The sequence below is a fragment of the Azolla caroliniana genome, unplaced genomic scaffold, assembly GCF_043228905.1.
Source record: "Azolla caroliniana isolate FFs.n. ecotype wild unplaced genomic scaffold, voAzoCaro1.0.p SCAF_4, whole genome shotgun sequence".
In the NCBI taxonomy this organism is placed as follows: domain Eukaryota; kingdom Viridiplantae; phylum Streptophyta; class Polypodiopsida; order Salviniales; family Salviniaceae; genus Azolla; species Azolla caroliniana.
This window is the reverse complement of record NW_028230439.1, coordinates 17423818-17495906: the sequence shown is the minus strand read 5'-3', so window position 1 is coordinate 17495906 and position 72089 is coordinate 17423818. Positions and strand designations below refer to the sequence as shown.

At 42.1% G+C, this 72089-nt stretch overlaps 2 protein-coding genes across 6 annotated transcripts; both read left to right on the top strand.

Moving 5' to 3' along the window:
* The first annotated feature begins 38377 nt into the window (after positions 1 to 38377).
* Positions 38378 to 42381, top strand: LOC147865191 (abscisic acid receptor PYL8-like). Of its 5 annotated transcripts, none has more exons than XR_015529627.1 (4): positions 38506 to 38645; positions 39808 to 39867; positions 40081 to 40404; positions 40453 to 40589. XR_015529627.1 is itself a non-coding variant. In XM_087317963.1 (4 exons), the coding sequence occupies exons 1-4, from the start codon at positions 38629 to 38631 to the stop codon at positions 40508 to 40510; spliced, it is 165 nt and encodes a 54-aa protein (XP_087174089.1). In that variant the 5' UTR covers positions 38506 to 38628; the 3' UTR covers positions 40511 to 40583. The 5 variants fall into 5 exon arrangements, 2 of the variants coding, with proteins under 2 accessions (XP_087174088.1, XP_087174089.1); XM_087317963.1 differs by having other exon boundaries at positions 40323 to 40381; positions 40482 to 40583; XM_087317962.1 differs by lacking the exons at positions 39808 to 39867; positions 40081 to 40404 and adding an exon at positions 42105 to 42381 and having other exon boundaries at positions 38378 to 38645; positions 40482 to 40697.
* Positions 42382 to 63310: 20929 nt separating this feature from the next.
* LOC147865190 (beta-1,6-galactosyltransferase GALT29A-like) lies at positions 63311 to 65932 on the top strand. Its single transcript, XM_087317961.1, has 2 exons — positions 63311 to 63748; positions 63815 to 65932. The coding sequence occupies exons 1-2, from the start codon at positions 63366 to 63368 to the stop codon at positions 64845 to 64847; spliced, it is 1416 nt and encodes a 471-aa protein (XP_087174087.1). The 5' UTR covers positions 63311 to 63365; the 3' UTR covers positions 64848 to 65932.
* Positions 65933 to 72089: the final 6157 nt, after the last annotated feature.

Sequence of the window (72089 nt, the reverse complement as noted above, 5' to 3'; positions counted from 1 at the left end):
CAACGGAAATCCGATGCATTGGATCAGATTTCTATTGAAAAGCCCATTGAAAATACATCATTTTAAATGGCCAAAATCCATGATTTTTTTATTTTTAACATTTTTTATGGAAAAAACAAAAAAGAAAAAGAAAATTTCAAAACAAATAAGAAAAGGTGGATTTTCAACTCAAATCCATAACTGCATTGGATTTCCATTGAAAATCCACTTTTTCTTATTTTATTTTATTATTTATGGGAAAAATAAAAAAATTCAAACAAAATACAAAAAATAATTCAATAAATAATAATAAGTGGCCTTTCATTCGAAATCTGATGTAGTGCATTGGATTTTCGCTGAAAATCTATTTTTTCAATTTTTATTTTTTTATTTATGGGAAAAATAAATAAAATACAAAAAATAATCAAAAAGTAATCAAAAACTAAGAAAATTCGGAAAAAAATAAGGAAAATTGGACTTCAACCAAAATCCGATGCAATGCATTGGATTTCCATTAAAAATCCATTTTTTAAATTTTTATTTATTTATTTATGGGAAAAAAATTTAATTTTAAAAAAAATCAAAAAATAAGAAAATTTAGAAACAAATAAGAAAAAGTGGACTTTCAACTCAAATCTGATGTAATGCAATGAATTTCCGTTGAAAATCCATTTTTTGAATTTTTATTTATTTATTTATGGGAAAAATAAAACAATTCAAAACAAATACAAAAAATTTCAAAAATAAGAAAATTCGGAAACAAATAAGAAAAAGTGGACTTTCAACCAAAATCTGATGTAGTGCATCGGATTTCCGTTGAAAATCCATTTTTTCAATTTTTATTTATTTATTTATGGGAAAAATAAAACAATTCAAAACAAATACAAAAAAATTAAAAAATAAGAAAATTAGGAAACAAATAAGAAAAAGTGGACTTTCAACCAAAATCTGATGCAGTGCATCAGATTTCCATTGAAAATCTATTTTTTCACTTTTTATTTATTTATTTATGGGAAAAATAAAAAAATTTCAAAAAATAAGAAAAAGTGGATTTTCAACTGAAATCCGATGCACTTCATCGGATTTCTATTGAAAATCCATTTTTTCAATTTTATTTATTTATTAAAAAACATTTAAAAAAATTACAAAAAATAAGAAAATGCGGAGACAAATAAGAAAAAGTGGACTTTCAACTGTAATCCGATGCAGTGCATCGGACTTCCGTTTAAAATCCATTTTTAAATTTTTTTCTGTTTTTAAATATATTTTGAAAGTGGATTTTCAACTGAAATCAAATGTAGTATATCATATTTTAGTCTATATGGCTAGAATTTGATCCAATGCATTATATCTCAGTTGAAAATGCAAGAGTATTTCTTTAATGGAAATGTTTTAAAAAATTCTAAGACTTACAACAGGAATCTGATGCACTACATCCAATTATAGAGTAAAATTCGACATAGTGCATCAGATCTAGATGGAATGAATCTTATTTCTGTTTGACATCAAAGGCTTACTATGAGAATCTACAAAAACGAAAAAACATCTTTACGACATTTTTTAGATTCTAATGATTTTGGTAGAAGTTTTCTCTCACATAATCAAATATCGTAAATAGAAAGTACATAATTAAATATCATAACCAAAAAGTCAAGAAGGAAGAATGCATCAAGCACATCTACTCTTACATTGGATAATGTTTATATACTAGTGTATGACTTATCTTTGACCAAAACAAGTTATTTGCGACAGACCACAATGAAGATACTAAAAGAGGATCTCGAATGTGGCTTCAGACACAACACAAAGACAAACAAGAAGCATGACTCATAACCTCGATGAGGTTGGATTGCAATTGGATGAAGACAATGCATTAGCTGCCATTGATGATGCGGATGAGACCTCATAAACTCTTACTAATTCATTTAATGGGTATGAAGATGATGGCATAAACTTGGAAAACGATTGTCCTGATACTTTAACTGTAAATATTGTATTGTACATCAAGATTTGGATTCATGAATTTCTATAAATATTGGTGTTAGTCATTTTGGACATTCATTTGTAAGTTTGACATGTCCATTATTTAGGCTTTTTTTTTTCAACACCTAAATTTTCGTACATGCTAGAAATCAATATATTTTTGGGTCATTTTTTAAAATCCTTTACGGCACCCCTTTTTGTGAATCACCCTAATTTGTGTCCCGGTGTTGTATCTCTAGTGTGAACATAAGACTCAATTAGGACTTGACTATAAAATCGTGTAACTGAACTATTGTACAGCGAGAGTTTTTGGAGGGAAATAACAGTCTACTTTGAACATGTTCGCGTTCACGAGTGGATGGATCACGCACAAATGGAAGGATAAGGAATATTCCGTTTGATTTCAGTATTGTTTCAGTGATTTTACAAAACACATTGATACTAGTATCACACATTCTCAAAGATTCTATGGAAAAGCTTAAAAATTGATCAAACACAAAAAATAGCCAAATACAAAAAATTACATTGTCTATTTTTTCGTAGAAATTACAAGTAATTGTTATTATGACAAACAAACTTCACTAGAAGTGATAGAGCTCAAAACAATAAACTTTTATATCAGCCGACATCTTACAAGCTTAAATTGGTTACGCTTTAATGCCAAAAATTGGTTACGCTTTAAATTGTCAATATCATGACTCCTTTAATGAGAATCACTATTGTAGCTAATATACCGAGGACTTTTCCTCATAGTCTTCAAATGTACCAATCAAAGCATTCTTCTCGTCTAAAACCAAATGGTGTGACTCCAAATTATGTACATCGGACCTAGTTTGCCTTCGATCTAAGAAGCCTTGTAGACTTGGCAATCTCTCTTTTATTATGTCCATTGTTGACTTCCTTAAACATCTAACTTTTGTCAGTATAAAATCGTACACAATGATATCTAACTCACTAATGTCCTACAAGTCGCCGGCTCATTCTTCAACAGGCACGCGGTCAGAGATTCGATTCTCCTCCCACTGCTTAGGAACTCACGGTTTCATGCTCTGTTTCACTCGATGTGTTGCGAATATTTCTTTTCATCATTTCCTCTTGACATTGGGCATTCCATCATCTCCAATGTATACTTGCTTGTAAATGCATTCTTGCTTCTAGTGTTGTACTAGTGCACCTTTATAGACTTGATTGGAGATATGCTTTCATGCATCACCACATTCAAAACTTTACCAATCTAGAATTGGTGGCCTAGGTCATTGTTATCTGTGGGTGTAGCAATTAACATCCCAACCTTTAGTTCTCCTTGGTCTCACATAAATTTCTCCTTGTTGTGGATGGACCAAACCGTCAACAATCACATTAGGTGCATCGTGCGGCGATTGAGAACCAAGAGATTGTTGTATAGAACATGTAAATGGCATTTGCAAGGTCTAGTTACCAGTAACACAGTTTTCAATAATTTCTTGCTAATATGTAAAGAACACATCCCACCACGATGTATCTTGTTGTGCCACATATTTCTTTGCAGCATCAATATACTTCTTTTTTTTATTTAAGGCTTGCATCCAAAAGTTCCTTTGCTCTTCTACCAACTCACTATGCATTTCTTTTTTTGTCTCAATTGGCATTTGTTTTGCTCCATAAACAGTTGTAGATGGCATATGAAGCAAGAATTGGCAACCGCCTTCAAGCTCTCATTCTGGTGATGATGAATATTGCTTTCCATACAACAATGTACAACCACTTATGTCATTTTGCCAAATTAGGAAAATGTGGTTGAAGCTTATATTGTTTAATTGGGCTAGGACTTTAACATTCCCCTCCCCCACCATATGATATGTATCTCTTAAAGTCATATATCTCTTTTAGGTGGATCACATTCGGACATGGCGTGTATGCATCACAAATGACATCCAATAACTTCGGTAATGTGAAAGCATCATTTCAGTCCAACTTTCTTGAGAATGTACTAAACATCTTATCAATATGGTCATGTGTGTGACGAACCAAGAGGAAGTTAACTTTCACTTTTCTAAACAATCCTTGGTTCACCAACATACTTAGATATCTGAAGATAGTTGACTTCTTGTTCTCCCTAGCTGTGTTGTCCAATTGAATGTAGACGACATGGGGCAATGGATAGCCCTAGCACATCAAAACCCTTTGAATCCCTATAAGTGTCAAGTTCGGGTCATTGTGGACATTCGGGTAGGTTATGAAGACATGAAGTCTAACTGACCCATTATAAGCCAAACAACCCACCAAGTGCATCTGAACGAGACATTCGTCATTGACGTCTTTAGGAAGCTGCCACATGTGAGGTACACATGTCTTCTTCTAGTCCATACCATTGATCATTAGACACATTTATTATTCGGGATTCTTCAATGACTTCTCTCTGTGGTGCATAGCTTTCTTTCGCTCCAAAGATTGGGCTTCGCAATGTTCCTTTTCCTCTGTTGTTTTGGCACCTTTATCCATGATCTTGAGGTTTCCACAGATTGAGCAATACCCCATACGTACTTTTCATCGTATAATAACATTTGTAAATCCAGTTGTCCACAATCTAGTGAATTGACTATATGTGATGTATCTATCACTCGAAGTACACATATCTTATATGTAGGAGTCGTATACCTCTCGTTATGTGTAATTATCTGAGAGATGCATTATGCTTGTAGTTGGCATTACTTGACAATTTAGCTTGAAGTAGTTGTTCATCCAACCAATAGCATGTCTTCCAACTGCACCCTTCATACTTGGAACATTGCTACTAGGATCACCGTTAAGAAATCCTTGTTGAAGTCTATGTAATCTCATGTTACTAACGCATAACGAAATTTTGAATGCAACTTACAACATTGTTGTGCATAGAAGATATAATACTCAAATGAGACAGGGATGTCTGATGATCTGTCAGACACCATTTGCAAGTGTTTTGAAAAGAAGTTTCTTGCTCATCACTAGTGAGTGAAAAATAATAACGCCTTAATTCCCGCAACTTACCCTTACCAAACTTGGACATGCAATCACGGCCACAACACAGTTTGTTGACATCTAATCTAAGTTGTTTCTCTAATGTTACTAGGTCAAACCTTGCTCAACGTATTCTACGTGGAATCCTCTGTATGTGCATAGGACTTGCCGACTAGTTGCTCTGTGCATAAACAAATGGATCCGCATTGAAGTAGGAATGTTTGTCTATGCCCGTCCCTCAATATCTTGGATGTTTGAGTGGCATTTCCTTCAAAGTCTGTATCAAAATTGTAGTCATACTCTTTAATAGAGAACTCTTGACCTGTGTCAATATTTCTTGAAGATAGACCCATACAATATTCCTCAATAGAAAAAGGTGACCCTCTTGGCAAAGAATACTCGTCAACAGAAAATTGTGAGTTTTGACTCATAGCTCAAATTTGTTTTATCTCTGACTATAATGCTCTCTTGTTCAAATGAGAGCTTCCAACAAATGGATCAGTATAAATGTGTATAAGTTCCTTTATATTATTTTTATAAAATAATGACATATTTATATTTACAATTGTATTTATAAAATTAAAAATATTTACAAATAATATATATATATAATACAAATATACTAGAATATATAAACAATAACATTTTTATTTAAATACTATATAAACAAGTATCGAGTTGGATGTACTAAATTGGAGTTCCCGCCAATATATTGGTGCCATGTTTCAATACCAACTCGATACAATGTATGGAGTTGCTGTAAAATTTCTAACTTTTAAACACCAACTCGATACAATGTATCGAGTTGGTGTTGAAAAGTCAAAAAATTTACACCAACTTGATACAATGTGACAAGAATTGCACGCTCCCGATGAACAACGCTTGGCCACAACCGAGCCTAGAATAAAACATAGAAAACAGGGAATGAAAGCACAACGCGATAGAGAGAGAGAAAAGTACACAGGATGTTTACGTGGAAAACCCAAACTAGGGAAAAACCACGGCAGCCCACAGGCTGCAAACTATCACTATGTTATAGTGTACAACAGTAAAGCACCGAGGCAACAACCTCGAGCTTTCTATCTTCGCCACAGGAGGCGGTTACAACAGAGGCAACGACCTCTTCCTCTCTCTGTCTCTCTCTCTGTATACAGTTACGCATTCTAATCTTGCACCAACAAGAATGACTATTGCTCACTAAGTTTGCCCTAAGTCATATTTATACTAATATGACTTTTCGGCTATTTACAAATACAGCCACGATGGACTCTCAGAAACATATTTACGAATATGTCTCTTCATCCGCTGAGCACTCCTCACCGGGCCTACATCATATGGCGCTTGCCGGGTGCTCGTCATCCGGTTCTCACTAGGTCTTCCATTTCCGGATACTCCTCATCCGGTTCTAACCGGGTCTGCACCATCCGGAGGGTCCTGTTTCCTAACAAACTCCCCCTTCACTCCGGCATGGGATGTCTTACTAGTCTGATCCGCTTCCGGCATGCATCCAGCTTATCGGGTATCAGTACTTTGGTCAGCATATCTGACCCGTTCTCGGCCGTGTGGATCTTCGTCAGCGCGAACTCCTGGTCATCTACTCTTTCCCGGATCCAGTGATACCTTCGCTGGATATGCTTCGTCCGGGAATGGTAGGCCGCATTCTTAGCAAGTTGGATGGCACTATGACTGTCACAATAGAGCTGGTATTCATCTTTCCGGATACCGAGCTCTCCGATGAAGTCCTTCATCCATAATATTTCCTTGCCGGCTTCCACAGCCGCCATGTACTCCGCCTCCGTGGTTGACAACGCAACCGTCTTCTGCAGCCTCGACTGCCACGAAACAGCTCCCCATGCATATGTCATTACATACCCGGATGTAGACCGGCTAGTATCCACATCAGCCGACATGTCCAAATCGGTAAAACCGTCAAGTTGAGGTTTTTCGGAGCCGAATCGAAGACACATATTTGAAGTACCCTTCAAGTACCGGAGTATCCATTTGACCGCGTTCCAGTGCTCCTTGCAAGGGTTGCTCATGAACCGGCTCACCACTCCGACTGCGTATCCTATATCCGGTAGGGTACACACCATTGCGTACATCAAGCTCCCGACGGCAGAGGCATATGGAACCTTCATCATATCAGCCTTCTCTGCTTTCGTCTTCGGGCTTTGCTTACCGGATAACCTGCAGTTTGCCGGAAGTGTCGATCCGACCGGTTTCGCATCTGACATGTTGAACCGTTGAAGCACCTTTGTCACGTATTTCTCCTGTGACAGCCATAGTTGCTTCGTTGGCCGGTTCCGGATGACCTGCATCCCCAGCATCGGTCTTGCCGGACCCAAGTCTTTCATTGAGAAGGTCCGGTTGAGAGCCTTCTTCAGCATCCGTATTTTGGCTTGGTCCCGTCCGACGATCAACATGTCGTCCACGTACAGAAGGAGTATCAAGAAGTCGCCTCCTTCGAACTTCTTCACAAACACGCAGTGATCGGCCTGCGTCTTGTGGTACCCTTGATCTGTCATGAAGGAGTCGAACTTCTGGTACCATTGTCGGGGTGCCTGCTTCAGTCCGTACAGGCTCTTCTTCAACCGACATACCAGATGCTCCTTCCCTTTCTCCACGAATCCTTCCGGTTACTGCATGTAGAACTCCTCTTCGAGGTCACCGTGAAGGAATGTCGTCTTCACATCCAACTGCTCTACCTCGAGATCCATGCTTGCCGCTATACTCAGCACCATCCGGATGGAGGTCATGTTTACTACTAGGGCAAATATCTCATCGAAGTCCACGCCCTTCTTTTGATGGAACCCCTTCACCACGATCCTGGCTTTGTATCTCGGGGGGTTGCCGGCATCTCCCGGTTTCAACTTGTACACCCACTTATTTCGGAGTGCCCGCTTTCCTTTCGGCAACTCCACCAATTCATACATATGGTTCTCGTGCAGGGAATCCATCTCATCCTGCATGGCACTTAACCATTTGCGGCTGTGGGTGTCATCCTTCGCTTCTTCGAAGCTTTCTGGCTCCCCCTCATCAGTCAGCAGCACATGCTCTGCATCCGGAAATCTCTGGGGGGGCCTTCTCTCTCTGAGAGGATATCTCCGTCTTTGGGCTTCAGTAACCGGCTCCTCCATTTACTCTTCATCAGAATCCGATTTGGGGCCTTGGCCGGTTTCGGTTTCAGCTTCCTCTCCTTCTTCTTCTGCCGTTTCGGTATCCTCACCGTAACCGGCTGGTTCCTCGAGTGCTAACCAGCCTCTTGCCGGTTGGGTCTGCTCATCGTGGAATCGATCCCTACCGGTCGACTCAGAGTTCATTATCTTCTTCTCCGACTCCCAGTCAGTGAGCGTCTTGTCCTCCATGAAGATAATATCTCGACTCCGGAATACCTTCTTGTTGACCGGGTCCCACACTCGGTAGCCGAACTCATCGTCGTCGTAACCGAGGAATATGCATGGCTGGGTCTTTGGATCTAACTTTCCTCTCCGGTCCTTAGCTACATGCACGTACGTGAGACACCCGAATACCTTTAGATGCCGATAGGACACTTCCTTACTGGTCCAGACCCTCTGTGGTGTCTCTCTGTCCAAGGATACTGAGGGTGATCTGTTTATCACATATGTCGTCGTCGACAGTGCCTCACCCCAAAACTTCTTGGGTAGTTTTGCATGCGCCAACATACTCTGGACCCTCTCCATTATGGTCCGATTCATTCTCTCAGCCAGCCCGTTTAGTTCCGGCATCTTCGGCACGGTAAATTCGAGCCGGATTCCCTTCGAGCGACAGTACTCCTCGAACTGCCCCCTGTATTCACCTCCGTTATTTGCTCGAACCGCCTTCAACTTCCGGCCGGTTTCTCTTTCCACTCTCGCGTGGAGCTCTTTGAAGACGGATAGCACCCGATCCTTCGTCTTCAACGGTGTGGCCCACAGCTTCCGGCTGTGGTCATCTATGAACGTCACGAAGTACTGCGATCCTGCATGTGACTTCGTGGTGCATTACGTCTCATTGGTGGCCTTGGTCGGAAGGAGGTCCGGTTTTGCTTACCGGCCAGACAATCAGTGCACTTCTCCAAGTGCACGTTCTTCACTGGAATGAGGTTGTCATCTACAAGCCTCTTCATCCCCTTCTCGCTCATGTGACACAACCTTTTGTGCCACAGCTCACCGGCAGTGTCGAATGCCACGTTCACTTCCTCCGGACATAACCTGGCATTCATCAAGTACAACGTGTTTACCTTCCGGGCCCGAGCCACAATCAGGCTTCCTTTGCTGAACTTCATAACACCGTTCCGGATGCTACCCGTGTAGCCTTCATCATCTAGCTGGTCGGCTGACATGTCGGACATCCTTTAGCAGCAGCTTGCATCCGGTTGGCGTTGTCAGCCACACGTCTCCTATGCCGACAATTCGGCATGTACCTTCATTCCCCATTCTGACACAGTTGTGGTCACCGGCTGAGTAGGATGAGAAGCATTTCCGGTCCAGGGTAAGATGGAACGATGCTCCGGAGTCGACCACCTAGGTCATCTCGTCGCCATCAAGGTTTAGCTCACTCTCCTCGGTGATGAGCATCAACTCTTCTTCACTTGCCACGATTGCCGTCGTTCCCTTCCGGTTCGGTCCCCTCCGGTCTTTACCGTTCCGGTTCGGTGTCCGCTTCGAATCGGTACCGTCGGTTTCCTTGTCTTTACGGAAATGTCGACAGTTCTTTTGGAAGTGTCCCGGCTTGCCGCAATAGAAGCAAGTAGGCCTCCCCCTTGACTTTGACCGTGTCCCCGACTTTTCCCGGTTCTGGGGACTACGGTTTCTATGTCTTCCGCGTTCCGATTCGGTAAGGAGCGCTTTGGAGTCGGAGCTCGTGTCCTTATCTTTCTGATGCGCCTCCTCATCTAGCAAGCTCTACTTCACTCTTGCTAGGGATAACCGTTTCCCTTCCGGCCCGGCGTTTCCCAAAGTGACAACCAACGTCTCCCAGCTATCCGGGAGGGAACCGAGCAGGAGTAGCGCTAGTACCTCATCGGCGAGAGGTACTTCCAATGATGTTGCCTGGTGTATCAGCCCCTGGAAGGCATCCATGTGCTCCGCCATGCTGGAGCCATCTTGGTACCGGAGTCTTACTAGCTTCCGGAAAACCGAAACCTGGTTAACAACATTTTTGTTTTGAAACATAATGTCGATCTTCTCCCAGAGCTCATGAGCCTTGCTCTCTTCATTGAAGTTGTTGTATGGGCTCATGTCAATGAAGTACCGTATGTAAGCCGTTGTCTTCATGTGCATCACCTTGTCGAATACAAGTGTATAATGGACGTATTCACACTATCCCTTTGTATAGATCAAGTTTGGGCCATTTGTGTAATTAGCATAAATGGTAGATGCCCTAAGTCTGTCACTATATATAGTGACCTTGTAACCTTTTTGTAAGGTTGGGTTGTATTATTGCTTTATGGAATAGAAAGAGTCGTTTTTGTGCCTCTCTCTCTCTCTCTCTCTCTCTCTCTCTATCTCTGTGCAACGACCTAGAAACTGTCATACGCTAGGTACAGAAAAGAATCGAATGCTTCTTGATCTTCCGCATAGACGACCTTGTCTCCAACATCTGGTATCAGAGCCTGCACAGTATTCGGTCCTTCAATCCGCTGTCGGACGTCGTGTCAGCCTGCACAGCATTCGTTTTCCTGCGTCATTCGAAGAAGAGAGAAGAAGAAAAAAAAAAAAAAAAAAACGAGGCTTGCATCTCATCGCGTTAGATCATCTTCGCTTGGAGTAAGCCAGCCGGTTGTACTCTGTTTCTTGTGATCGTAACCGCTCGAGGTGAAATCCCCTTGTGCAACATTGACACGATCGTGCTCCACTCGGTTAAACGGCATCCGAAGAGGTCATCAAACGTTGCTCGCCGCTCATTGTAACCACTCGGTGCAGATCGGTCTCAAGACAACAACCCCAATTCGTGCTTCATCCGGCTGATCGACATTCGAGAGGATCAGTTGGATCCGTCTCTCTCGTCGCTGCAGTCACCCGAAGCAGAATCGGTCTAGACAATCGGATTCAATAATCGGTATTTGGCATATATATTCGGAAGCGAACCGGGCTCACTCCGACTCGGCAACATTCGGGAAGACCAGTCGGTTCTGTCCCTCAAGTTACCGGAGTCAATTCGAGCAAGTTCAACAATACATATATCCGAAGCCGAACCGACTCGGGTTCAAATCCGACTAGAACGATATCGGGTGAGCCAACCGGCTGCACTCCAACAAGGTTCGTAGTCAACTCCGAACCGAGCTTCGTCAACCGAAACCAAATTTGATGGCATCAACATCCGGCTCGTCAGAAATGAGTCTACGAAAGTTCGATGGATCGAACTTCAACTTCTGGAAGGAGCAAATGCAGGACTATCTCATAGTCAAGGGGCAAATCGATCCCATCGAAAATGAAGAACCTCCAGAAGGATACAAACCAATTGAGTGGCAGAAGCTGGACAGAATCGTCCACGCCACGATTCGGATGCACCTATCGGAATCGGTATACTTTACGGTGCAATCGTGTACGACAGCATTCGAACTGTGGAAAACACTGTCGGACACCTACGAAAAGAAGGTCGCTGCAACGAAGATGTTTCTGATCCGGCGCCTCTACAACTTGCGGATGAAAGAATCCGATTCGGTTCAAGCACATCTCAATGAGTACGAAAGCATAAGCTCCCAAATCTCGTCACAGGGGACGGCAATCGAGGATGAACTCAGAGCAATGATACTCATGAGCAGCCTTCCCTCATCATGGGAAACTTTCGTCACAACCGTGTGCAACGCGTCAACCACGGCTGTTAAATACTCCGAAGTCACGAGCGCAATCCTGACCGAAGCAGCTCGGAGAAAGTCTTTCGCCAAAGACTCAACAGACGACGCTTACGTAGTACAAGGTTCGACAGACCGATCGAACATACGAGGAAGAGATTCCTCACGGCCGCCGAACAATCAGCGAAGACGGAGCCAGTCACGGGATAATCGAATCTGCAACTATTGCAAGAAACCCGGACACATCAAAGCCGACTGCCGCGCACTCAAGAACAAGAACGACAAGTCTCAGAGATCAGACAAGAAGAGTGGCCGGCATGAGGAGATCAATTACGTCAGCTTCTCAGCTGATGTGCTACCAAACGACCCGAATATACTATCAATCGAAAATCCAGTCGGATCAGAAGTTCTGCTCACGACTGAAGAATCGAGCACATGGCTCTTAGATTCGGGCGCGTCATTTCACGTGACTCCTCATCGATCCCAATTTCGGCAATATACGATCCGTCACTCCGACTCAGTTCGAGTCGGTAACTCGCAACACTGTGACATCATTGGAATCGGCACAGTAGAGCTCAACCTTGCAGGTGGCTCTACACTTGTACTTCACAATGTCCGACATGTACCCGAGCTCTCAAGGCCACTGATCTCAGTCGGACAACTAGATGAAGACGGCATTCGTGCCGGTTTTTCTTCAGGAGGGTGGACACTCCACAGGGGGAACCTCCTGCTTGCTAGAGGACCCAAGATACACTCACTGTATCCGTTACATGTTACGCTCAGAGAGGGTAACCTGTTTTTGGTGGATATTCCTGTGTCATCACTATGGCACAGAAGATTAGGACACCTCAGCAAGGCCGGCATTACGCATCTATCTAGAGCCGGATACATCCCTAAACTCTCCTTCTCCGACCATCAATTCTGCGAGCATTGCCAGTATGGCAAACAAGCAGCCGCATCACACCCGACATCAGCACCAAGAGAAACGAGACCTCTCGATTTGGTCCACTCGGACGTCTGTGGCCCAATGCCGCATCAATCTCTCGGCGGTGCCTCTTACTTCGTCAGTTTTATTGACGATTCGACTCGAAAGGTGTGGGTTATCCAATTCGCACCAAAGATCGTGTCTTCTCGATCTTCTCCGATTGGCTCGCTATGGTAGAAAATCAAACCGACCGAAAACTGAAATGCTTTCGGACCGACAATGGGGGAGAGTTCAAATCAGAAGAATTCGTCAAATTCTGCCGACAACGCGGCATCCGACGTGAATTTACGGCACCACACAGTCCGGAGCAAAACGGGATTGCCGAACGCATGAATCGGACAATCCAAGAACGGATAGGTTCCATGCTCCAACACTCCGGACTGTCAGATGGCTTCTGAGCAGAGGCTCTACTCACGGCAGTACACATAATCAATATGTCGCCAAGCAGACCTCTAGGACTTCAAATTCCTCAGGAACTATGGATCGGCAGTAAGCCGAATTACGACAAGCTGAGGATCTTCGGATGCGAGGCGTACGCCCTTATTCCGAAAGATGATCGCCGAAAACTTGCACCTCGGCAGTCGGCTCCCTTATGTACCTGATGGTCGCGACACGGCCTGATATTTCTCATGCCGTAGGAGTCGTTAGCAGATTTATGCACAATCCTGGCCGATCGCATTGGAACGCAGTCAAGCATGTGTTTAGATATCTGGCTGGCACAAAAGACCACGACATTCTTTTCGGTCCGAACCGAACCTCAGGCGTAGTCGGTTACACCGACTCAGACTTCGCCGGCTGTATAGACAGTCGGAAATCAACAACTGGATACTGCTTCAAATTCGGCAATGGAGCAATTTCGTGGAAGTCGAAACTTCAGGAGTGCACAGCGACCTCAACGACCGAAGCAGAATATGTAGCTGCGTCCGACGCTGCAAAAGAAGCTTTGTGGCTCGGTCGGCTGGCGCACACGTTTCGACAAGTCGACCATGACTCGGCCCCAGTTGTCTATAGCGACAGTCAAGGTGCTGTTGCCTTGTCGAGAAATCCGGTTCACCACAACGCCTCCAAACATATCGACGTTCGATATCACTTCGTTCGGGACTGCGTCATTTCAGGGAAAATTGGTCTAGAGAAAATATCCACAACCGACAATGTCGCAGATGGAATGACCAAGTGTCTTTCGGCAGACCGCTTTCGGTCCCTTCGGCATCAGATGGGCGTAACGACAAACCAGTCCGGTTAGAGCCGGACACATCGCAGGATGGTTTCCGACAACCGACATCAGTTCCTTAATGATCGGCTTCAACTCTTCCGACCCGACCAGTTCGGTCTTCTGCCTTCGGACCCTGCCGACTCGAACAAAACTGATATGTCCGAGAACCTAGGTTTATGCCTGTAATCTTAGATAACCCATGTATACGCCCATTACGGGGGAGTGTCGAATACAAGTGTATAATGGACGTATTCACACTATCCCTTTGTATAGATCAAGTTTGGGCCATTTGTGTAATTAGCATAAATGGTAGATGCCCTAAGTCTGTCACTATATATAGTGACCTTGTAACCTTTTTGTAAGGTTGGGTTGTATTATTGCTTTATGGAATAGAAAGAGTCGTTTTTGTGCCTCTCTCTCTCTCTCTCTCTCTCTCTCTCTATCTCTGTGCAACGACCTAGAAACTGTCATACGCTAGGTACAGAAAAGAATCGAATGCTTCTTGATCTTCCGCATAGACGACCTTGTCTCCAACACACCTCCCATATCGTGGCGTCGATTTTGTCCGGTCTCTTGTCCCCAAACTGAACCGGCAACCAAAGATCTTTAACCACAAGCATGTCCCTCATCTTCGACTTCCACACCGAATAGTTGGAGCCGGTGAGCTTGAACATGCCTCCCAACGAATCGTCCATTTTCTGTGTCGTTTTGCTCTGATACCACTTTGACAGGAACTGCACGCTCCCGATGAACAACGCTCGGCCACAACCGAGCCTAGAATAAAACATAGAAAACAGGGAATGAAAGCACAATGCGATAGAGAGAAAAGTACACAGGATGTTTACGTGGAAAACCCAAACTAGGGAAAAACCACGGCAGCCCACAGGCTGCAAACTATCACTATGTTACAGTGTACAACAGTAAAGCACCGAGGCAACAACCTTGAGCTTTCTATCTTCGCCACAGGCGGCGGTTACAACAGAGGCAATGACCTCTTCCTCTCTCTGTCTCTCTCTCTGTACACAGTTACGCGTTCTAATCTTGCACCAACAAGAATGACTATTGCTCACTAAGTTTGCCCTAAGTCATATTTATACTAATATGACTTTTCGGCTATTTACAAATACAGCCACGATGGACTCTCAGAAACATATTTACGAATATGTCTCTTCATCCGGTGAGCACTCCTCACCAGGCCTGCATCATTTGGCGCTTCCCGGGTACTCGTCATCCGGTTCTCACCGGGTCTTCCATTTCCGGGTACTCCTCATCCGGTTCTTACCGGGTCTGCACCATCCGGAGGGACCTGTTTCCTAACACAATGTATCGAATTGTTGATCAATTTCTCACTTTTTTAGAGAATTACATTTCTGATGTTAAACCCCACTAGTTATTTTGCCTAAATTAAGGCCCTTTTTAATAAAATTATAATGGTTTTGACTAAAAAATCTCATATTGACTTGTTGGAGATCCCAATTTCTCTTATGATCCTTACATCTCATATTGACTTGTTGGAGACCCCATTTCTCTTCTGATCCTTAGACTTGTACTCCCCATTAGCTATTTTGCCTAAATTAAGGCTTTTCTTCTTAAAAATTAAACATTTCTGACTAGATTTTTCATATTGACTTTTTGAAGACCCCATATTCTCTTCCAATCCTTAAAACACCTATTTTCTTATCCCTAGAACAAAAAATCTAGGCTTTACAACAAATTCTCTCTTTTCTTTTGTCTTGAGGTCACACTACCTCTTATTAGAATTGGATCTTTCATGTTTTCATTGATATGTTGGATAATAGGTACTTGTAATAGGTACTTATTGATTTTACAACCATTATAAGGTATATATGAAGATCCAAGAAGTTATGATGAAGCAACTTGGATACATTACTTAGGAGCAAGTGACCGAAGATTATCCACTGACGTCTTCTTATCAGGCATTGTCGGAGTACTTTATTGCATTCAAGGATTGGTTTAGTATTTTTCTTTTATTTGGCATTCTACTATGGTAAATATTGTTATTGTTAACTAGCTTGATTTTTTTGTTGTTGTAACTATTAGAAACCTTGTCGTGGGAAGAAACCAGGAGAGGTCAAGGATATACACGACTTTCTAACGTCCTTCCTTGCACATCTTGAAAGAGTTAGGAAAGAAAAGGATTGGCGCTTAGTGAAAGCGTACGATGTTGAAGACGACGGAACTTTCAAGATATTCAACCGCAAAAAGGACATCACTAGAGACATACTATAATGTCTTCTATGGAGATGTAACAGAGATGAATCTGAAACTACCAAAGGAGGACTATATTCAACTTATTGTAGATATACCTTATGGTTTTCAGATGGCAGGTTCCTCTTATGATGATGAACCATTCAAGTCCAAATAGCTAGAAAAAATGGTAAAAGATTTCGCGGAACTAACCACAACATCCTTGTGGAGTATCGTTGTGTTTCATAGCATGGACCAAGGGTACTCTATGGCTCAAGCATTGAGATCTCGTTGCCAATGCATCAAGAACCTTGCTTGGTAAGGATTATATATTGTGACTAATCGAATAAATTTATTTGTCTATGATTCTTTCTACTTAATTCTGAATTGTGTCTACTGGTTCCTTACTTGTTATTGATAGGATAAAAACCAACGTGAATAGAGGACTGACATTTCGGTTCATGAATGCAATTGAGTACATAATTGTTGGTTATTCGACGAAATAAAAAAGCAACGGATCAAGGAGCACTCTAATGAAGTTAAAGGTTCAAATTTGCTCGTGTATCCAATAGTTACACGTAAACTATGACATGTCGCCAATTCATGACCAAATTGAGTCACCACATCCTAGCTGCTCAAACTAATAGAGAATCGACTATTGTAAAGATATAGCACATATCATGTTCCCCATACAACTATTGCCCAGTTTTGGCAGCAATTATGGAAACAACAAGTTAAGCGAATTACCACGTTTCAATGCCTATTAATACGTAGGTCACTATCGATTGGAGTGTGGCAACGGGGGAATCTTAGCTCTCCTAATTGTGTATCATGCCCCAATGCAATAGTATCATGCCCCGATGCAATAGAATCAATCTGACATACTCTATTGGACATCTAGAGACTCGTCGAATATGGCGGGCGGTTGTCATGACGACATACATTTTGGCCTTACAAGGATTCGAGCCCAAGACGTCTTGGTCTATATGTTAGACCTTTAACCATTATACTAACATATATGATGTATAGTTATAATAAATGTATTATTAGTTATTACAAGACATTTAGAGTATTCTAGAACATTCTAGAGTATTCCAGAACAATCTAGAGTATTCTAGAACATTCTAGGATATTCCATGATTATAGCTGAGTTACTCATGCGAGAGGTGTTTCGGCATCATGGTCTTCCTGATGATATTATCAGTGATCGGGGTCCCCAGTTCATCTCAAAATTTTGGTGACACATGTTCAAACTCTTACATACTTCTTGCAAACTCTCTTCCGGCTACCATCCATGTTAACTCTTCGGGCCGGACAATGGCCTAACACAGGGTGTCTACGGGAGACACTTCACCAAAGGGTGTTACGGCAACCAGATTAGACTTCAACGCTTAATCCGACTTAATTAAGTTACTTATTAGGATCGTCTTTCATAACACGCGTAAGATATAACAATTACGACAGAACGGCAATTAACACAGAGAGATAACAACGCTTAAGCTTTCATTAATTAACCGCTAACTATTACATTGTATCTGGGCCTTTAAATAGGTTTCCGGTCTGTATTACAAAATGGTGCCATCCGCACCTGTTCGGGATCGGTCCGGATCCGGAACGGCATACCGTTTCCGGTCCGTCCGTCCACACTCATAGCTTAATTACAACCACATTCCTACTACTTAATTAGCTCTTCGTTTCCCACTCTGGACTCCTTTGCCGGCCGGTAACACATGGCACGCCCGTGGGACAGTACCTTGTACGTCGAATCCACAACCGACCCTTGCTATTCTTCGTCCAAAATGTCTAGAATGCTTTGTTCGAGAGGCTCCAATGGTTCATCTGGAAGTGGTTGTTGTTGTTGTTGTTGTTGTTGCTCTGTTGTTGTCTGCTGCGGCGGGTCCGTTGGTGGTTGCTGCGGCTGCTCCTCCGTTTGTGGCTCTGACACCGGCGTCTCCGTCATTGCTCCCTGTGTCGTAGTGGTCTCCGGTTGACTGGTTCCTGTCTGGCCCTCAACCGGCGACGGTTCCTCATCACTAAGGTTAACCGTTGCCGCTTCCCGTGCTTTTTCTTCCCGCACCCGAGACCGCTCGTAGCTTTCAAACTGGATTTGAGCATCCAGCCTATCATCGTCCAGCTGAGCTACGAGCTGCCTGACCCGCGCCAGTTGTTCATCCGCTAGGACTTGGAAGTCGTCGGCCAGCTCGCCCGTATGGCGGTGAAGTCCTCGGAAGTCAACGTATAACAGTCATCTCCTTCCTTCCGCCGGTTTGCCACATCCGCTCGTAGCAACTGGAGTTCCGCCGCGTTTTGTGCCCACTTTGTCCACCATTTTACGGAGCTTTCATCAATCAAGTGTTTTGTTTGATTCAGCCATGCCCGGAGGATGGACTGAATCCGGCTCGTTCCCAATTGCGATTTGGTTTCCGCCGCTTGCCGTTCCTCCTTCAGTTGTTTGATGATTTTGATGTTGTCATCCGCCTGCGCCTTGTAATGCGTCAATTGCCTTTGATATGTGCTTTGTAATTTCTGCAATACTGTTGACGCTCTCTCTTTGTCTTCCTGCTGCTGCCTCTGGAGCTCCATCCGGACCTTCTCCGCCTCGTCCAAGCGTCTTGTATTTCCCGCCCGTTCGTCGGCGATTGCCGTCGCGGCCCAATCAACTGCCTGTTGGAGCTCGGCCATCCGTTCTTTATGCTCCGTTTCCAGCCGTTTGTAGTCCCGGTGCAGGTGCTCAAAATCATCCGTCTTTTGCTTGAGCCGTGCGTTGATCTGACGACGGGCCTGGTCCTCGCGGTCCTTCTGCTGGCGGAGCTCTTCCTTTAGCCGTTCAATCTCTGTTTCCGCCATTTTCCGCAGCTTGTCCTTTTCCTGCAGCACTTTGTCTTTCTCCTCCTTTAGCCGGTCGTACGCTTGATGGCCTTTCCGGAGGCTCTCCTCTGCCCGGCGGAGGTTCTCAGCAGTCTTCTTTAATTCGGCTTCGGCCGCCATCTTCAATTCTCGTTCACGGCTCCTTAGCGCTTCTTGTGCGGCAAGTTCATCTCTCAATTCCGCAAGCTCCTGAGCTTGCGCCGCATCTCTCGCCGGAACGGTTTCCGTTGCCGGGGTCTTATTGCTATGTACAAGTCGTTCCGTTTCTTTATTTTGTACACTTACTGGAGTCACCGGTGATTGGATCCGTAGTTTGGCCATCTCTGTCGTGACCTGATCCAAGTCTTTTTCAAGGCACCGGATTCTGGACCGGGCCGTCTCTAGTTGTTCGGTTGTGACGAGCAACCGTTCGCTTTGCGCTCTTTCTTCCGCCTCAATATACCCCATTGCTCCGGCTATCTGTTCGCCTATCCACCGGAGCCACAGGCTACCGGTGCCTTGTTGTGCTTGCACGGAGGTTTGACATATGGGCTCACTTGTAGAGGGGTGGTCCCGCCTGGTTGCGCCGAGTTGCAGTTCCGTTTCTGCCTGTGGGCCACCCTGCTGTCCTGGTTCCCCTTGCGCTTCTTCTTGGCTGACCGAGGGAGGCTGCATTGACCTTTCCGACTCTGGCGGGATGGGACTTGCCGGTGGTGTCGGTGGTGCCGGGGCTTCTGTTTCTGGTTCCATATGCACCGATTCCGGTTCCTTCCTTGGCATGGGAGTCTCAATATGGGGAGCCGGTGTTCCCTCCGTCTGAGGGTCCGAACGTTTCCCGGCTGCCTCAACAGTCCTTGCCGACGACCGTCGCTGGAGGTGCTCCGTAGGCTCCTCCTCTATTTCCTCCTCCTGAGCTCCGGCATTGAGTTTTGCCGCCAAGGGGTCCGCTTCTCTATTCACCGGTCGGCGGAGTGTGACCTTTACGGGCCGTGCCGGTGGTTCCTCTTGCGCCTCTGTTGGGCGCTTTTGGCTGCCGCTTCCTGCTGCCGCCTTTCCCTTAGTGGCCTTAGAGGCCAACAGCTGTTGTCGTTTGGAAGCCGTCCTTGGGGTGTCGTCCGCCAGTCTTCCTCGCTTCTTGGGCTGGACGGTCTGGACGGGTGGCACAAGCAAGGTGAGCCACTGCGTTACGGCGTGCCATATCCTCCGTCCGTCTCGGCCTTCTTTGCCATCTTTGCCTCTGACGATCTTGATCACCGCACACAACCTGTCTGCGATCAATACCGGCCAATCCACCTTGATCCCTTCATAGGTGGCGATGATCATCCCTGCCCGGTTCTGCGGCATGACAGGGGGTCTAGGGTACACGTGGTCGTATTCATGGAGCACACGAGCAATTTCGCGGAACAGCATATCTCCGCCGCCTTGTGTCCGGTAGCCCTTGCTGGCTAGAGAGTACTCACCAAAATACCTGATGAGTTGCTCCGGGGTTGGATTGTCGATCGTGAGTATGCCTCCCTCCGGAAGGCCTGTTAACGCTCGAATCGCCTCTGCCGTTATGACCTCTGTATCGATTTCCTTGATCACTTTGTCGGCTTCTTTGTGTGGCGGTACTTCCATCATCATCAAGAAGCCCTCGAGCCCGTGTTGCTTCAGCCATGTCTTGGCGGCTTCCGACAGCGTTTGCGGGTCCATGTCTGTGTCGAGGTCAGATGGCGGTGGCGAGGTTGGATGGTGATGAGAGTGAGGTTGAGAAAGAGAGAGTTCAGAAGGCGGGGGTTCTCTGTGCGCAGGATCTCGTCTGATGATCTTGCAACGTCTTGGTGCTTCTGTGCTCCTGGGTTCGCGAAACTAGAGGGTCTCTACGCGCAGTGGTTTTTGCCTGTGCATTCTGGCGCCTTTTTCGAGTGTGTACATGTCGCGTACTTAAAATAGCATTATGTCCTGTGGTGGCGCTTTAAATGCCCACTACGTACCTTTTCGCTCCTCGCTCTTTCATCCATTCATTCCTCGCTTTTGCATGATTGTTTTTTTTTTTCCAGTTATTATTATTATTAGTGTGACGTCACTTGTCTGTTGGTCCTCTCGGACCCTTACCGGCCTCATTCTCCCCAGTTACCGGCTCGCCTTCTCTGCCATCTTGGTGGTTGCCGTTTCCCTCACTGGTGTCGGTCCTTCGCTCAAATGGATTCTTAGGCATCGGTCCTCTATATGCCTTTAACCGGAATCTGTTGACCCATTTGCCTAGCACTTCGCCGGCAAGTGTCCCTAACTGGTAGGACCCATTATACTCCCGTGTTAGCCAATATGGTCCGGTCCATCTAAACCGTAGCTTACCTGGCATCTTGCCCATCCGGGTTTGGAATACTAACACCGGTTTGCCGATTGCGAACATTTTTTCGTTACCTTTCCTGTGTCGGTCGACAAATGCTTTCTGTCGCCATTGCTCCAATTCTAAATGTAGGATGCTAGCCAGTCGTTGTTCCTCGAGCTCACACAGCGCTGTCAACCTTATTGCCTCCGACTCCTTCTCGTTCAGCCGTTCCCGTAGCTAGATCCGTAAGCTAGGTACTTGGAATTCTACCGGCATGACCGCCTCTAGTCCGAACGCTAACCGGAACGGTGTTGTTCAGATGCTCGTTTTGTATGCCGTCTGGTATGCCCAAAGCGCGCTATGTAGCTTTGTGTCCCAATCCGTCCGGTTTTCGTTGACGATCTTCCGGAGGATATTCTGGAGCGTCTTGTTTGTTGATTCCGCTAAACCGTTCGCATGTGGATAGTAAGGTGTGCTCCGTTTGTGTACAACGGCATAGAAGGTCATCAGGCTTTCCACTACTTGTCCGAGAAAGTGCCCCCCTTGGTCACTTATCAATTCAATGGGGCATCCGTAACGGCACCAGATGTACTCATATAGAAACTTTGCCGTTGACGCAGCGGTGTTATCCCGTAAAGCTTTGGCCTCCACCCATTTCGTGCAGTAATCCGTAGCAACGATAACGTACCGATTACCCGTTCTCATTGCCGGTGGCTTGAACGGTCCTACAAAGTCCAGCCCCCACTTTTGGAATGGCTCAAGTGGTAGTACCGGCTGGTGTGGCATACGAGCCTGCTCCGTTGGCTGGCCCATTCTCTGGCATAGGTCACATTCTTTTGCGTACCGTACCGCATCTCTTAATGTCGTTGGCCACCATAGGCCACTTTGCCATATTTTTCTGGCCGTCGCATCTCCGGCATAGTGACCTCCAGCCACTCCGCAGTGGGCTTCCCTCAGTATCAGTTCCTTTTCATCGCTGCGCACCGCCCATCTCCATATGCCGTCCGCGCCCTTGTGGTATAGTGTGTCTTGCAGTAAGCAGAAATGCCGGCTTTGCACCGCCAGGCGTTTCCGTTCGTCCCGGTTCATCTCTTCCGGAGGCAGTCCTGTGCTCAAAAACTGGTGCATATTTGTGAGCCATTTGTCTTCTTGTGCCACCGTCTCATCTGTTGTCGTCTCCGTAGTGACTCGAAAAAGCTCTGCATCCGGAAACTCATCCGCTACTCCGTCACCCGTCTCTCCGGACTCTAATCGGCTTAAGTAATCCGCCACGGCATGCTGTATACTGGGTCGGTGGAATATTTCAAACTCAAACTCCTGTAACAGTAAGGTCCACCGGGCCAACTTGCCGGTGAGTGACGCTTTGGACACCAGGTAAAGGAGTGCCGAATGATCTACATGGAAGGAAAACTTCCTTCCCAACAAATAATGCCAAAACTTTGTCACACTGTAGATCATCCCTAGAGCTTCCCGTTCCGTAGTAGACTAGTTCCGTTCTGCTTGGGATAGCTTCCGGCTGGCATAGTACACTGGCCGGTACCACTTTGGTTCCGTAAGCTGCATTAGTACGCTTCCGATTGCGATGTCGGAGGCGTCCACGAACACGTGAAATTCTTTACTCCAATCCGGAGGCTGCACTACCGGTGCCTGCGACAATAGTACCTTGAGGGCCCTATACGCCCTATCCTCTGTGTCGGTACACTGGAATGGTGTCCGATGTACAGCGGCATGCAACGGTGTAACCAGGTCGGCCAAGTATCGGAGCATCCGGTTGTGCCACCGGATCTGGCCTAAGAACCGGCTTAATGCCTTTGCCATTACCGGCGCCCGTGCTTCTAATATGGCTTTCACTTTGTCCGGGTCGACTGCAATACCTTCTTGGCTCACAATATGTCCTAATAAGGTTCCACTGGACACGCCAAATACACACTTTGCCGGATTCAAGCTTAGCCGGTACGCTCTACACTTTTCTAGACAAAGACGGAGGTGCTGAAAATGGTCCTCCTCCCGGCTATAGACGGCGAAATCGTCAAGGAAAACCTGCATAAAAGCCGGTATATATTCACCAAAGATTTCCATGATGATTCGTTGAAATGTTGTCGGTGCCGTTTTGAGTCTGAACATCATCACCACGGCCACAAACACCCCCCATTCGGTGACGAATGCCGTTTTCTCTTGGTCGTCGGGGTGCATCCGGATCTGATTATACCCGCTGAATCCGTCTAGGAAGCTATAGACCTCATGGCCGGCGACGGCATCCAACACTCCATCTGTGAACGGAAGTGGAAACGCATCCGTTACCGTAGCCGCATTGAGTTTCCGGTAGTCTACGCAAACTCGAATTTTTCCGTTCTTCTTCGGTACGACTACGATCGGGCTCAGCCATGTCGCTTTCTTTACCGGACGGATAAAGCCAACTCTTAGCAGTTTGTCGATTTCCTCCTTGACTTTGGCGGCATAATTGGGATTCATCCGGTACCGTCTTTGTGCCACTGGTTTTGCGTCCTTGCTCAAGTGCACCTGATGCTGGTATAACTGAGGGTCGAGTCCTCGCATATCTTCGTATGACCAGGCGAACACATCGCGGAATTCCGTGAGAAGTGTGATCATCGCCGTTTTGTCTTCGGATTTCATCTCCTTGGCGATGTGCACCGGTTTTGCTTCCTCCGTGGTGCCTAGGTTCACCTCTTCCAGTTGCACTGAGCTTGTATCGGCCATCCGCAACCAGAACGGACACGGCTCCCACTCGTGGATTCCTAGGTCATCACATGTCCGGAGGCTTATTACATTCACCCCAGAGCCTCCGTCTATAACTGTGCCGGGGAGTTCTTTCCCTTTTACAATGGCAGTGATTACCGAACTGCTGGTGTCCACCACTGTTGGTCCCTCCTCGGGATTCGAGAAGAGTACCGGTGCCGGTGATAGTTCTCCTGCCGTCATGGCCGTCTTTAGTCCTTCCGTGAATCTTGGCACGAGTTGTAGGAGTCTTCCTAGTGGTAACTGGCATTCTTGCAACGCCTGCCATGTCTCGTTCTCGGAGTGATTACCGCCGGCAAGCCCTGCGGTGTTCTCCTTTTGCCGCTGTAAGTCTGTGACATTCTGCTCGTTTGCTTTCTTTACCCATTCCGTTGCTTGTTTCCGGATGGTCTCCTGTGTCTCCCATTCTTTGGCCATACCCTTCGACCTTGTGGTCACTTGCTGCAGATCTGCCACCTCAGGGACTACCATATTTACCGTCGATCGTTTTTCATAGCTCTTCACCGGGCATGGGTTACTATAATGGCCTTCCTGTCGGCAGTAGTAGCAGTAGGCCTTCCGGGTATTGCTAGATTCGGCATTGTCTGTTATACCCGGGGCAGGTCCTGTGGTACGCGCGGGGTTTTGTACCGGTTGGTTGCTTGGAGCCCCTTGTTCCGGATCCCGGGGGTAGCCGCCTTTTTTGAAATGTCGTTTTTTGTTATAGCTCTTCTTATTACGGTACTCTTGACGGGGTTGCCCGTTATATCTGCCGTATTCCTCCCGTTGCTGACGATACCCGGGGGAGTGCTCCCGGTCGTAATGTTCGTATCGTCTATTGTAATCCTGGTACCGATCATGCCGGTCATAGTCATCCCGCCGATCGCCGTACCAGACATCATTTTCCCGTCGATCGCCATACCAGACATCCTGTGTCGGTCGATCACGGTCCATTCGCCGTCAACGTTCGTCTTCTTCATCCCGGCTGCTGCGTGGCTCAATTTGTCGGACGGGCGGTGCTTGCCGGTTCAACAGATTATACTCGCACCTATCCGTCGTATGGCTCTTGGATTGACAGATTACACATTGCGTCCTCATAGTGCATTCTAGAGCCGAGTGTCCGGAATTCAAGCAGGTTGTGCACTGTATTGCCTGCCGAAACCTGAGGTCTTCATCGGACGGTAACGCCCGTTGAAGTGCTCCCAGTGTGAGCCAGGAGCTTGTCTTTTCCATCTCTCTCACCCGGTCAATGACCTGGTCGATGGTACTTGTGCGGAAGTCGATTACCGTGCAAACCGTGCGTAGGGGTTCCCGGAGCGCGTTTAGGAATATAGTCCGTAATTCCTCTTCCGGGGGTGCGCGGGCAAGCTGACTATGCATCCGTTGAAACCGGATGACAAATTGGGGAATGCTCTCCCCTGCCTCTTGCCGGATGGTATAAAATAAGCCTACCATTACGGTCTGGTCCACCTCCTTTTGAAAAAAATGCAAGAATTTAGCTTTTAAATCTGCAAAGGTGTTGATGGTAGCCGGGTCCTGCGTCCGGCGCCATCTTGCGGCCGGTCCCTCCAATGTGACGCCAAATTCCGCTATCTTAGAGCGTTCTTCTTCCTCCGGGGTCAATCACTGGGACACATGGTTGGCTTCCCATGTCTGTTCAAAGGCGTGCACATTAGCTTCCGCGTCCGGATCATCTCTATACTTGGAGTACTGGAACGGCATGTCGTCGTCCAGTATCGGTGCGCGGGCTGCTAGTGTTGGTGCTCGTTCCGGAATTTTCCCCGGCGTCGGTGGTCTTTCCCGATTTGTTTCCGGCGTCGGTTGTTTTTCCTCTTCCTTTGGTGACGGAGGCCTCTCCTCTTCAACTTCCGGTGTCGGAGGTCGTTCTTCCTCTGCTGGTTCCGGGGGTTCCAGCGTTAGCACTTCCGGTTCCGGTGTCGGTAAGGTATCCGATCCTTCGTCCTCCGGTCCGCCCAGGGTTTCGTTGCTGCTACGGTAGTTCGTGTGCACGTTGTATTCCCCTTCGGAGTCCGATTCATATGCTGAAAAGGCTTCTGCTTCGCCTTCTCCGTTTGCCAACGCGTGGAGAAGGGATTCGGTTTCCCGGAGGCTGCTTAGGCTACTGCCATCGTCCGGGTGCGATGTTTGCTGTAACCAGAGGGAGTCCTCCGCTACTCTCCGGATTACGTTGGAAAACGAGTGATCCGCTCTAATTTCCTGCGCCGCTTGCTGGAAAGCCTCGCGTCTCCTTTGCCTTTCGGCAAGGCGTCGAGTTCGATCTGTAACCAAGTCGTGCGTTGATCTAGACATCCATCTGTGCCGTCGTTCGCTACAAAAACAAGAATCGTGGTCGCCAAAAACTGTGTTAACTCTTCGGGCCGGACAATGGCCTAACACAGGGTGTCTACGGGAGACACTTCACCAAAGGGTGTTACGGCAATCGGATTAGACTTCAACGCTTAATCCGACTTAATTTACTTATTAGGATCGTCTTTCATAACACGCGTAAGATATAACAATTACGACAGAACGGCAATTAACACAGAGAGATAACAACGCTTAAGCTTTCATTAATTAAACGCTAACTATTACATTGTATCCGGGCCTTTAAATAGGTTTCCGGTCTGTATTACAAAACGGTGCCATCCGCACCTGTTCAGGATCAGTCCGGATCCGGAACGGCATACCGTTTCCAGTCCATCCGTCCACACTCATAGCTTAATTACAACCACATTCCTACTACTTAATTAGCTCTCTGTTTCCCACTCTGGACTCCTTTGCCGGCCGGTAACAATCCAGAAACTAACGGACAGAGTGAGCGCACCAACCAAACAGTAGAACAATATCTTCGTTGTTTTGTCAACTATCAACAAGATGATTGGGTTGATCTATTACATTTGGCGGAATTTGCTTACAACAACTCAAAACATTCTTCTACAGTTGGATATTCCCCATTTTTTGCAAACATTGGGTACCATCCTCGTTGGACTATGCTTGAACATCCCGAACTCCCGACAAACCCGGCTGCTGAAGATCGGCTCACCCGACTCCAAGAAGTTCAAGATATCCTTTTGCACCATTTATGTGATGCTCAAAACACTCAAAAGAAGGTTGTTGACCGTCATCGACGTGATTCATCGACTACGTTTCAAGTGGGGGATCGAGTATGGCTTTTACAAGGTCGCATTAAAACAACCCACCTTGCTGCAAATTGGATTATCAATGTTTTGGCCCATATGTGATATCTGGTAAGATCAATGATGTGGCATTTCGCCTTGATCTTCCCCCTCATGTGCATCTTCACCCGGTCTTCCATGTTTCACTTTTGGAGCCGTACACAACCAACTCTATTCCAGGCCGTCTTACATCTCCCCCACCTCCAATCGAAGTTTCGGATGGCTCCGAATATGAAGTTGCTGCCATTCTCGACTCCAAGATCGTTCGCAACAAACTGTATTATTTGGTTGACTGGTTAGGTTATACACCTAATGATCGAACATGGGAACCTCTTGAAAATCTTGCTAATGCCTCCGAAATGGTTGTTGCATTTCACAACAAATATCCTCATAAGCCAAGTCCGAAATCTTGTCTTCCGACTCGTGGAACTCGTCGTCGAAAAGAGGGGATAATGTCATGATGACATACATTTTGGCCTTACAAGGATTCGAGCCCAAGACGTCTTAGTCTATATGTTAGACCTTTAACCATTATACTAACATATATGATGTATAGTTATAATAAATGTATTATTAGTTATTACAAGACATTTAGAGTATTCTAGAACATTCTAGAGTATTCCAGAACAATCTAAAGTATTCTAGAACATTCTAGGATATTCCATGATTATATTAAATATCATAAATATCTAAAATATTCTAGAACATTCTAGAATACTCTATAAGGACCTATAAATAGGTGTCTATTCATTCATCACAATTCATTCGGTTCAACACCAGGTTGTAGCCTCTTAGCCTACTCTTTGTAATCCTTGCTCTCTTATAATATAGACTCTCTTTCCATTTCTAGTGTTCTTTCTCTCTCTCTCTCTCTCTCTCTCTCTCTCTCTCTCTCTCCCTCTACCTTCTACTGTCATCTTATTTTTCTCTCTCCTATTCCCAAGTCACGACAGCGGTTGGCTGACTATTGCAATTATGTCAAGTGAAAGGCACATTCAAGTGGGAGAATATATGTTGGTTATCATGGCAGGCCCCAATTGACAGGTACGAACATCAAGAGGAGGCTCGGATGACGTTGGTGATAAAGACACAAGAGATCTTGTTTTCTACTGCCGACAATATTCACTCAACTCTCAGCAATGCCAAATCTCAATTCATGCTACAATTGGTCAGCCCAATAACACTATGGACCCTCTGGAAACAACTCTGTATGCATGTCGTCTTCAATCAAATCATGCACCAGGTGACGTTATTGTAGGAGATATGGAGTGAAATTGTAGCCAATACGGTGGCATCACGAATGGATTTGATGGAGCCAAAAGACAATGATTAGCCGCCATCCAACAATGGTCATGCTCTCCCTTTCTTGAGTCAGTGGGCCACCACATAAGATGGAACTATCAAGTTCCTTCAAGGATTTGTATATAATATTCTCAGTTGTATAATTTTATAACTAATGGAAGGAGTTTTGTTTTTGGGAAAAAAGAAGAAGCTCCTACAAAAAATGTTTCCATCATATAATCCTTATACTTCATTGAACTATCTCACATTGCATTTGCAAGGTGACTGAATTACTTGCTTATGTTTGCTCTTTCCAATGGATGGATGAGTGCGAAAACTTTAAAATGTGGAATTTTGTTGATGTTATCTCAATAGTTCAAATGAAGTAAATGTGGAAAGTATAGGGCCACCACCATAGAAGACATCATTTTTGTTAGCCATAGTTTGCCATGGATGCTTCAAAGCGTTTATTTGAGAAGGAGCAAAGATTCCTCACGTTTTTTTCGTTAAATCATCCCCACTCAACCCACTTTTTCGTTAAAGAAGAGAGTTGTCCTTTGTACTACCCTTATTCCATTGGTGTCATCGATTGTTTAACATGCCCCTTTATATTCAAATAAAAAAATGCAATAAAGTGTGCATATGCAAGATTATTGATTTAGAAAGTAAGGTAGTATTTCTCCATTGATATTGGAGGGACAATTATGAAAATTCAAAGACACCACAAATCATTTGTTGAATGTATTCCATTGTCATATAGTGACAAAAGGATATAATTCATTTAAGTTTTATATTCAAGGTTTTTATTGCTATCTTTTCCCTTTATGGTACATGATCAACTTAGATAAGTCAAGGAATCATACAATATCTTGTTAAAACTTTTTTTTTTTCGAGAGCATCATAGTGGTCATGTATGAAGACATAGAAACAAAAAGTTGTGAACCATGAGAAGGTTTCAAAGGTCGAATAAAGTAAGCTTCTGACTTATCCATTTAAGGAAGGACACATATTGTTAGGCGAACAATTAAAATATTGATGGATGAAAGAGCTATATAGAATAGGTACAACGTACCAAGTGTTTTGAATTTGATACAGCCGATTGGTGAAAACTTTTACCTTAATTTAATCCCCTCGATGTCTTCTTGAAAGAATCCATATTGTGGACTTAAAATGTGACAAATCACTTCGGGAAAATCATCACCTCTTTAAAAATATTGGTTGTCTTTACGCTTCCTAAGTGAGGAATTATAATGAGGATTCTTACATGTGAATAGGTATAAATAAATTAGCATTTGGGATGAAGGAAACAATTTAATATATTTAGATAATATATTTGTAGAAATAGACAATCAAGATGTGGAAAGAAATGTTATACTTGATATTGTCTCAAGGCCAACTTGATAGCATTTAAATTATACTATGTAATACAATGCAACGTAGCATCTTTGAGAAGACAAACAACTAGGGGTAAAAAAATTCAGTCTTGATGTTTGAAACTAGTAACTTCACCTCTAGCCTCCCACACTTAGACAAACTTCATCTCTAGCCCATCATATTCAGAAAAACATGTTTCTTTGATAATCTTGTATATGTGATCCTAATTCTTGAACTAAAAATGCGAATGATTTTTAGGTTGAGGCAAATCCCCAAAATGTGGTTTTGATGCACAATATATGAACTTGATGGTTCCATGGTGTGTATAATGTCTTATATTGAGACACAAAACCTATTGTTTTTATAATTAGTACACGAATAATATGTCACCATTTAGCTACAATGAGCATTGTTGGAATTATAAATCTATTTTTAAACTCTCTATATTGGCCTTTCAATTGCACACTTTAGATTGCTAATGATCGGTGAATGTTTGTGTTCCTATTGTATTAACATCTCTCTTTGTTAACACAACATTATTCATTTTAGCCTCCGCTATGCTCGTCTCTTGTTATTTGGGTTCCTCCATGTGATGGAAGGATATTGCTCTTATAATTTTGTTAATGCTTAATGCATAATGACTTGTGATTGCCAAAGAAGAACTAACATGTCATCATCTATATTGGAGAAATGAAACGATGATCTCCACATAAGTTTCCTTGGGTTGTGTTTGTATATATGAACATATATGATGTCTTAGACTTGGTTAGAAGAAATGGCATGATTGTTGTCTTTTATACAATATCATGATGACAAAAAACGATCTACTCTACAAAAGAATATAATGGGAAGGGGGGGCAACAACTTTTTATGCTTACATTTTTCAAGCATGTGCTTAACGTACACACAATTGAATTGATTAAGTTTTGAAGTATGTGGAAATGCACGATAAATTTATAAAGCTCAGAATCAAGGCACTTTTAAAAGCAAAAAATTAATTAGCTTGTAAACATATAAATGAAACGTGCATTTGATAAGGAAGTGACAAGTGTATTGAGGATGAATGCAAAATCTTCATATATTTCTAATGATCCCGAGTCTTCAAGGTACAACCATGAAGTTCACGATGAATTATGAATTCCAAAGCATGATATTTATATTAAAAAACATTGCATGAAGTTCTTGAAGTTGTTATCATAAACAATGAATGTTGGAGTTAAAAACATGAAGTTCTTGAAGTTGTTATCATAAACAATGAATGTTGGAGTTAAAAACATGAAGTTGTTTAATGGCTTCGAGGTAATTTACATGAAGATTGATGTGCCTATTTGCAACCTCTTAGATGACGGTTCCCAATTGAGATTTATATGATGATTATTAATTATCTTGCACAAAGTTATAAGAATATCTTGCCAATTCGCATTGTTAGAGCTAGATCCTAATGTAAGCATGAGACAATGATATAGTAGATAGAAAAATAAGAGAGGAGAGAGAAAGAAGGGTGTCGATCCACCCGACCAACCCCCGAACGAAGGGATCGAGACGGACTCGAGCCTCGATCGGTGTCCCATACCATTGTCGTGGCGTCGAGTCCTACCTGGTACTGGCATGCGCACTACAAGAGTTTGATCCACCACAAGGACAGAGTCTCGGCATAGTCAAGAGATGTCCAATGAGGGTAACTAGGCCCCATATTTATAGCCAGACCTAAGGCCCCCAAGCAAGCCCACACTTGGCCTTAATGGGTTGTCTCAATTCCAAGGATTAAAAGTAATCCTTCCCTTCTTTACACTCTCATTTAACCCTCACACTTTATCCACGTGTATAGAATACTACGATACAATCTTACCACGGGATATTATATGGTCATGCTCGTAACACGCATGAAGGTTGGTGTGCTTGTTCTCAAGATGGTTGGGAGCAACTACACTAGCATACATGAAGACCATGAATAATCATGAAATTATCTGAAGGTCCTACATGATTTGTCAAATTCACATTGGAAAGAACCATTGTGGGTTTTTCCATTTCTACCAATAGACATAGTTAGTCATACTAACCTCACCTCCGATATATAGTACCACAAATACTCTTGTTGTGTTCATAGTTGCTAGGAGGTGAAGCCTAGTATTCTCTCTCTCCAATTGGGCTCATAAGATATCTACTTCTTCTACTAGGTCTAAAGCTTACTTCAATGCTTTGTTGCCTTGAAGTGATGTCATGATGGGTTCATCATGCCTGACTTGTAGGTGGCTTTTATTCTTCAAAGCTTACCATTCTAGGATTTTGGGTTCAATTCAACAATTCTTGAACCGTGTTTTTTACATGAATATATGCCAAATAGCTATTGGTACCATACAAAAAATTGGGTGGTTCTTAAACTAGAAACAACATAAATTTATGTTAAAAAAGGAAAGGGGCTCTATTTGACCTTAAGCTAAAAAAATACTACTTTATAAGGAATTGTTTATGGAGTTTAGGGGTCTAAAAGGGCTCAAGCCTAAGTTCATTACACATTGAAGGTGCTTAAGATGTAATAAATTCGAACACATAAAACCAATGCACCTTCGACTTAGTGAAGAGAATTGAAACTTCTTGAGAATAAGTGTCAAACCAAGAGGAGCAACACAATGAGATTCATTCCTTAGCTTTTAAGCTTAATAGCCACCCCAATGTGAAAGAGGACAATGTGTCTATAACTTAACTATAAAGGTCACTTTTATGCCTTTGAGTTCTTCTTTTTTATCCTCCAATCTTCTAAGTCCCTTTAACTAAGGTATAGCTCTCTCTCTCTCTCTCTCTCTCTCATAATTTTGGGAAATCAATGTTAAATGATAATTGAGTCAAACCCTAATCTTTTTATCTTGTACATGCTTGTGGTGATCTCCTTAATTGAAGTATGGTTGGTGTTTTTACTTGTAATTTATTAACTTGTTTATATGCGTAAAGCTTCTAAGTCCCTTTAACCTAAGTTATAGCTCTCTCTCTCTCATAATTTTGCGAAATTAGTGTTAAGTGTTAATTCAATCAAACCGTAATCATTCTATCTTGTACATGCTTGTGATGATCTCCTTAATTGAAGTGTGGTTGGTGTTTTTACTTGTAATTTATTAACTTGTTTATATGCGTAATGCTTAAGCATAGATAATACTAGTGAACTTCTTATTGAGGTTACCCCTTTCAAGGGAGGTGAATTAGAGTTCATAAAGTTAAAGTATGCTAAGTTAACAACTCAAGGGTGCTTGACAACCACTCTCATTTGACTCATTATCAATAGGGCATACAATGGTCTAGACTCTACGAGGAAGGGTGCCAAATGGGAATGGCAAGTGGCGATCACGCATACATTGTGCGAGGATTTTATGCAAAGGGAGATCGTAGAAGTAAACAATATCATTTGGAGAATGAACAAAATTGTGTGGAATAAATGTTGAAAGGATGAAATGAAAACTAAATTCTTTGATTGCTTTATTATATCAATTTACACCACTTAAATAATAACACTTTATTCGCCCCAAAAATGTAAGATACCAGTTCCCCACGTCCAAGCATCCACCTCACCTTAGGTTGCCCACTAACTTCTTGTCCCACGAGTTTCCCTAATCCCCCTTCAACACGATAGCCCTCCTGTCCCCCACCTCAGCCAAGTCCAGGTGGCCCTCAGTCCACAGGGGCGATTGATCTCTATCCGCCTATAGCCCTCATGTCCCCCACCTCAGCCAAGTCCAAGTGGCCCTTAGTCCATAGGAACGATTGATCTCTATCCACCTATAGCCCTCTTGTCCTCCACCTCAGCCAAGTTTAGGTAGCCCTCAGTCCACAAGAGCGATTGATCTCTATTCGCCTATAGTTCTCCTGTCCCCCACCTGGACTTGGTGTCCCCCACCTCAGCCAAGTCCAGGTGGCTCTCAGTCCATAGGTGTGATTGATCTTTATCCGCCAATTGCTAGCTCGTACATGATAGCCCTCTTGTCCCCCACCTCAGCCAAGTCCAAGTGGCCCTCAGTCCACAAGAGCGATTGATCTTTATCTGCTGATTGCTAGCTCGTTTTCCGTCACTAGCCCCGTCCAACTATCAGGGTTGATGGTTCCACGGGGATGTCCTCAATGTCGTTGTAGCTCAACTCGGTGTCCAACTAATGTTTACATCCCCATACAATCCTTAGACAAATGCCTGTCATGACGACATACATTTTGGCCTTACAAGGATTCGAGCCCAAGACGTCTTGGTCTATATGTTAGACCTTTAACCATTATACTAACATATATGATGTATAGTTATAATAAATGTATTATTAGTTATTACAAGACATTTAGAGTATTCTAGAACATTCTAGGATATTCCATGATTATATTAAATATCTAAAATATTCTAGAACATTCTAGGATATTCCATGATTATATTAAATATCTAAAATATTCTAGAACATTCTAGAATACTCCATAAGGACCTATAAATAGTGTCTATTCATTAATCACAATTCATTTAGTTCAACACCAGTTTCTAGCCCCTTAGCCTACTCTTTGTAATCCTTGCTCTCTTATAATATAAATGAAAAGAGGGGATAATGTCTTGACAATGCCCTCACCAAACGCCTCAACTAGACCCTCAAGAAGGAGATTGCCGCTTACATCGATCCATGCCACAAAACCTGGGATCAAATCTTGCCTTTCGTCACCCATGCCTACAATACATTCATACAAGCGTCAACATGGATCAACCCTTTTCAAGCACTCTATTGGCGTAACCTCGCCTCCCACCAAAATCGTCCATTGATGTCCATTCGAAACTTGCCAACACGGATAATGCCACTTGGGAGCTCTATCTCCAACAGATGCTCCCCCTCCTTTGACAAGTCACTGCTCGTGTTCTTGTTCTTGTTCCTGCTCCTCAGTCTCTTGTTTCTCTCAGGGGGAAAATGTGGTGTGCATGTGGTCCTTTGTGCCACCCTTTTAGCACACCCTTTTTAGCTAAGCCAACCCAAATGGATACCTCTATATGAACTATAAATTGAGTAAGAAGCTAACTAGGCTGGTTTTGATATCTTATGTGCATTTCACAATATATATATATATATGTATGTATGTATATATGTAAGAATGGAGATATGAACTCTCAATTGTCACTTGATAGGTGAAAGCACTTGCGATAAGATATTCCCTTTCCTCATGTTTTGTTGTCACCATCATTCATTTTCCTTGTTGCAAGCATTGTTTCCTTTTCTCCCTCTTATTCTCTCTAATCACTATCCTCTTCTTCTTCTCCAAAACCATTATTCTTCCTCTTCACTTTACTTTCTTGTTCCCTAATGCAATTGCATGTTTCTTCATTGCATTCCTTGATTGATTGAATCTTTCATTCATTTGTTCCATTCCTTGATTTCTCCTTGAGTGGCTTTTATAGGCTACTCATCACCCTCATTAGGGTGGTTGAGATGCTTCTAGATTTCCTCTAGAAGTTTCAAGAAGTTTCTAAAAAGGACCATGTTTAAATTTAGGACAATCATTCCTTCAAATTACATATATGGCCTTAAATATACATGTAGGGCCTATATTAATTCATAGCTATAAAAATGGTTTTTTTAACTTTTAGAAACAATCCTTCCTTGAATTTACAAATGTGGCTCAAATATTTGGGAGGCCACACAACTCAATCTTTGAAATGTCAGATTCACATGGTAATTACTATATGCTCTAATGATCCCCTTATTACTAAGCTTAGTTATTGGTGCTTAAATTCCACCACTTTTACCTCATGAAGTGTGAGCTTCATGACACCCACCTCATATGAACTTGCACAACAAATGTGCAAGTTCACACATCTTCGTCTTCAAGGCTTCGTAAATAATTCACTACCATATTCTTATCAGTAATCATTATAAAAGTGCTTGCTACTTGTTGATGTTCCACACACATCTCGTTTACTTTTTCTCCTATCCTAGGGACCTTGTGTGATGGAGCTCAAACCTGTCACCTATTTAAAGGACTTAACCATTAAGCTATCTAATAGTCATAATTATTATATTGTAATTTGTAACATAATATAATAATGGTTAGAACCCTAGAACATTCTAGAACTTCATAGAATTTCCCGGAAAATTCTAGAACTTCCCAAAACATTCTACAAAACCCTAGAATGTTCCATGGCCCACCATATACATAATGAAACCTCGTCACTCTTATCAAACCATTCCTGTTCAACAATAGTCTTGAGTCCTCCAAGCTCTTTCGTGAATCTCCTTTTTTTAATACATATTTACTTTAATCATTAAGTACTCGCTCGCTCTCGACTACAACTATTTCGCTTATTTCTTTCCATTTTTGCCTTAGTTCTAATAGTTTGAACCGGATTTCCTCTTTCCGTAGTTGCTTCCTAAGCCCTAAATAGCTATATGACTGTTGTTAGCCAACAGGAATTTATGACTGTTGTCTCTTAATTGGAAAGACTTAAAACCAAGTTTGTGGCACAAGATGGAGAACCAATGATTGTGTAAGGGTTACCAAAAGGTGACTATGGAAAAACAACAACATGATGGATTCAAATGCTAAACCCTAAACCCTAACGAGCGTAGGTAGAGGTGAACTTGAAGCATTTAGAATAGTGTTAGAATTTTATGGATCATCTAAATTCTTAAGAATAGTGTTAGAATTTCATTTTCGTTTTTTTTTTCTTACTTTTTTTTTGTTGATTCAATTAATCTTTTCTCTTAGAGAGATTATTTTTTATAACCATCTCACATATCACTAGCCCAATTATTAGTTCCCTAATAATCCATTTCCTTTTTTTCAACTTTCTGGTTTTTTAATTTATAGTTTTTAAGTTTATATATTTAATAGATATTTAAAACACCTACTCTCTCCCAACAATAGAGAGGTAATAGGTATTCTCAATTTATAAGGAATTTACAGATTCCTTAAAATCACCAAGAGGAGTAAAGACCATGCACTCAACGCATTAATTTTTTAAGAACATAATAATATGTTGGGAGTAAAAGCACTATGGACCAACGTGTTTAATTTTAGGCCTAGGGTCACTCCCACTATGGAAAATGAGGATAAACTATTGTGATTCCATGAAAAGCCAAGGGAACAAAATAAGATATATGAAGGTTGGTTAACACCAAGGTTAGAACAAGAATTTGACCTCAATTGAATTCAACATGCTAGTACCTTGTCCACTCTAATCTCTTATCTAAGAGTTCTATGCACAAGCACTACAGAGACCAAGGTATTACTATGAGGAGCAAAATAGGATAAACGATGGCAACATAATCAAGCATTGCGAATCACAAAAATATACAACAGTTCTAGACTGTCAACATCAAAAGAGACATAGACTAAAGCAAAGGGGGGCTCTATAGTAGATAATTAAACTCTTCTTCATTCGCTCATATATATCTATTATATGATTGTGCCATTTGAGCAACTTATATTGTTGTGGGTCACTAAGCTGGCATTCAACATTAATGACCTATAAATTGGGCCACACGGCTAGTAGCCATTGTCACACTAAACTAGTCATATGACCTATTTAAGCATATTTTCTTTCTTAGTTTACATTATTATGGCTTTTCGCTCATTTCACACTTGTAGGACAACCAACACCATTGCAACCTTCTTGGACAACAAATTCTACTATTAATGAAATGCTTGGTTCAAGATGGTGGAGGTAACAATGATTGAAGGTCCCAAGGTTACATAGTTGGACAAGAAAGCTATACGATGGTCAAGATGACTTCATCTTCTAGAATTTCATCTAGCATAAACGAGGAGGAGTTGGCGATGTCAATAGTTGGGGTGGGGTGAGGTTAGTGGTGCCGAAGGTCTTATGCTCCAAGCAAGTTCCTCTTTTAACAACTTTGGTGCTTAGTGTGACTACTGAGGTAGATAGATGTGGTGCAAAGCCGTTAGGGATGCATTATCTTTGTTTGCTCTAGCCGCATCAACAACCATATAGGATAGGATAGAGAGAGGTTTTACTCGTTGCCTTCAATTCCTTTCTATGGAGAATGCCTTTCTACCGGGATGGACAAGCCCAAAGAAATGTCCGAGGGCAGGCAATAACAAGAAGTATGTACATATGTATGTATGGGCCACGAGCAAAGTATGCAAACCAAGTATATGGGGCCCACACAAATGGAAGTGGAATCAATCAACACAAAAGAAAACCAAAGGAAAAACACACATGCATTATACATGCATACATACATGTATATACATACATACATTACATTACATACATGTATATATATACATTACATTACATTACATACATGTATATATACATTACATACCCACACAGTTCTGGGTGCCCCTCCCAGGAAAATAATATTTGTATTGAAATCTCAATAAATAAATATATTTGTTTGTCTTGTCTGTCTTGTCTGTATATAACCTATAAAAGATTGATCGCTGATGAATTTCTGTGTTGTACCACTCCCCCTTCCCCCGGACGTGGATCCATGGCTATGGCTATGGCTTCAGCTACAGCTACAGCTATGGCTATGGCGTTGGCCTTAAGAAGAAGCTCCTTGCCGTGACCTCCGCCTCCTCTCTTCCTCTCTTCCTCCTTCCTCTCTTCCTTCCTTCCTTCCTTCCTTCCTTCCTTGACGATTTGCTACCGCTCCTTTCGGCATCGTTCATCGTTCCTCATCATGAATCTCATCAATCTGGACTCGCACCAAGACTCGGAACTCATCTCTGATCTTCATTCCCATGACATATTAGGAAACCAGACCACATCTGTGTTCACCAAACGTGTTCATGCTTCCATCGACATTGTAAGTCCCTCTTGGTTCCTTAATCCTTCTTGTTTTTGTTCCCCCATCATCTTTGCTTTCTCAAGGGAAAAAAATTCGATAGTAAGTCTGTTCCCATCTCTCAATTCCTTTCTTTTGTTTTCCCAAATTCGTCCTTTCTCTCAGAGTAATGGCACCGCATCTCATTTCCTCTCCCTTTTTAACCCGATAGATTTTGCACTGCCGGAGCAATGATTGTGGTAAGTTTTCTCCATATGATCCGTTTCCCATTCTTGTTCTTGTTCCAGCACCTCTCCTCGATCTGATCCGTTTCTCATTCTTTTGTTTTACGTTGTTCCGAAGTTCCACCTTCTCAGAGAAATGTTTTAGTAAATCTGCTTGATCTGATTGGTTTGTTTTCATTCTTGTTTTTGTTTATGTCTGCGTTCTCTCAGATTAGCAACATCTCCTTCTTTACCTCAAATTAAATCCCTTTACGTGAACTGTTTTTTGGATCTATCTGATGTGAGTTACCTGTTCAAAATTTCTGATTTCTCAGAGACATATGTGCTTCCTTCCCTGCAAAGCACTTCCCTTTTCTTGGTCTGGATTTAAAACTGTCTGGTGTTAAGGTTTGTCCTGAATTTCTGCTTTGTCAGAGAAATCCCCCTTATTGTTGACTGGATTCGAAATTACCTAATGGTGAGGTCCTGATCATGATGGATCTTTCGTTGTGCTGATCACACAGTTGATCAATCATGTAAGTTGGATATTTCTCATCTGGAGTTAAAGCTTGTGTTCCTGGTATCTTCACAATCACGATGGATATTTCTGTTTGCTTATCATGCGCCATCTCAAGATCACAATTTGGAAATCTCCTGTCCTGAAGTCCTGCTAATCCCAATGTATCTGTCTGCATGCTTATAATATGTGTCTTCAAGCATATTTGGATAAAGTTTCTAGTTTCCATTTGGATTTAAAATTTCTGACCTGCAGATCCTAATAATCCCAGTGGATATACGCTTATCATGCAGCTGCTCAATCAATGTTATTATAGATTTTTAGTTTTCCATATGGATTTGAAACTTATGAATTTTTCTTCGGCTTATCACGGAGCTACTCAAGCATATTTTTTATAGTGTTTTAGTTACCATCTTGATTTGAACAATCTAGTTCGAGTTTTGATGCATCCTTCTTATGGCAGGTTCAAGCATATTATCTACAGCTTTCTAACTTCCATGGCTTTTAATCTTATGGTCTTAAGGTACGGATCTTTTTGCATGCTTACCATGGAGCTTTTCTAGCCTATTGTGTATAGATTTCTTATTTCAAATCTGGATTTGAAATATCATCATGCGTGCTTATCATGGAGCTTGTAAATTCCATTTGTTTTGTGTTCTTGTTTCCATGTAGATTTGAAACATCTGCTTATGAGGTCATAATCCTGATAATGTTTTCTGCATATACTTATTAGCAGCTACCCTAGAGTATATGTATAGCTTCTGATTTTCTATAGCAATTTAAAACTTTTTGTCCTGAGCTCCTATTGATGCTGATGGGTCTTTCTGATAAGCATATGCTTATCATCGGAGATATGTTTCAAGCATGTTTATGGAGTTTCAGTTGAGGTTCATCCGATCAGTTTTTCTGCATTCTTATCATGATACTGACCTTTCAAGTTTCTATCTAGATTTTTTGAGTATTTCTTATTTTGTGCAGGTCTGGTCTGTGGTTCAAGTTTCTATCTAGATTTTTTGAGTATTTCTTATTTTGTGCAGGTCTGGTCTGTGGTTCTATCCAGGTTTTTTGAGTTTTTCTTATTTTGTAGACCATTCAAGTTTCTATCTAGATTTTTTGAATATTTCTTATTTTGTGCAGGTCTGGTCTGTGGTTCGACAATTTGGTGAGCCACAGCTTTACAAGCCATTTGTTCAGAGATGCAGTGTGCAAGGTGAGGTGAAAGAGGGATGCATTCGAGAGGTGTATGTGGTCTCTGGCCTCCCAGTTACCACAAGCATTGAACGTTTGGATACTCTGGATGATAAGAATCATGTCCTTATTTACACTGTCCTTGGTGGCGACCATCGGCTCAAGGTTGAGATCTCTTTCTGATTGAATTGAGATTCTTGTTTGTTTATTTAAAGTCTCTTTACTTTCTCCATTTGTTTGTGTAAAATACCTTAAGAGTCTCAAATTCTTGACTTTTTATGTTAAGTCTGTTGACAATCTTCATTTGTTTATGTAAAGTCTCTTGACTGTCCTCATTTGTTTATGTAGTCATAGCATGTTGAAAGAAACTGTTTAACCATAAAGCTGAACTATTGTCACTTGAAATTTGAGAAATTAGTCGAGGGAAAACTTAGCAAATTAGAAGGTTTTCTTTGAGATGTTCTGAAAATTGACTGGTTTTTTATGCTTCACGTTCACAATTACAAATTTCACTTATCTGGGGTTGTTTTGTCTAATGCTGTTTAAATTTACCCTAGTTTGCTGTATGCCCTTTCTGGAAATGTTGTCATGTTGAGGGAACACTGAGATGTACTGAGAGATTTAGAGGGAAAGACTAAATGTATGAAGGCAATGCTCATTTTCCAACTGATGGTGCTTGCAAAGCATTTACAGGTTCCTCATTTCTACTTCCTAAAAATATTGCCATGATTTAAAAGAAAAGAGGATAGATGGATGAAACGTGACCAATCAGTAGAGCTTGTGGTGCAAGTGCAAATTCCTCATTTCCCTTCTTATCAACCTATATCCGCCCAATAAGAATGAGATAAAGGGAGGAGAACCACTCTAGATTCTCTGTGACAGTAGAAATTTTTTAAGCTTAGCAATGTAAATGTTTGGCTTAATGATGAGCAGAGAATCTGGATTATGGAAATTTGTGATGCTTCTTAATGCCCCTCCTAATAGAATATACAAGTCTGAGCTCAAAATTGCGAGGGACATTACAGATATGTGTTTTATCAAGGATGTTGGAGAAATTTATCATGTACATGGGAAATAGCAAATCCCGATCTTAGTGTGGAGTGCTGGGGCTAAAAATGAATGTGTTCGCTTTGCATTCAGTAGGTCTCAAATATTTTTGATGAAAATAATGAATGAAACAAAATGATGTTTACCAGATGTTTAGCACATGTACAGTGATCCTTTTCACTCTTGAAGTCCCACAAAGTTCCCCTCCAGGGGCTACCAAATTTATTGCATTAGTGTATCACAAGGACCTGGTCTTATAGCGTATGATATATGATCTCGATTGACATCCTAAAGGTAGCATTCAAGAGACTCCAGTTGTGGAAAGCAACTTTCCTAGCATTGGCGTGGTTCCCTATCATGTTCTACAGTCAAATATGTCGGCATGCTTTATCATTGTTCTCTTGTTGTATGTCATCTCAACAGTTTTATATTTGAATGCTTTCTTTTTTTAATTATCTAATTCAGGTTTACAGCTTCTTTTGGATCTCACAGTTACAAATGATGATGATGTGGCTTTTTTCGCAGAATTACAAGTCTGTAGTCACCCTCCATGAAGAGACCATAGATGAGAAGCCTTGTACCCTTGTTGTCAAATCATATGTGGTGAATATTCCCGATGGGAACACCAAAGAGGATACCGAATTGTTTATAGAAGCTCTTGTAAAATGCAACTTGAAGTCTCTGGCAGATGTTTGTGAACGCCTTGCTGTCAGAGCTAACACTTAAAAACAAAGCTAACACTTTATTGCATTCTACTTTTGGTGGAATGCTGGTAAATTAAGAAAGCAATTTGTTATTATTATTATTTTCCTTTTTATCATTATTTGCAAAATCATCAAAATTAAGTTACTTCCTGAGGAGATCCTTCTGGAATTGCGCTGGTGTATGAGGTTAGTCATAGCTGCATCATGAATGGCTCTCATCAGGAATTTGGATTGAATCATCGAAAATGAGATATGGATTGGAATAGTTTCTCTTCATCACATGTCGTGAAGTGACAACTGAATTTTTAAGCTATACTTTTCTCAATGCTTTATATAATATTATCATGTAATTGAGCTTGTGTTGATTCTAGCCACTTGAGAGTTGAAATACAGAAACCTGCTTATCCAAATAGTTTATTCTTACAGGACAGTATATACGAGAGCATTTGGTTGCTTTATATTGTATCGTACACGTGATTTGTTTTATGTTCAGTCTCTATTATAGATGGTTGATTCAAAGATACATTAGTTACTTAAATTGCACAACAAGGCCACTTTTAGTTTAAAAAATATATAAGAAACTAAGTACTCTGTCAAGCATTTTGAGGTACCCTTCATATTTTATTGTTTCCTTGTGCACATAAAGGTACTATGTTCCTCTCTAAAGCAAAGTTTGAATCTTACGTAGACAGCAAAAGTTACTTTTCTGTTTCATTAGTTTCTTGACCCAAATTACATCAAAATGTAAGAAACTAGTCATCATTTCAAAAGTTTCTACCTAAGTCCCAACTTAATAAAACCTTAATAAGATATAATCCAAGATGCATTGGGTTGCAGATTTCTCTCCTTAGGAAAATGAAATGGTATTTGTCGAAGGATGTGTAACCATGCAAACCCCACTTGTCTCTATTGCATGTATGTGAGCTCTCTATGCTATCATTTACATATACATGTGGTGTTCATAACATAGTGTATGCAAGGCAGCCATGGCTGCCACACATGGGGGGTAATTGTAAATATGCACAATACATCACCAAAATCTTAATGTGGAATACCCTCTAGGAGGGATAACAAAAGCTGTATTCTAATTACACTTAGAGTAGCATGCAAAGGGGAAAGCAATATTTCCTTCCAAAACGTAAACCCAACAAACAAGACAGAAAAGACCACCAAAAACTTATAACATGAGGCTATTGACAGAGGCATGATGTCCAATATGTTGGCGTTTAATCCATCTATGCAAAGGCACAAATGGAGAATGAAAAGAAGCTTAATAGAGCTCTCAAAATTTTTGTTCTGCACTCTAACAGAAATTTGCCCGTTCTACCCATTTTTCTCACTTTAGAAAGTGAGTGTATACATAAGTAAATACATATATAACTATGTGGCCAATAACACTAATAATCTCCCTCTCTAGCCACATAAGAGTAAGATTCCTTGAGCAACTCATTTTATATCTAGGCCAACGACCTTGGGGCATAGCTTAAGATTTTCTTTAGAGACCACCTTCGTCAACAACTAAGCAACACTACCATCCATGTGAATTTTCTTTAGTTGAATTAGTTGGTGTTCAATTGCCAAGTGTTGCCAATGGTATCTCATGTCAATGTGTTTCGTGCAAGAATGGTACGTAGAGTTCTTGCTCAAATCCATTGTGCTTTGAGTGTCACAAAAGATCACATAAATGAGTTGATTCAAATCCGATTCCAAAACAAACCTTTTCATCCAATGCATCTCTTTGCCAACTCCAATCACTACTAGATATTTTGCTTCCATACTAGACAAAGCAACACCCTTCTGCAACTTGGAGTACCATTATATGGCTCCCCCCACAAAAGTTACTAGGAGAATATAAGTAAATTTTCTCCTATCAAGATCTCTAGCCATGCATGCATTTGTAAAACTTTCAGGAATTGGTTCAATACCTCCAAAACACAAACATAGTCTATACATAGCCCTTAAATATCTAAAACCCCATTTTATGGCATCCCAATGGGAAATACCAAGATTGGAAAGATGTTTATTTACAACTTATGGGCAATATTTGGTCGCTTACTGACCATAACATAGATTAAGGAACCAATCGATGAAAGAGTAAGGAATTGAACATGCCTTCGTTTTGTTGCTTGGTATCTGGACATTTTCTACATGATCTAATGTGATTAGTAAGAGGGATACTTACTGGTTTCGTATGTTGTATGTTACCTCTCTAGTACTTGTTCTATAAACTTTTCTTGTGAAAGATACAACTTTTTACATTCCCTAAAATGAGTAAATCGTAGACCTAAAATATGTGTAGCATGCCATATAATATTTCTCGACTCTTTTGATCTTGGTTTTCATTCTTACACCTCCCTCTATTTTTTCAACGATCAAAACCTCTGGGTGTGATGATGTCCCTTGTGTCTTTTGTAGCATCTCTTCATTAAAACATTGAACTTCACATATTTCATGGTCACAATTCCATTTAGAGCTACATTAGTGAAAGATAGTTTAAACGTTTCCCACGAGTCATGAAGGGTGTTAAGCAACCAAAGAGCTAGTATCTAATCATCAAGTTTTACTCCCATACCCAAAAGTTGATCAAATCATCCTTATAAATCATGTAAAGGATCATCAATAGAATTATATTCTTTATAAGCTTAACGTTTTAAAGAAAAAATAACTTATTATTACCTATCTTAGAATGCATACCACATTGGGTTCTCACTTTCTACCCCTTAGGGATGAGGGATGAGGGGGGAATTCCTCAATGGCAGCGAGTCCACACGTCCTAATATCTAATGTAGAAGCTTGCATTACCATCAACCAACAATTGATCCATATTGGACAATACAAGGAAGAAGCTTGCCCCAACTATGAACTGACCTCACCGAGCATTACACAATACCCTCAAAGTAGCGTTGTTGCCTATTGAGTCAAAGTGTGTTAAGATATTTGTATTGTTTCTTTGTACTAGTGTTATTCTTCACTCCAACTATTCTCCTTTACTTCTAGTGTTGTGTAATGTAAGAACCAGAGGTTATGGACAAGGACTTAAGAGGGCGAGCTTTCCATAGAGAATGTTATTATGATTTTCCTTCCCATCCTCATGGAGGAATGGAACGAATACAAACAAAAGCATGATGTGGACCTCATGTTATGTGTTGAGTGAGCAAGCTCAACCGGATCCAGATCGGCTGAATAAACCAGAGCCGGATCGGTATCCGGAAGGATGAGCCGGATCAGTATCCAGATACAACCGGCCGGATCGGGGAGACGGATCAGAGAGCCGAATTCGAGTGCAAACCGGAAGCCTAGTAGTAGCCTAGACTACTAGGTAATCATTGTCTCGTAGTTAGTGTCAGTCGAACGTAGGAATATTGAAGTACTTGTCAGTACTTCTATCAGTCCTTTATGGACTTGTATAAAAGTGCTCTCTGAGCACATTTTATGTACACAGAGTTTCAGAGTGTTATTTTGAATCAAGTTTATGTTCTCCTCTCTCCCTCTCCCTCTTTGTCTCTCCCACGCGTATTCGTTGTGTGTTAAGTTCTCCATTAAACCTTTTCTCATTTTCTATTGCTATCCGGCTGAGCCGGTTTGTCTAACGCTTCCGCGCGCTCACTTTCACATGGTATCAAAGTGCGAGGGTTGAGAACCTCTACATCCGACAGACGCTTTCGAAGATAGACCCTAATAACCGGTAAAAACAAACAGAGAAAGGTATGGATAGAGGTATGGTGAGTTCACTTCCAACAGAGAAGCTCGACCGGAGCAACTATGCATCCTGGTCATATAAAATGCACCAGTACTTGCTAGGGCATGGTTATTGGAGCTACGTGGAAGGAACTAACGAGGTAGCACCGGAGCTAGCACACAATGACTTCTCGGTACGGGAGCAAGGAGCGAGCCGAGTATTGTACTACCTCACGTCCTGTGTGCACGATCAGATGCTCGGCTACATAAAGGATGCAAAGACGCCGAAGGAGGCCTGGGAAAATGTACGAAAGATTTTCGCCGCGAGAACCACAACCCGTAAGTTGCAGCTTCGGTTAGAGTTGAACAACATCCGGCAAAGAGACATGTCGGTTATGGATTACACCACCAAGATAAAGGAGATTTGTGACGCACTCAAGTCCATCAACGTGACGGTGGACGAAGATGAGATGGTACAAATCTGCCTTGGTGGTCTAATGCAAAGGTATGGGCCAATCTAGACAGCGATCCGCACCCAGGAGAAGCCATCGTCCTTCTTCGACTTGCAATCAATGTTGATGATTGAAGAAAACCACGCAAGTGGGTCTAGGACCACTCAATCGAACGACCAAATGCTGTACACGGAGACAAATTGGCCCCATGGACGTGGTGGACGAGGTGGGCCGGCACGCAATGGAGGCGACCGACAAGAGTAGGACCGAAGGCACAGAGGTAGTGCCGACAACAGTTCCAGACCCTCCACAAGCAGGGGGAGTCAAAGCGGTGCCGGAAGCCGACAAGGAAAAGCTGACACGGAATGTTGGTATTGTGGCAAAAAGGGCCAAGGGGAAAGCGAGTGTTGGAAGAAGCACGCCGATTCGGGCAAATCCAGATCCAGCAAGGCCTATCGGGAAAACCAGCAAAGCTTGCACTACGCCAAGGATCAAAAGGATCCGGAACCGGGAAGACCAGAAAAAGGCCAGCCTTTGTGATGAAGCACAAGGTGAACTCGATGAAGAAGACCACTTCCGGATCGGAGGAAGTATGGTACGTTGATTCGGAAGTATGGTATGAAGAGTGTTTCTCTTTTTTGGAGAAGCCGGAACAACCGGGGATTGTCAAAACTGGAGACGACACCCCTCACCTGATCGTGCATGTCAGAGAAGTCCCTTTAAGCCATGTCTGACAGAAGGGAAAGCTGATGAACGTACTACACATCTTGACTATCACAAAGAACCTGGTATTGGTAAGACAAATCGTCGACCAGGGAATGCAGATGCGGTTTACGCACCTCAGGTGCTTCATCGAGGAAGAAGGCCAAATAATTGCGCAAGGGTGCAGAGAAGGGAGGATGTTCATCCTCAACACTAATGAAGTCGACACCGCCATGTTTGCCAAAGGACAGAAGATTGAATCAGACATCGATCTCTGGCACAAGCGGATCGGCCACGTCAATTACCGAAGGCTTTAGGACCTGCAATCGAAACAAGTTGTGTTCGGTTTGCCGAAATTCAGTGGCGAAAGGCCCATGTTTGTGAAACCTGCCAGCTCGGGAAGCAACACCAGCTTCCATTCCCCACCGAACGAAATCGGAGCTATAACATGCTCGATCTAATCCATTCGGATGTATGGGGACTGGCACAAAATGTTAGTCTTGGCAGGAGTCAGTATTTCGTCTCCTTCATCGACGACTACAGCCGGCACACATGGATCTACCTCATTGAGAGGAAGAGCGAAGTCTTCGAATATTTCCGAAACCTTCAAAGCTTAGTTGAAAGGGAAACAAAGAGGAAGATCAAGTGCCTGTGGTTGGATGGTAGAAAAGAATACTTTTCCGGCCAATTCAACAGTTATCTGCAGCAGAACGGAATTCGGAGAGAATTCAGTTGCAAATACACACTGGAGCAAAACGGTGTGGCCAAAAGGAAGAACCGGTCAATTGTCGACGCAGCAAGGGCAATGTTGGAGGAGAAAAGCATGCCCCAATTCTACTAGGCTGAGTCGGTCTGGACAGTCGTCTACATCCAAAACCAGATCGGTGACTGTAGGGAATGAACAAGGCCGTCAGTGCGGAAGAGATCACACAGTATGAATCTGTGAGGAAGAAATACTTGCGTATGAGAGAGGCAAGAACAAATTACGTACAGAGAGAGAGAGAGAGAGGCACAAAGAATATATCTATATTCATAAAAGGGCAACCGTTACAATAATGAACAACCAACCTTTACAAAAGGTTACAAAGTCACTTTATATAGTGACTCACTCAGGGCAATTGCCCTTTATGTTATTTACAGAAATAGCCCGAACTTGGGCTCTCTAAGAGGATAGTGTGAATACGTCCATTATACATTTGTATTCGACACTCCCCCGTAATGGGCGTATGCATGGGTTATCTAAAAAAAATACAGGTATAGGCATAGGTTCTCGGACAGGTCGGTTTTGTTCTAATCGGCATGATCCGTAGACAGAAGACCGAACAGGTCGGGTCGGAAAAGCTGAAGCCGATCGTCAGTGAACCGACGTCTGTTGTCCGAAACCATCCTGCACTATGTCCGGCTTCAACCGGACCGATATGTTGTTACGCCCATCTGTTGCCGAAGAGACCGGAACCGGTCTGCCGAAAGACACTTGGTCATTCCATCTGCGACATTATCGGTTGTGGATATCTTCTCTAAACCAATTTTCCCGGAAATGACACAGTCCCGAACGAAGTGATATCGAACTTCGATATGCTTGGAGGCGTTGTGATGAACTAGATTTTTCGACAAAGCAACAACACTCTGACTGTCACTGTAGACAACTGGAGCCGAGTCGGAGTCGACTTGCCGAAACGTGTGCGCCAGCTGACCGAGCCATAAAGCTTTTTTCGTTGCGTCGGAGGCAGCTACATATTCTGCTTCGGTCGTTGAGGTGGCTATGCACTCCTGAAGTTTCGACTTCCACGAGATTGCTCCATTGCCGAATTTAAAGCAATATCTAGTTGTTGACTTGCGACTGTCCACACAGCCGGCGAAGTCCGAGTCGGTGTAACCGGCTACGCCTGAAGTTGAGTTCGGACCAAAAAGGATGCCATGGTCTTTTGTGCCAGCTAAATATCTGAACACATGCTTGACTGCGTTCCAGTGTGATCGGCCAGGATTGTGCATAAATCTGTTGATGACTCCTATGGCGTGAGAAATATTAGGCCATGTCGCGACCATCGCGTACATCAGAGAGCCTACTGCCGGTGCATACGGTACCGACTTCATGTCTTCCCCCTCCGGACCGGATGTCAGGCAGTCTTGCTGAGAAAGCCGAAGATGAACGGGGTGCGGGGTCGAAGCAGACTTGGCCGATTGCATGTTGAAGCGTTCCAAGACACGTCCGATGTAGTCAGTTTGAGACAGAAAAAGATGTCTTTTGGCGCGATTCCGACTAATCTTCATTCTGAGTATGTGTCTTGCCGGACCGAGGTCCTTCATGGCAAACTTCAATCGCAGTTTCTGAACGAGTTCGGTGAGCTCTCCGGTATGCCGACCGGAGAGTAGCATGTCGTCCACGTAGATGATGAGGAAGACGGGAGAACCGTCTTGAGCTGTTTTGGTGAAGAGGCAGTGGTCCTCATCGCTCTTGGAGAAGCCAACCGACTGGATGAAATCGTCGAACTTCTTGTACCACTGTCGGGGTGCCTGTTTCAGGCCGTAAAGACTCTTCTTGAGTCAGCAGACTAGATGTTCCTGACCAGTGGCCACAAAGCCTTTCGGCTGCTCCATGTAGATTTCCTCCTTTAGATCACCGTGGAGGAATGTCGTTTTCACATCTAGCTGAATCAACTCCAAATTGTCGGCAGCCACCACACCGAGCATGAAACGAAGGGTGGTCATTTTCACCACTGGTGAAAAGATTTCGTTGAAGTCGACGCCATATTCCTGTCGAAATCCCTTCGCAACTAATCTGGCCTTGTACTTTGGGGTGGTCGAGTCGGACGTCTCCTTTAGTCTATAGACCCACTTGCAAGGAAGAGCACGTCGATTCTTCGGTAAGTCGACCAGATCACAAGTCTTGTTGGCGCGGATGGAGTGCATTTTCGACTCCATTGCCAGATGCCAGGTGGCTGAATCGACAGCTGTCGTTGCTTCTTCGTAGGACGTCGATTCGCCGGCGTCCGTGAAGAAAATTCCGGGAGAGTACCTCTCCGGAGGTTGCGACAGTCTCTCGAATCTTCGAGGTATGACTGGACTGGTCGCACCGGGTGTCGATGTCGAATGGTCGGAAGCCGAGCCATTCGGCTGTGCCGAATCTGTGGATTCGGTGCGAGAGAAGTCGGTTACCCGTGAAACCGGTCTCGTGTTGTGTGATGGGCCGTCATGAAGGGTTGGCACTTCGGAAAATATTACCCTTCGGACTTCAATAGGCCTTTCGGCCATTTTGTGCATAGTCGACTCGTTGAACACGACGTCCAAACTTCGGACGATTTGCCTGTGCTCGGGGTCCCAGAGTTGGTATCCGATCTTGCCGTCGGGTCCATACCCGAGGAAAACGCATTTCCTTGATCTCGGTTCGAGTTTTCGGCGGTCGTCTTTCGGTATGAGGGCGTATGCCTCGCAACCGAAAATCCTCAGCTTATCATAATTCGGCTTTCTGCCGGTCCATATTTCCTGAGGTATCTTAAGTCCTAGAGGTCTACTTGGCGACATATTGATTATGTGTACTGTCGTGAGTAGAGCCTCTACCCAGAAGCCATCCGACAGTCCGGAGTGTTGGAGCATGGATACAACGCGTTCTTGAATCGTCTGATTCATGCGTTCTACGATTTTGTTCTGCTCCGGACTATATGGTGTCGTATATTCATGTCTAATGCCGCATTCTCGGCAAAATTTGACAAATTCATCAGATTTGAACTCACCTCCATTGTCGGTTCGGAGACACTTCAGTTTCCGACCGGTCTGGTTTTCGACCATTGCGAGCCAATCTGAGAAGATCGAGAACACCCGATCTTTGGTTTTGATGGGGTAAGCCCACACCTTCCGAGTCGAGTCGTCAATGAAACTGACGAAGTACGAGGCACCACCAAGTGACTGGTGTGGCATCGGGCCACAGACGTTCGAGTGGACCAAATCGAGCAGGCTCGACTCTCTTGGTGCTGATGTCGGGTGTGATGCGGCTACCTGTTTGCCGTACTGGCAATGCTCGCAAAACTGATGGTCCGAGAAGGAGAGTTTCGGGATGTATCCGGCTCTGGATAGGTGCGTGATGCCGGCCTTGCTGAGATTTCCAAGTCGTCCATGCCATAAGGATGACACAGGGATATCTACCAGAAATAAGTCACCCTCTCTGAGTGTGACATACAAAGGGTACAATGAGTGTACCTTTGGTCCTCTAGCAAGCAGGAGGTTCCCTCTATGGAGTGTCCACCCTCCTGATGAGAAACCAGCACGGATGCCAGCTTCATCAAGTTGTCCGACTGAGATCAAGGGTCGTGAGAGCTCAGGAACGTGTCGGACGTTGTGTAGTACGAGTGTAGAGCCACCCGGAAGGTTGAGCTCTACGGTGCCGATTTCGATGATAGCACAGTGCTGCGAATTTCCAACTCGAACTAAGTCGGAGTGCCGGTCCGAATATTGCCGAAACTGTGATCGGTGAGGTGTCACGTGATACGACGCGCCTGAGTCCAGAAGCCATGTGCTCGATTCCTCCGTCGTAAGCAGAACTTCTGATTCGACTGGATTCTCTATGGACAATATGTTCAGGTCGGTCATCAATATCTCGGCGGAAGAGCTGACGTAGTTGACTTCCTCATGCCGGTTACTCCTCTGATCAGCTCTCTGAGTTTTGTCTGTCTTTGACTTGAGTACCCAACAGTCGGCCTTGATGTGTCCCGGTTTCTTGCAGTAGTTGCAGATTCGGGTTTCCCGGGACTTGCTGCGGCTTCGCTGATTTGTCGGCGGCTGGGAAGAACTTCTTCCCCGGTTGTTCGATCGGTCGGTCGAACCTTGTACTACATAGGCTTCTTTTGCCGAGTCTTTGGTGAAAGACTTTCTCCGAGCTGCTTCAGTCAGGATTGCACTTGTGACTTCGGAGTACTTGATGGCAGTTGTAGAAGCGTTGCACACAGTTGTAACGAAGGTTTCCCAAGAGGAGGGGAGACTGCTCATGAGTATCATTGCTCTGAGTTCATCCTCGATTGTCGTCCCCTATGACGAGATTTGGGAGCTCAAACTTTCGTACTCGTTAAGGTGTGCCTGAACCGAATCGGAGTCTTTCATCCGCAAGTTGTAGAGGTGCCGGATCAAATACATCTTCGATGAGGCAACCTTCTTTTCGTAGGTTTCCGACAGCTTCTTCCAAAGTTCGAAGGTTGTCGTGCACGATTGCACTGTGAAGTACACTGACTCCGACAGGTGCATCCGAATCGTAGTGCAGACGATTCTGTCCAGCTTCTGCCAATCATTTGCCTTGTATATTTCTGGAGCAGTTTCATTCTCAATCGGATTGATCTAACCCTTGACTATAAGATAGTCCTGCATTTGCTCCTTCCAAAAATTGAAGTTCGAACCGTCAAACCTCCTTAGACTCATTTCCGATGAGCCGGATGTTGATGCCATCAGATTCGGTTTCGGTTGACGAAGCTCGGTTCGGAGTTGACTACGAACTTTGTTGGAGTGCAGCCGGTCGGCTCACCCGATATTGTTCTAGTCGAATTTGAACCCAAGTCGGTTCAGTTTTGGATATATGTATTGTTGAACTTGCTCGAATTGACTCCGGTAACTTGAGGGACAGAACCGATTGGTCTTCCCGAATGTTGCCGAGTCGGAGTGAGCCCGGTTCGCTTCCGAATATATATGCCAAATACCGATTATTGAAACCGATTGTCTGGACCGATTTTGCTTCGGGTGACTGCAGCGACAAGAGAGACGGATTCAATTGATCCTCCCGAATGTCGATCAGCTGGATGAAGCACGAATTGGGGTTGTTGTCTTGAGACCGATCTGCACCGAGTAGTTACAACGGGCGGCGAGCAACATTCGGTGACCTGTTCGGATGCCGTTTAACCGAGTGGAGCACAATCATGTCAATGTTGCACAAGGGGATTTCACCTCGAGCGGTTACGATCACGAAGAACAGAGTACAGCCGGCTGGCTTACTCCAAGCGAAGATGATCTAGCGTGATGAGATGCAAGCCTCGTTTTTCTTCTTCTTCTCTCTTCTCTGTTTCTTCAAATACCAAACAGAAAAAAAACAAAATGTTGTGATCCAAAGATTCGAATGGCGGCCGGCAGCGGGATGAAGGACATCCAAGCTCTGATACCATATGTAGGGAATGAACAAGGTCGTCAGTGCGGAAGAGATCACACAGTATGAATCTGTGAGGAAGAAATACCTGCGTATGAGAGAGGCAATAACCAATTACGTACAGAGAGAGAGAGAGAGAGAGAGAGAGAGAGAGAGAGAGAGAGAGAGAGAGGCACAAAGAATATATCTATATTCATAAAAGGGCAACCGTTACAATAATGAACAACCAACCTTTACAAAAGGTTACAAAGTCACTTTATATAGTGACTCACTTAGGGCAACTGCCCTTTATGTTATTTACAGAAATAGCCCGAACTTGGGCTCTCTAAGAGGATAGTGTGAATACGTCCATTATACATTTGTATTCGACAGTGACAAGGTGTCAACACATGAGCTGTATTTCGGGTGGAAACCGAATTTGAGACACCTTCGGATATTCGGCAACATAGCATATGTGCATATACCAGATGAGAAGCGGAAGAAACTAGATCCGAAGTCGGAGAAATCCATCCTAGTCGATTACTCGCATGAGCAGAAGGGGTATAAGTGTTATAACCCCCGGACTAAATAGGTATGAGTAAGTTGAGATGTCGAGTTTGATGAGTCAGCATCATGGTACGCCCTACCGACTCCAACTCTTGACGAAGACCCGATTCCGGAAGATGAGGTTAGTGAGCCCGAGGAGGTCCTGGAAGAATATGAAGACTTCAGCACTCTAGAAGAGAGTCCAATCTGATTCCGGCTAAGTGGGCCGAATGAGCGGCTGAGTCAGGATGACCAATAAGATGAAGAACAAGTGAGTAGTGGAGACTCTGTCATGCTCTCCTTGCGCAAGGAACCGAGGCGACGGTTCATGCGCAAAGAGAAGGGGAACAAGAAGATGCCAAAATATGATACCGACAGTGAAGGGTCGGAGCGGAGCAGATCTGACCCCGGAAAGGAAGAAGGCGGATCTTCAGAAAGGAAGTCTAAACCGGCCAAGAAGGGCCTCAAATCGGCTAATGGAAAGTTACGCCACTCAATCCGCCAGAAGAACCCCATCCAGAGGTACGTATACAATGAGTACATGGCGCATCACTATGCGTACATGACTAAGGTGGTGGAAGTGCGTGAGCCGGAGAGCTATGCAAAAGCAGCAAAAGACGCAAATTGGCGTCCTGCTATGGAGGAAGAAATGCAGGCACTAGATGCCAACAATACATGGGACCTTGTCGACCCTCCTCGACAATGCAAACCGATCGGTTGCAAATGGGTGTACAACATAAAGTACAAGATCGACGGTTCGGTCAACCGGTACAAGGCCCGGTTAGTGGCAAAGGGATACGCACAGACCCACAGAATCGACTATGACGAGACCTTCGCTCCGGTAGCGAAGATGACGACGGTTCGCGTGGTACTAGCGGTTGCTACAGCAAGGGGATGACATCTTCACCAAATGGACGTGAAGAATGCATTTCTTCAAGGTGATCTTGAAGAACGGGTCTATATGATCCAACCCCCCATATTTCAATCGGAGATGAACAAGTCGGCACTATGCCGCCTCAAGAAGTCGCTTTACGGTCTAAAGCAAGCCCCCGAGCTTGGAATGCGAAGATCACGCACCGGTTGCGTAAGATGGGGTTTGCGGCCTCAAAGTTTGACTCTTCATTGTTCGTCCGGATGGTCCGGTTTGCATTTTGCTTTATGTAGATGATTTAGTCATCACCGGACCCGGACTCGTTGAAATCAGTCGAGTGAAGTCCCAACTGTCGAACGTATTTGAAATGAAGGACCTGGGGGACCTTCATTATTTTCTTGGGATCGAGGTGATCCGAACCCCCGATGGCATATTGCTCTCACAACGCCATTATCTGTTGAATATGATGTACAAGTTCGGCATGACAAAATGCCGACCGATCTCTACACCCCTGGACCGGAACCAAAAGCTATGTCCCGATTCCTGACCGGCCTACGATGAGAAACGGTTCCGATAAATTGTCGAAAGCCTTATCTACGTAACAATCACCCAACCCGACATCAGTTACCCGATCGTAGTGATCAGCCAGTTCATGCAGAAGCCGACCGTCGAGCACCTTCAGTGCGCACACCGAATACTCCGGTATGTTAGCGGCACGAAGGACCGGGGACTGTTATACCAACATGGTATAGTTGGGAAGCTAGTCGGATATACCGATGCCGATTAGGTTGGTGATGCATTGGATCGCTGATCCACCTCCGGTTAAATGTTTTCTCTTGGTAGCGCAACAAAAAGCAGCCAACAATGGCTCTGTCAAGCACTAAGGTTGAGTACCGGGGCGCTACCATTGCCACTTGTGAAGCCATCTGGCTTCGGCGGCTACTGCGTGACCTCCGGATCAAGGTGCCAACCCCAATCCCAATCCACTGTGACAACATGAGCAGCATACAGCTCGCCAAGAACCCTGTATTCCATGCTCGGACAAAGCACATAGAAGTGCATTATCACTTTGTTCGTGAGCAGGTCTTGAGCGGTGAGGTTGAACTTTGGTATGTTCACACGGATCGGTAGGTTTCCGACATCTTCACCAAGCCACTCGGGTCGGACAAGTTGCAACACTCTTCAGAGATGCTCGGCATTCAGCATCTCGATGTGCCGCACTTGAGGGGGAGAACAGGAACGAGAATGAATGGCACCAGACAAGGAGCCGAAGAGGAAGAAAGAACCAAGACAGGAATGGGAATGAATGGCATTGGACAAGGAGACGGAGAGGAAGAAAGAACCAAGGGGGGAGATAAGCGGAAAAAGGAAGCTGAGTCGACCGAAGGAGTCGGCACATCCGAACAAGTCGGAGCAAGTGGCAACGGCAGCAGAGTCAAGAAGGACAGAGCCGACTGGAAGAAGGCCAAGACCCGGACGTGCTCCGATGTGGTGAAGGGCCTAAAAATGGAAGACGAGTTGGAGACTACCAACTCGGACAAGAGTTGGAACGAATCGGAGGAAATCGATTCGGTTCAAGATTAAGAGAAACCGGATCAACTAAAGGCCAACCGGATGAGAAGGTAGCGGAAGTCAACACCGACACGGAAGAACCGATGGATCGACAAGCGCCGGAGTCATAACAACAAAGGAGCAGACAAGTTAACCAAGGAGGTCGAGGTGCACAGTATCGGACAGGTCACGAGAAGCGGAACCGGACCTGACGAGGAGCGTGAGCAAGACAGGAGGACGTCAGAAGGAGCCGAAGGAAAGGACTGGCTACTGCAGACACTGACACCACGATCCGACCTCAAGTTGAGCTTGAGGGGGAGTGTTGAGTGAGCAAGCTCAACCGGATCTGGATCGGCTAAATAAGCCAGAGCCGGATCGGTATCCGGATGGTATTCGGATATAACTGGCCGGATCGGGGAGATGGATCAGAGAGCCGGATTCGAGTGCGAACCGGAAGCCTAGTAGTAGCCTAGACTACTAGGTAATCATTGTCTCAGAGTTAGTGTCAGTCGCACGTATGAATATTGAAGTACCTGTCAGTACATCTGTCAGTCCTTTATGGACTTGTATAAAAGTGCTCTCTGAGCACATTCTATGTACACAGAGTTTCATAATGTTATTTTGAATCAAGTTTATGTTCTGCTCTCCCCCCCCTCTCTCTCTATCTCTCCCACACGTATTCTCTGTGTTAAGTTCTCTATTAAACCTTTTCTCATTTTCTGTTGCTATCCGACAGCCAATTTGTCTAACGCTTCCGCACACTAACTTTCACATTATGTTGCATTATCCTATCCTCCGGTATTGTAACACATTGATATGGTTAGTGGTTTTATAAATGTCACGAAGAATTGGACGGTCACTAGCGATGCATGTTAGTACACACTATCAAAACCTATGACGACAATGAGAACATAGTCATCAATAATGGGTAGCAGAAAACCATCATTAAAATTAGAATGTTCTACTTTTTTAGTGCACCAACAATGGACTACATTGGATCTTGTTGCTTCTTTTCTACAATATGGAACATAGGACAACCTACGATCTTTAAGTATTGAATGGAGGTATTTTGTTGTGTGGAGTTTTGTTTAAGATTTTGAACATAGGAGAGCCTGCAACCAATTAATCGTGAATGTTGTGTGGAGTGTTGTGTAAGATTTTGAACATGGAAGAACCCAATACTAATCAGTCTAGAATATGGAACATAGGAGAGCCCACAATTATTGATAAGTCTTGAATGGAGATAATTCATGTGGTTGGAGGGCATGACTTCTTTTCTCCATTAGGTTCTTATACTCCATTAGGTTTCTATTGCATACCTTGCATATCTTCATACTTGAGTGATGATGTCATGATGTTATTTCAACACCATGTTGTGTGAGCAAGTTTGAAGAAGTGTTTAAGGCTCTCTAAGAGCCAATGCTCATGGGGGATATTAAGATGTAGTACATTTTTACTTCGTATTGGGACCATTATTGAGGGTTACCATTCGCAATCTAATATTCTAATTTTGGCATTTTAGCGCCTTATTGAGTCATCCTTTAGGCCTCTTGTAATCTATGTTTGATAACCATATAATTGATAGCATTGTGTCGACTCTATGTGCTTGTACCAATTTCACGTCTTTGTAATACCGGAGTTGTGTCTGTGCCAATATCAATTCCAAGGGGGCTATGTCGTAGTATTTGTTGTTGATGGAGAGTCAAGTTGAGAGTAGTTATCTAGCACTCTCAAGCCACTAACCTTGCCTTCACTAAGAAGTTCGCTAGTGTTTTAACAAGTCTACGCATTAGATACATGTAGAAGTAAATAGACTATGAGCGAAAAACAAAGCACACTTCACTTAAAGGGAGCAAGCACAACACATACAAAAGGAGGGTTTATTAGGATTTGGTTAAATAGCATTTAACACTAATAATGCACTTTACAAGTATATTGATAGATAAATTGGTATATTTTTCAAAGTCCACGGAAGACCTCACAAGTATATAGAATGTGTGTGTGTGTGTGTGTGTGTGTGTGTGTGTGTGTGTGTGTGTGTGTGTGTGTGTGTGTGTGCATGTGTGTGTGTGTGTGAGAGAGAGAGAGAGAGCTAATTAGATTGCAACAGGAATCTAAATTAAAAATTGACGAAGAACTTAAAAAGGCACAAAAGTGACTTTAAATTTCATTTACAAAAAGTTCTTCTCCCTTCACATTGGGGTGGCCATTAGGTTTTAAAAAAACATTAGAACTACTTTATTGTCTTCCCTATCTCTTGGTCTTTAGTACCAATATCAATTTCTTTCTGGGTCGTGCTACATATGTATATGGTAGGTACTTAACAAACATCACTTCATACTTCTAGTAGATCTTTATTCCCCAACTATTAAACCATTTCATAATGTCAAGCACCCAATTAGATGTGCGGATTTTGCTCTAATTAGTCTTTTCTTGTACCTAGGATCATATGTTGAAATGTTTCTTACTTTCCACACTTGTATTAGCTCAATATTGATATTGTAGCTTATCTCTCAACATTCTACCATGCAATACACCTTGTGAAAAAGTTTCTCTAGATTAGTACCTATCTACCAAAATACCACTTATGTTTCTTCTATTTACCATAATACCCTTATACATACATACATACATGCATGTTTAAAGAATGTGTCCGTATGACAATACTAATGTATTCATTTCATGCAACACACTTGTTTTTGTATGTGTTCTACTGATCTACCATTCAGTTTCTTTTAAGTCTCAAACTTTTAAGTGTTTTATAAAGGTTGTGAGTGGAGGAGAAGAATTGAAAATGAATGCCTTGGAAATCACTAGAGTTGATCCATATCATATTATGTTTGAAAGATTAATTTTCCTAAGTGACATGTGTCCAATCAGGAATTAAATGAGGTTTGGAATGAGATTGACTATAATTGAACTTGAGTGGATCAAGTGGGTACAAGGTTTGTAAACGTCAAGTGGGGACAAGATTTGTAAAAGTTAGACTCATTCCTCAATGAATATTTAATTGGAGGATATTGGGTTCTTAACGCCATTTGCATCCAAACAAATTTTTTTTATCACCACGTTGTTTCAATGTTCTAGTTCTCGATACACTTATAGAAACTTTTATATTTTCTAGCTTAGTGTACACATCATGTTTGTTGTTGTATTGTTGGTTGATGCAAAATCCTCCCATGATATGGAGTATCCCGTTGATTCCAGTTAAAATAAAGAAAACTTCATAAAACGTAAAGTCATCGCAAGTCGTCTTCCTGTAAACGTTGTCATTGTGAGCATAGGGTACCATCATTAAATGGACATGTGAGGAGGGTTCTCAATGTGGATCGACACTCCCTGTCCACACTTAGCACGTTCGTTTTGTCATTAATTTTCAATATGCCAACCAATACAGTTTTTAAGTCCATGCATATGGACCTACTATTACCAACACACTACATATTAGTAAAGTATTAGTTGTCTTGAAATTCTTCCCCTCTTTAGGAAGATTCTTTGTTCTCGAGAAACGAAATATCGAGACCAACATTGTCTCTCCCAAAATGAATGAACCCTAAAGTTATCAATGTATCCATAGTATGAACCATAGTACGTAAAATTTGTGTTTGTCTAGCATAACATTCGTTTTCCTAGGTTGGAAAACGAATGCGAATGTTATTCAAACATTCTTGTGTGTTTTTTTTTGTTTTTTCCCATTTTTTTTAATGTTTTATTTTCATTTTTTAGGCTTATTTACCTCATAATAAATAGTTAATCCAAAAGTATGGTATTTATCATTCGTTGAGGGTGTTTTTCTTACGCGAATGATTGAAACATTCACGAAGGCGGATGCACGGATGGTATCATACATGCATTCGCATTCGAGAAAGTTTCAATCATTCGAGTATGATAAACACGCTCGAAGTATGGTAAATACCATACTTTTGTATTCATTATTTATTATAAAGCAAATTTTTTAAGGTAAGAAAGTTAAGGTAAAAAGTGTAAAAAGAAAACATAAGAATGTTTTGATAACATACGCTTTCGTATGAAAAAGAATGTTTGACAATGCATTCGAGTATATTACGTACAATGGATACATTCTTGAGATTCGTGTCGAATTTTGTCGAAATTAGGATTTTGTCGACATGGATACATGGATTGAGCCATGCGTGATATTCTTGAGATTACGTACAATGGATTGAGCCATGCGTGATATTCTTGAGATTCGACATCCGTAATATTCGTGGTATTCGAGAATAGAAAATGGCCCTAAGAATATTATAAAACCATTCGTTTACATATACATATACACACATACATACATACACATACATATATACACACATACACAAACATATATATACATATACACACACATACATAGATACATATATACACATACATAGATACATATACACACATACATAGATACATATACACACACATACATAGATACAATCATACATATATACACATACATAGATACATATACACACACATACATATATGTGTACACAGACATACATCAATAATTAATTAACTCATTAATATAATGATTAATTTACTATTAACTAATTAATTCACTTAAACATTAATTGATTCACTAATACATTAATTAATTTACAAATACATATCTTAATTCATTAACACATTAATTAATTCATTGGAAAATATTAGTTAATTAATTAATAATCAATTAATGCATTAATAATTAATTAATTAGGGCTTTGGCAAAACTTAGGGTTTCAGTGAAACTTTGAATTTGTAGCGGACAACAGGATGTAGGATTAGGTAGAGCATGAGAGGGAGTCGATGACGCAGGCCGAAAAGAAGAAATTTTGTCGAAATTAGGATTATGACAGAAATTAGGGTTTTCTGTCGAAACCCTAATTTCTGGCCGAGAACAGGATATAGAGGGAAGCGAGGGTGTAAGTAGCACGCAAAGGGAGTAGGGTGAGGCGTCTTTGCTTCCTGTTGGCCACTGTTCACTCGCTCGTAAATAAAACACAATTTTATTATTTTTATTTTATTTTATTTTCAAAAAAAAGAAGAAAACGAATATATTTACGTGTATTCATATTCCTATTCGTATGGATTCGTGGGGCAGGCCCCACGAATGCGAATATTTCAATCTATGAATGTATCCATATGATTTAATACTTTATAGCATACGACCAAATGCATTCATCAGTTTTTTGCTTTTTGAATTTAATAATATCCTCTACTATTGAATACACTAACATTAGTTATTATTGCAAAAGCTCAATGCACTAGCTTCCAACAATATCTTCAACACCCATATTTTCAATTTTGAAGAAGATTCAATCGTCAACTAGTGAATAGAAAGTAGGCAAAACATGCTTAGCAACTCATAATGTAGGCCACATAAAAATATGAGTGTTTTATCTAAGATATTAGACACCAAATTTTAAGTTTTTTCATAGCAAGTTCTGCAATTTAAGAGAATAAATAAATCAAAACAATCATGATTAAATTGCCAGCTTTTAAGAAAAATTCCAAATAAGCCACTCTTGGAACCTTTGGCACAACCATCATGAATTTTATTAGTATTTTAGCACGTCAATTCAATTGGATTCTAATATGATTTTAATACGTCGACAAACGAAGAGCTCGATAGGATTTATCATCATTTCTCCAAGGAGTTGATTTATCATTTTGCTTGTGAGTCAATAGTATGTATGCTCTAATAATCAATGACGTGGCCAAACCTTTTGCCTTTACTTCTAGAACTGGATGTGGAAGGAACCTAATATGTTCATGCCCAATTCTCTAACTTTAGTATGAATAATATCCATGTAAAATGCATAAAAAATTACGTGGAAGCCATCATATGTTGGCCACATAAGAAAACACTATAAAGTATGACAACAAATAATGTAAAGTCGGCATATATCAAGTTATTTAGAATCTAAACTTGGTTCTTGCCAAGAGACCAAAGCCTGGTCAAAATAACTATTCTATACACATTTATTCTCCTAGAAACGTGCATCAACATTGATATGAGTGTGAATATGTTTGATAAAACCTCAAGGAACTAAACAATCAATGAACCTGTTAAAAAAAGAGGTTGGTCATAAAGTAACATACATAAATCACTACAGGTATAAGCGACAACGAACATGTGCATGAGTAAGAACAAGCTACACCTAGCGAATAACACTTGGCTGTAAGATTTCAAAACATTAGCAAACTTGGAATTCGAATGTCAAGTTTCCATTCCTAGTTGAATGACTTCTAGATGATCGCCAAATTTCTCCTTTGTATGGAGAATAGACATGTTGAGTTGCATGCCCTAGCTCCTTTGAAAAAAAAATTGTGTTGATCACCAAAACTGAACCGTAAACCAAGGGGATATTTTTTGCAAGATTTTGAACATAACAGAAAGCTTGGAAAGTAAAAGCAATTTCAAACATAATCACAAAAGCATGTATCTTAATGTGACAAACTTGCATTTTGGGGCAATCGACAAGTCACAAACTAGTTCTCAAGAAAAGCATCCAAGTCTCCAACCAAACCAAAAATTACATCCAGATGCAAAAAGGGGACAAGAGAGGAAGTGTGTGTTCATGCGAACCGGGTACATACATACGCGCAGATATCCAGGGTTAATTTTCGAGTTGTATATTGTGATTCAGGGAGCCTTATCTCGAGTGTGGTTGTTGGTATCCCGAGAGGGTGTCGGGCCACCTTTTGTCTAAACGGGGGGGGGGGGGTCCGCCCATTGGACACTTGTGTCTTGCCCCCCCATGCGGGTAGGGTCCGGTGTGCCGTCCGGCTTCTCTTTATATCTCCCTCCCTGTATGCTTTTTTTCAGCAAGAAAAAACGTGCAGATACATATGTAAATGTGTGTGTGTATCGTGTCAGTCAAGTCAAGTCAAGTGAGTGTCCACGTGAGTCACATGCTGCTTGCTAATCTATCTAATCATAGCTGTCCTCCTGGTCTTCCTTGCCAACTCAGCACGTGCCCGGCCCCGCCCTGGAGGGTGCCATGTCAGCTTTAACGAGCCGACGTGGCCCTCCTGGCCGCCAGCTGGTAGGCTGAGGTGTCCATTCCCAGTCAGCAGCTTGAAGAAAGGATTTCTAATGATTTCTTCTTCGTTTTCTTCTTCTTCTTCTTCTTCTTCTTCTTCTCTCTGTCTGCGTCTGTGTCTCTGCTTCCTAATCCTTTCCCTGCAGCTTCCATGGCGGACCATCCTGTAGGCAACGCTCACCAGCCCGTCATCGCTCCACCTCGCTCCCACCCCCATAAATGGCCCTCCCCTTTCCTCACAGCCAAGATTCTCTTCTTCGCCATAGCTCTCTTCCTCCTCCCTCTTTCTCTCATTATCCTCTCCACCAATTATACCTCCAATCCCTTCTTCTTCCATCCTTCTTCCCTGCAGGTTAAACATTCTTTCTTACTCAACCCTAGCGACGCTCTCTCTTTCCCGGTACTCGATTTTCTTCACAGAAGAAACTTCAACAGCACTCTACTCGCCTTAGCCAAGCGCGACTTATCAGCTCCAGAAGAACAGAAACAGATCGATAAGATCTTAGACGAATCATGGAGGTCATTATCAAAAAGGTTATCTTCTTCTTCTTCTTCTTCTGATAGGTTAGATCTCAATTTCGATGACTATAATTCTCACAGATATAAGGCCAACTATCATCCTTCTAAAGATGCAAGAGAAAGACGTAGAGACGGTTATATTAACAATTACAGGAGAGAGAGATTAGAACGCAAGATTTATAATCACCTTCCTCTTCAACTTTTGAGTCCAAGATTTGAACCTTATTGGTTGGAGTTTCGCCGCCTTCTGCAAGAATGGGTCTCTAATAAGAAGAAGTTAGGACATGAAGAGCCACACCTTATAATGAAAGAGCTACTTCATCTTGTAAAAGAGCCCATAGATCGAGCGGCCATGGAAGCTTGGATGAAGAAGAATGCAAGCAGCATTGATTATATTCACCACAATATCAGGTTTGGGAAGCCTTATCCTTCTTGTGCTGTGGTTGGAAATAGCGGAATCTTGCTTAATCAAAGCTATGGATCTCTCATAGACAGTCATGATATGGTTCTTCGTCTCAATAACGCGAGAATCAAAGGATTTGAGCCTCACGTGGGTTATAAGACGACCATCTCTTTTGTTAATAGCAATATACTTCACATGTGTGAGAGAAGAGCAAACTGTTTTTGCCATCCTTATGGTAATGAGGTTCCATTGGTCATGTATATATGCCAAGTTGTTCATTTCATGGATGTGGCAGTATGTAGCTCGAAGCTCATGAAGGAAGCCCCGATTATAGTTACCGATGCTCGGTTCGATACATTGTGCTCTCGGATAGTGAAATATTACTCTCTTAAGCTCTTCTTAGAGAGGTTTCCTGGGAGAGATCTCTCAGATTGGGTCAATGCACATGAAGGAGCTCTTTTCCATTATTCTTCAGGAATGCAAGCCGTGTTGTTAGCTATTGGGATATGTGAAAAAGTGAGTGTTTTCGGGTTCGGAAAGTCTCCGGCAGCTCGGCATCACTATCATAGCTTGCAAAAGGAAGAGCTTCATCTCCATGATTACTTTGCAGAATATGAATTCTATAAGGATTTGGCAACTAGGAACCCTCAGCTTGTACCGTTCCTCGATGAGGCCGGTTTGTCTATCCCTCCACTAGAGATTTATTGGTGAATTTTGAATGAAAAGAAAATGGATCAAGTGAAGAATTAATTAATCAAGGATGCCCGTATCAGATCGAGACTTTGCATCTCTGAGGCTGGAAAACATCTCTATATGCAAGTATGTAAATGTTTCTAGGCAAGTATGTGGGCATTCATTCTCTGGTCAAGATTTCACATCTTTTGATTCTGGAAGAATCTTCGTAGAAGTATGTGGGCATTCCGTCTTTAGCAAAAATTTGTCATCTTCAGGTCTTTGAACCCAGAAAAGTTTCTGCACAAGTATGTGTCCAATTGTGTCTATGGTCAATAACTAGTATCTTTGAGGCCAGAGAAAATCTCTATACAAGTATGTGGGCATTTCTTAGTAAAAATTCTGCATCTTCAAATCTTTGAGTCCAGAAGAAGAAGTCTTTCTGGGAGGAGTATGTGTGCATTCCTTCCGTGGACAAAATTTACATCGAAGCCAGAAAATTTCTCTATACATGCATCCTCGGCTCTTCGAGACTGGAAACTCTGTGTACAAACAAGTATGCGAGCATTGGTTGAAAGATTATTTCTTCAAGGCCTGTCTCTATACAAGAATAATGTGGCCATCATTTCATCATTTGCCATGTATCTGATAAATGTCTAGCATTCTTCCGTTCTTGATTCTTTGGTCTCTCCTCATCCATTGTATATACTCATATAACCTTGGAAAGAAGAAAGAGCCCATGGAAGTCAATGGGCTGTATATAAATTGCTCATTTTGAAGAAACTGAAAAAAAAACTCATTTGAGCTCAAATCCATGCTTAACTTTAAAGAAAACGAGCAAAAAAAAGGAAAATTGAAGTGGAGAATTCTTCAAATTTTGAAGTTTATTGATTGCATTATTTTGTGCTTCCCCGACAGCTGAAATATTCGCATTAGTTGTTAGATTTCTTTTGGATGGAAAAATGTGACATATTCAGTTGTAGCCAGGTTGTTGGTATAGTAGTTAGTTTCGGTTGCAAATAAGAAAAATGTTAAGTTTTATGCACTTAACATCTATTCTGAAGTGAAGATTTGTAATGCAGCGTTAAGCTTCATCTTATGAAAACATTATAGTATTTCTTTGATTTGTCGATGCTAAGACGGGCACACACGTATCTAATGGGACCCCGTAGTTAAGCAAAATAGCACTTGGTTGACTTTCGTAAATGGAAGCAGTTGAGTAAAGTCTCTAAAATCATGAAGGTATGTCTTAGAAATTGATAAATCTTAACTCATGCTTTTCTTTGCTTTACATTTTTGTAAGTGGGAACCCGTTTGAGTACATTAGAAGTCATTCATGGATAAATCCTACTTTGTAACCTTTCTTGCTCCAACAAACGCGGAAGTATCAGATCCTTACTTTTAAAGTGAGGCTACTTCAAAATGAGATGTCAAGGAATTCACTCCTGTCTATTATAATAGGTGGGCTCAAAACTCAAATTTGCCATCCTTTCATATCAGCAAGATTTGGATGCCATTTTAGTTTATATGTTGTATCTACATGAGCTCCATTATTTGAGATACTTTAGGAGTTATGACCTTGCCAAGGGGTATCCACAAGTGTTTTTCTATTTCAAGGAAAACATTTCCAAACATTTACAGTCTTGTGAATGTGGGGTAAAAGGTATCAATATAAGGACACTTTTAGTTATGATTATCTCAGTCGAAAACAGTATAGAGAGGTTGTCTCAATCAAAAACATACATTAGATATCTCGGACAAAAAACATTAAGATAGGATGTCTCAATCAAAAACATTAAGAGCAGATGTAGGCAATGAAGACACCACCGGTCTAGAGAGAATGTTTTATTGAAGCCATGAATCATGAAGAACTATCTTTTAATTCACCAAAAAGTGGGCTTATTAGGACATCTATCTTTGGGAGAAAACTAAAAAGACATGAGTAGCTTTTTGGGAAAAAAAAAGAGGCATGAGTAGCTAGACATGGTTGAGAGTGCACAAAATACTTACACGCCATGTACTTCTAATCCACTACAATAATAGCCTTCTCTTGTATATAGCAACAAGTGTGTCGACCATGCACAAAAGAATGTCTAGGTACTTCTATTTCTAACCCACATAAGTGTTTCTTTTGAGTTGGAATTTTGACAATCATATATGCTTCTCTTTGGGTTAAATCTTGAGGAATTCAAGAACTTCAAGAACATCGTGGGGAAATTTTAGAGAGATTGGTAAGCGAAGTCTTTATTGCCAAGTCAAAATCTGTTCTATATGGCCATCACTAAACATTTGGAGAATCTGCTTTTCATTTCTTTTTTGTGTTCATATTAATTTTATTCTCTCAACTTGAGATATTTGGTTCTATTGCTTCCAAGATGGCTTACCTTACACATGCGAGGTAGTTGTGTTATTGTTCATGGTAATGTTATAAAGGTGCAAGAAAGTGTGGTAGTTTGAATAAGATTCCAGTGCCAATTGCTCTTAGCGGTGTCAACAAGTTAAAACATTTTTTGGTTATCAATTCTCTTCTTCTATGTGAGAGCCAAGGAATCACGATTCATGACTTCGGGCATTTCAGTTGAGTATGACCATTAGGAAACTCTCACTCTCTATTTGAGGTCATAAATTATAATGCGTTGTCACACCCGGTTTTGGTCTTAATGTAGATATTAAATTATTCTTCGTTATGATTATTTGACAGGTGGTATTCTTTGAATTTTAAATGAATGACATGTGACATTTGTTTAATATGGCTAATTGCGGTATTCTTAAAAGAAAAAAATTTGTTGTAATGCCCTATTTGATGAAACACCCCCATAAAATCTCTCTCTCTCTCTCTCTCTCTCTCTCTCTCTCTCTCTCTCTCTCTCTCTCTACATGCATAATTTATTTTTATATACATAAGAGTACATCTACAAAATCATCTCGATATATTTAAGTTGTCATTAACAATAGTTAGGCAAAACACATGACAATCCTATATGAATGAGATTCATATTGTCATTAATATAAATTATCACAAAGGCGAGGCAAAAAGCATCATGCATAATATAGATTGAACCTTTATGTTGTTTTACTAATTTGAATTTTTGGGCTATGTTACAATTTAATGAATATTGAGGAATTATGTACTACAAACCAGCCTAATTACACTCTTTTTAAGATAATACAACATAAGTTTCATATTTATGGCGAAAGAGAGATAAAAAGGGTTGGGTAGGTTACAACCATGTGAATGTGGCTTTCCTATCTCCTTACTATTGCTATGTTTTATGTTTATTTAATAATCAGTCTTTTCTAAAATTACAACATCATGCCATTAACTGGGCAACAATAGTGTTGGATTGTGAATTTGTTTAGAAAATTGACAATTGACATAATTGATCCAATTGTCAAGTCTTCCACCTTTTGCCTTAAAAAGCAATATTGTATATTAAGATGCTTCAAATTGGTTCTTTACATAAATGGTTTGAGTATAGAATGTGTGCGTCAAGATTCTAAACAAAAAAACTATAGGTAAGTGCATTAAGTTAGCCTCATGGTTTTGAGAACCTTTCATATTCCTCAAACGCATTGGTTTATCAGCCTATCGTCTCGCTTTTCTTTGATGGTGTTAGAATCCATCTAGTTTTTCATGTAAGTCATCTAAATGAACTTCTTGGTGTTGGCGATAATATAGTTACAACTGAATCTTGGTTACTTTTGAAGGTTTAGCTTCTAAACCACATGTATAAGAGAAAATTCTCGATGTTAAAACAAAACATTTGCGTTCTAAAACAATCCAAGAATTTAAACTTAAATGGATAGATACGTCTATAAAATATGTTATACATGAATGAGAAAACTAACTTCGCTAACTTTTCATTGCAAGTGTGCAATGTTTAAAGAGGGGGAGTATGTACGAGCATGACCATAATTTATCCCATGGTAGTTTATTCGACTACATCGAGATTGTTATCTTGTGGTGAACATACCCTTGTAGTGAGCATGCGCCAATACCATGTATGATTCAATGCCATGGTTGTGGTATGAGACACTGTTCAAGGCTCAGGTCCATCTCAATCCCATCGCCCGGGGGTGATCGAGTGGATCAACACCTTTCTTTCTCTTTCTCTTTACTATCTATTATCTATTTCCTTGTCTTATGCTTACATTAGAAATAATCTCTAACATATCTCTCCTTACTTGCAAATTTTTGAAAATGTACAAAAATAAATTACGTTTCATAAGTAACCACTCCCTTGAAAAACACGCAACTAATAGTCCCCATCGGATTACCATACTTTTCCTTTGCAATCGATGTTTGGACAGTTCCTCGATTTATTATGCGAATTTGAAAGTTACGATGAAACCCTCTATCCCACATGAAATTTGTTAAAGGATTGTGCAAATTCTAACATGGTTTGTTATCTTCCAAATATTGTTGTTGATCTTTCCTTGAAGCTACCTATGTAAAGGGTAAATTATGCACTTGAAGTTAACACGATGTAAAGATCTTCTTAGGATAATTGCTCCTCCGATTATGATATTACTTTATCGTGTAAAATCATTAAATGAGTTCACAATATGAGGTAGAAGATGGGGAATCTTATCTCTTGCAAAAAATAAGAATGTATAATTATATAATACTATATCAAGACTTGAGATGGAGATGTGATGCAATAATATTTAAACTAACTTTTGCATTTTGTCTAGGTATCGGATCAGATTAATGGCCACCCTCATAAACATGTCTATATCAAGATCTAGCTTTATGCCATGCTCCTCTAGATGACATTAACTACGATTGAGAGTTTGTACATTGCAGAAAATAAACTCATATTTGAATGGTTTGTTTGCAAAAGAGAATATAAAAATCGTGATGGCTTGATGATGGCGGTTATGTCATAAAGAATTGTGAAGCTTTGATTCCGAGATGGTGCTACATTAGGATAATCGAATATAGCTTGATTTGTTTGATACAAATTGAATGTTGATATTGGAGTTCAAAGTAAGACGAAGTATATGGATTGAATTTAAAAAGATATTTGGAGGGTGTTGAAAGTGAAATTTGGGACTCTAGGGATGACTCTTTTGTTGACATAAATATCCACACCAATAATGAGATGGTCGGATTTGACTTCAATTTCGGGAATATTTATTCCAAATCTAGAACGTGAATGATCATTATATAGACATGTCAAATTTAATATCCTTCACTTAATATCAACTATATATTCGGTTTAACCAGTTGAAATTATTGCACACAGAGAGGGAGTCCGGATGGATGTAGCTCCGTTGGTAAGGTTGTTGAATGAAGACTAGGAGGTCATGGGTTCAACGCCTATATTCTACAATGACATCTCTTAAAGTAAGAGATATGTATAGAGTAACAGAGAGGTGAGAAAATCGGGTTTTGAAACTAGCACGTAGTGCTAATAGTGTAACAAGCTAATTACGATAAAAAAGAGATTGGAGTAGATTAATTGGAATCCCCAATGATTAATTTTTGTTGACCTTGACCCACGAGGATCATTGAATCGATTGAGATGAGACCTATTTGTGGGGGTTTGTACACAGAAAATCTGGAGATAATTTCAGGAGAGGGAGACTCAATTTGTCTATAGTTAGATGCATGAATGTTACCCTTACCATCCATTGGTTTAACCAAGGCATTTATAACACGGCCTAAGAAATAATCATTGAATGGTGTGTGTGTGTGTGTGTGTGTGTGTGTGTGTGATGTTTGCATACAAAAACATATGAATGCATAAACAATATATGGCTTTCAAGAAACATTATATACAATATAATTAAGGAAAAGTTACATAGATGAACGTGGCTTTTAGTGCATGCAAAGTGGAGAGAATGAGGATAAAAAAGGGAGCTCTAAAGTTGGAGCACCCAAAGGGCCCTTTTACATGAGAGCTCTTGCCCATTTATAAAAGTTGGAAACCCTAAAGGGTTCCTTTCACATATGATCCCATTAGCCATTAACCATTTTTACCTAATAAAGGGCAATTCCCCACAAACATGTTTCTTATATGCATTTGTCCTACGACCAATATTTTGGATTGAAAATGCTAAGCCTTGTAGGGTAATTAAAAGTAAAGAACATGACATTATTTCCCTTAACAATTGCATAAGAGAAGGTTAGGTGATCTCCTTGTTGTAAGTTGTAACATTGGAATCTTATTGATAATGGGTTCTCACACTATCTTCATCTCCAAAACAAATGTGAAACCTAGGGAACCCATCAAAATTCTCCATTATAGGAGACATTTTCTTTATTTAGTAAAGACACAAATCAAGCTAGTGTTGTACCAATCTATAAAGTCACATCCAACCCTACTCATGCGACATTATTTGGATCTTGGGTGTGATGTATTTGCAATACTAAATGCACTCGATTCAAGAAAGTCTCAAATTTGTAATGTAAATATACCATCAAACTTGGTTAGGACACTTATGTTTCGTTTGGGCTCTTTTGGGGAACTTTGTGCTAAAGTTACTAATGCCACTTCAAGCTGGCAAGGTTTCTCAACATTAACTTGTTGTGAATCCCTAAGAAAACTTTGATTCTCTTACTCTAGTGCCATGTACTTTGTTATTAAGCATTCTAGATTTGTAAAAATGCATGTATATTCTTGTTTAGTCCATAGCTGCCAATGATGATAGGAAGATTGGGCAAGATGTACCTTGAGAAATAAAACTGAAGAATAAGGGTAATAATAAGGGTAGTAACCAAGAACAAGATCGAATCAAAAGAAGGGATTAAGAGAAGAAGAGGGAAATCAAAAGAAGAACGTAGGTAGGTATATTAACAAGAAGAACGAGAAACTAATTGTCGATAACGTTGTGCGAGGTGACAATGTTCCGTAATGTTACATATTGTGAAATGCACATAAAAGGAAACCAAACCAGCCTAGCTAGCTTCATACTTATCATTCAATATATAGAAGATACAAAGGACCCATTTTGGGACGGCCTAGCTACACGTGTCCCAAAATGGTGTGCTAAAATGGTGGGCTAAAATGGGTGATGTGCTAAACGGGAGTGGCTAAAAGAGTGGTGTGTTCAAATGCATGCTCTTGCATGAAAGGGACACCACATTTCCCCCCTCAGAAAAACAAGGAGTGTTACGCTATGAGAAAAGGAGGGGTGCTAGAAGATAGGCTTGGGGTAGCATATGGCTTGATACGGGCAACATGGGCTGAGGTGAATCGACTGTTGGAATCGCGTCGGAGTAAGTAAGTCGTGGACTTGATGGCACAAATTACGGTGAATGGGCCGATCCACCAG

Coding starts and splice junctions, on each gene's coding strand:
- LOC147865190 (XM_087317961.1), top strand. CDS start 63,366: ATGGCGGACCATCCTGTAGGCAACGCTCACCAGCCCGTCATCGCTCCA. Junction 63,749..63,814: donor TGGAGGTCATTATCAAAAAG/GTTATCTTCTTC, acceptor TAATTCTCACAG/ATATAAGGCCAACTATCATC.
- LOC147865191 (XM_087317962.1), top strand. CDS start 38,520: ATGAATCTCATCAATCTGGACTCGCACCAAGACTCGGAACTCATCTCT. Junction 38,646..40,481: donor TTCATGCTTCCATCGACATT/GTAAGTCCCTCT, acceptor TATTTTGTGCAG/GTCTGGTCTGTGGTTCGACA. Junction 40,698..42,104: donor GTGGCGACCATCGGCTCAAG/GTTGAGATCTCT, acceptor CTTTTTTCGCAG/AATTACAAGTCTGTAGTCAC.